The 72,089-nt window shown below is 33.1% G+C and overlaps 4 protein-coding genes across 4 annotated transcripts; 2 read left to right on the forward strand and 2 right to left on the reverse strand.

Moving 5' to 3' along the window:
- Positions 1-26,598: 26,598 nt before the first annotated feature.
- On the forward strand, positions 26,599-27,934 carry LOC148196627 (uncharacterized). Its single transcript, XM_088092647.1, has 5 exons — positions 26,599-26,655; positions 26,740-26,865; positions 26,948-27,600; positions 27,674-27,755; positions 27,830-27,934. Exons 1-5 carry the CDS (start codon positions 26,599-26,601, stop codon positions 27,932-27,934), a joined length of 1,023 nt encoding a protein of 340 aa, XP_087948773.1.
- A 4,755-nt stretch (positions 27,935-32,689) lies between these two features.
- LOC148196628 (lanC-like protein GCR2) lies at positions 32,690-36,012 on the forward strand. The gene is made up of 6 exons (XM_088092603.1): positions 32,690-32,956; positions 33,093-33,271; positions 33,960-34,071; positions 34,174-34,290; positions 34,381-34,695; positions 35,488-36,012. Exons 1-6 carry the CDS (start codon positions 32,801-32,803, stop codon positions 35,824-35,826), a joined length of 1,218 nt encoding a protein of 405 aa, XP_087948729.1. The 5' UTR covers positions 32,690-32,800; the 3' UTR covers positions 35,827-36,012.
- A 361-nt stretch (positions 36,013-36,373) lies between these two features.
- LOC124820536 (protochlorophyllide reductase, chloroplastic) lies at positions 36,374-39,002 on the reverse strand. The gene is made up of 5 exons (XM_047292250.2): positions 38,843-39,002; positions 38,642-38,740; positions 37,338-37,869; positions 36,891-37,249; positions 36,374-36,800 (listed from the first exon to the last, which is right to left on the reverse strand). Exons 1-5 carry the CDS (start codon positions 38,894-38,896, stop codon positions 36,645-36,647), a joined length of 1,200 nt encoding a protein of 399 aa, XP_047148206.1. The 5' UTR covers positions 38,897-39,002; the 3' UTR covers positions 36,374-36,644.
- A 1,556-nt stretch (positions 39,003-40,558) lies between these two features.
- On the reverse strand, positions 40,559-46,593 carry LOC124820535 (uncharacterized). Its single transcript, XM_047292249.2, has 7 exons — positions 44,770-46,593; positions 42,983-43,073; positions 42,413-42,570; positions 42,281-42,332; positions 42,106-42,188; positions 41,838-41,931; positions 40,559-41,522 (listed from the first exon to the last, which is right to left on the reverse strand). The coding sequence occupies exons 1-7, from the start codon at positions 46,072-46,074 to the stop codon at positions 40,924-40,926; spliced, it is 2,382 nt and encodes a 793-aa protein (XP_047148205.1). The 5' UTR covers positions 46,075-46,593; the 3' UTR covers positions 40,559-40,923.
- Positions 46,594-72,089: the final 25,496 nt, after the last annotated feature.

Consider the following 72,089-nt stretch of genomic DNA (forward strand, 5'->3'; position numbering starts at 1 on the left):
AAGTTTTTAATATTAATAATTTTTGTATCACTTCTTCATCTATAATATTAAAGTCTTGAATAAATAAATCTATAATATTTTTCTCTCTTGAAACCCGACTTAACCCCGGGGGTTGGCTTGGCTCGTGGGTTACAACCCATTATAGAGCACTAATTTCAATATAGTAAGACTATTAAACGTGTTTAAATTTACGTTTCAGTATAATAAGAATAAAAAATGTGTTTGAATCTATGTTTCAATGTAATAAGAATATAAAATATGTTTGCATTTGTGTTTCAATGAGATAAGAATATATATATTTCAGCACTCTTCTTTATATGTATTTTTAGAAGAATTATTTTATAAACTAATAAAAATAGAAAAGTTGGAAAGATTTAAAAAAAAAATAATTTCCATATAAACTAATTTTAATTTAATAGAAAACAGAGAAACGTGCTTAAAGACATGACAAACATTTATTGATTTCATTTAATTAAGGGAGTAATTTTTTTCTCTTGAGATATAATGAAATGTATACGAACTAGTCAGTGTCCCGCGCCATATTTTAAAAAAAATTATAATATATTTATTATATTAATTTCAATTTTAAAAAATATAATTATAATTTAATATTTATAAGATTAAATAATAATATTTTGATTATTTTTATAGTAAGAATGTATTTAAGTTATTTATATATTTTTTTAATAAAATAATTTAAATATAATTGTTTTAAACAAAATAAAGAATCAAATTAAATGTTAAATAGAATTGTTACTTGTTTAAGTACAATTATCTATTTATCTTGGTGTATTCATCATTGACACTTTAAGTCCATTTATGTATTTATGAATGTATTGCTAAATCAATGTGTTTGAATAATAATGTTCGTTGCCATAAAAAACTCTAATTTTTTATTGAGATGATGTTGTATCATTATATTATGAATTGATCTATTCACTGACTAATTTTCCTGAACCTCATACATATCATTATATAACAATATGTTCTACTTACTCTTACATTCACAATTTATAAATTGATCTATTTACTGACTAATTTTCCTGAACCTCATACATATCATTACATAACAATATGTTCTACTTACTCTTACATTCACAATTCATGGAAGATTCAACAACAATACACATACGAACACACCATAATTACATTAATAATAATAAAAAAAACAATGTTATTAACATGACCCAATTTTTCGAAACTTTGAGTGTTTTTATCTAGATTTGTATTATTCTTCCTTTGTCTCATAATTCTAACATCTTCAAAGCACCTTTCTAAGTAATTACAACCTATCTCCATTTAGATTCTCACTTTGTTCTTGAACAAAATCATAACACAATATTTATTATTACTAAATAATTACAAAAACAAAATATAACAAAAACAAAATTTCATAAATTTAAGCCTATTGTTAGGATAACTCCAAAATCATTTCCTAGCATTATTGAAAGTACTAGCTATTGTCAAAATTGTTACATATCCACAATTTCAAATGAGAGTTATATCACAAGCCCTATTACTACCACCATGTGAAGAATTATTCTGGTCTTACATCCCCTAACCATAACTACATGATGAAGACGATTACAATAAAGACATGCAATGTACAAATAGATTGATGGATGACAAAGAAGAAGAAGATGAACAACATAAGGTTAAAAAAAACCATGAACAACAAGAACATGTGTACCTAATCAATTTCAAACCCTTTTTATACATTGTGTCACCTTGTCGCAACTGGAATCGCGACGAGATGACAAACAAAAAGGGATCTAGTTTTAAAAGAAGTTTTGGAGTTGTCACCATATTTTATTATGAAAAAACTATGAAAAAAAATAAAATAAGACATGGTTTACAAAAATCGAATTTTGAGTCTAGGAGTCGGTTACGAGTATAGGATGTATTAGCATCCTATTACGCTTGTCTGTAGACAATACATCTAATTAAATGTACAAAGTTGATATGGTTTTAAAAGTTAACATTCTAAAGAAATAGTCATACGAACTTCAACAACCACTTGGACTTGAAAATCATGATTTTATTAAGGAATGCATACAGTTGAATCGAGAAATAAATGGTTACATTAGTTCAAAGAAGTGGCTAAAAGGTTAAATGGTCATATGAACTTTAAGAACTAGACTTCAAAATCAATGTTTATTAAGCTTTATATTCAATTTTTTGTTTTGAAATAATTTTGAGTGATTCATAATTTAGGGAATAAGGCTTTATTTAGAACTAAAGATATCCTTATGCTTAACTTAAAACATGTTACATGCAAAATGAACTGCTCTACTCAGTTGTTGAGTAAATTCGCAAAAGACAATTAAAGAGAAATTAACATATATGAAGAGTAATACTCAATTTATGTAAGGGAGAGCTTTGAGAAAGGAGAATTTGTCAAAGCAAGGAGGACTTTGTTTTGAAAGTTATACTTGTGTGATGAAGAAAGTTGATTCAAAGTTTAGAATCTTCATTGAAATTAAAAGCAAGAGTGGGACATCACAAAAAAAGAGGAAATTGTTGACAAGGGAAAGACTCCAACATTGCAAAATGGTGTTTAGATGATGCTGATAAAGTCAAGGGGTTAAACTCAGGATGGTACTAGAGTTCATGGCAACATTGTAAATCAACTTCTTACTAAAGTCAATAAAAGTTTTGAATGTTTTTATTGCTTATTGGAATAACTAACAAAAAGGACAAACTTTTTGAAGCTCTCTTAATATCATTACATCTCACACCATTTATGTCATCTAATAAGTAAAACAAAGTGGTTAAAAATAAAGAAAATGGCTCAACATTTTATAAATGCTAAGCCCTTAAGTTATAGAATCAAACTTGTTCTTCAAGTAAAATTCAAATCATATGCTACTAATAAGAACTAAAGTTATAACTTTTACAAGTTTAACAACAAAGATAAAAAAAATGTGATATCAAAATAGTACCTAAAAGTGTAAAATAATGAAACAATATTTTGAGCCTTCCACATTAGCAGATTCTTTACATATAGGATGACTCAGCCTTTTGATAATGGTTGAGCACTTTGACCACAAAATCAACCTTGTTCACTAATTAAAATTCATATCCTAGTCTCTATCATTATTAGCTACTAGTGAGAACTAAATATAACACTATGCTTAAGAAGTTACTTGCAAAAGGACCTCTTCACTCAACTGTTAAGTAATTTCGAAAAAAATAGTTGAGCGAAAAGTACCATATGAAGAGTAATATTCAGATGTGTTCCCTCCCTTGGTATAACATTAAAGCTGGTGGAATGTTAAAGCTTCATAGAGCTTGTGTAAAAGGAAAAATAATACACAAAAAGATAACTTGTTCTTTTGGCCGTTTTGTAAGGAATATTATTAAAGGGCTGAGCATTTCCCTCTTGGCACTAAAATAAGAAACTTTAAATAGTAGTTGTGTAAATTACAAAGTTGTATCATTATAGTTGCATAAATAACAGAGTTATAACACATTTCTTTTGTCCATTACTCTCATTTTTGTAATTGTTGTCCCATCATAAACTAAGTATTACTCTTCATATGATATTTTTCACTCAGTTGTTTTTTTGCCAAGTTACTTAACGATAAAGTAAAGAATTAGATCCTTTTGCATGTAACTTATTTTAAGTTAAGTATAACGCTATCTTTAGTTCTCATTAATAGGTAATAATGACAGAGACTAAGATTTGAATTTCAATTGGAGAACAAGATTGATTATGTGGTCAAAATGCCTAATCATTATCAAAATCAAAAGGTTAAACATTTTATATATGTATAACATCTACTAAAGGGGAATGTTCAATTTTTTTTCATTATTTTACACTTTTAGATACTATTTTGTATCACATTTTGTATTTTTTACGGTTAAATTCTTATAAGTTCTATCTTTCATTTTCATTAATAACTTAAGATTTAAATTCCACCTCAAGAACAAGATTATTATATAATTAATAGACTCAACTATTACAAACAGGTGAACCCTTTGGTTACAAAATCAATATTCAAATCAATATTTATATAAACTAATTATATATATATATTTATTGGGATGTTCATACATATCAAATTTCTTTCAATTACATCAATTTTTATCCAAATAATAAAATTTCTAAAATCTCAATATTCAATAAAATTCACTTAATTTGTAATTCTCAATTCTTATATATTAAAAATAGTAATCATATAGAACCAATTACAACATTTATATCTAGATTAATTTTATTAAGTTGGTTCTTATTTGAAAACTACAATTATCTACCTCTTTTATTTTCATAATTCTTTTAATTTGGTTAAAAAATTATATTTAAATGACATTGGAAATGAGTGAAATGTGCTACAACTTGCCTTCCATCTCTCTGTGTGAGATTAAGTATATCCTTGGGCTTATAATACCTTGACATGCTGACGTGGAGGTTACATTCATTTGACATGCTCCACGTCATTGTTTTGCAAAACAATTGCAGATTGGTGAGGGTAAAATGGGAAAAAGCAAATTTTTGATAACCTTTCTTTCGGACCTCATTGTTCTCCATTGTTCGAACACCCCAATTAGGTTTTTTCTCTCTCCCATTGTTCTCCATTGTTCTTTGACGTTCATTGTTTCCCTTCATTCCCATTTTTGTTGTTGAGTTGGTTCAATCGGTGATTGTGGAGGTTTTTCGGTGGTTGTGAAGTTTAGGGGTTTTGCATCATTGGGCCGCCTGTGAAGTTTAGGGGTTTTGCATCATCCGTGGGCGTTTCGATTCTTTTCACGTCTCTCGTAAGTGACTTTGAGGTAGGGGAGCTAATCCTTGTCTTAACCGTATGATGCCTTGAAATATTGGTCATTTGGTTTTTGTGTGAGAATGTCACTGCGTAGCTTATGTTTCTGCCTTGCACCATGAGTTTGTTGAGATGCATACCATATTTTGTAAGAGTTAAACTAATTTTATTTCATTTCACCCATGCTATTTTCTTTATGTTCGAGAAAAAGTTCTTTTTTATATTGCAACTTTGTAGTTGGGCTTAATATTCCTTTTCCTAGATGTGGCAGAATGATTGTCAGAACCTTACTATGTAAACATAGATATCCATCTTAATTAGTAGGCAGCCCGGTTGCCTATAAAAAATCTTTATAGTGCCTAAAAATGATTGAAACATTTGGTTTGATTTGTGAAGCATATAGGCCTTATTTGTCCACTACCCCGTGCTACTTTCTCTATCTTTTTGGGTGTTAAAATACTAATCCCCTATGAAAACGTGCTTAAGTATGTAATGTCCCATTAAAATATTGGTTATTATGTCTAACTTTGGCTGGTTGAACCGAACTGCATGATGCGAGATTCAGTTTTGGCAAGATGTATTGTTCATAAAACATTTTTTGTAGGATAGGCATACTTATTTATAAGTCATGCCTTCTCATCCCTTTAGACAAGTGGTGTTGTGTCATAATGTTTCTCCATTAATTCATCATATTGGTCTTGGTTAACTTTCCTTGTAATTAGTGCTTTTAAGATAACATTGAAGTATGGTGGTGACACCAAATACAGTTATGAAAAAGGCAAGAGTTTGCTGGAAAATCTTATCTCTCTGGACCTTGTAATCCTTTTGGAAAAATATCATTTCTCGTTTCCTTTTTCCACTTTCAACGACCAGAATCTTAAGTAGTGACAACCTCAAACTAAATTTATCAATTTTTGTTGGACTATTTAGCTATTCATGATAGAAAATAAGGTTTACCTAACATTCCTAATTACGTACCAATATATTAATCTAAACATCTGACTCTCATATTATACAATGATTTTGTTTGTGTTTTGAAAAATGTGCAGGATATACTGAAATGGAAAAAGAACTTAGTGAAATGGTAAGTATGGTATAAGTGTTTAAATTTAATATTGAATAGGTAGATTGTTGTATTCAATTTACAAACATATGCTTTGATTTATACTTGCAAGGTACACTTAGAGTTAGGCATTGATTCCAAACCCAACATATACTTGAATTGAATGATTGCCTATCATCCTTTCAAAAGGAGCGATTAAAGTCGACACTTTCAAATGGTTAGTCGATATGGTTGAGCATATGGTTATTTCTAGCCTCATTCTTGTAGAGTTAATTAGTAGGTAGGATGTGGTTCATAAGGCTTTTAGGATTAGAGAGAATTTAGTCCCTTTTAGAGTTGAGGATGTTTGTTTTTTTTTAGGTTTACCCAATGTTGGTCAAAGTATTAATTTGGAAAATGATGTTGGTGGGATTGTCAATAGCGAGGCACCAGTTACGCGCCCTTAATGTTCATCATTTCCTCGTGTTTTCTCTCCACGGACTACGTTTTTCAGGTTCGTTTTCCCACTTTTTCACCATTTAAAATTAGTTTTACTCCGATTACATTACTCTTTGATGAATTATCTTTCATTTGAACCGATTAAAATGCGTTTTCGTTGGGTTTTGGTGCAGTTTTGTTCGTGTCCTTGGACGGCGATTTCTTGCGTTTTGCAATCCTCCAATTCCCTCCACTACATTTTTAAAGTCATCCAATACAAAAAAAAGTACAATCCATTCTCTTCAACTAAAATATAAAGTTGTAAACTCGAATCACCATGAGCCAGGAGCAACCCGAGAGGCCTCAAGCGGAGAAAGATCCAATAAAAAACGTCTATATAGACGTCTGATCTGTAGTGTCAAACGTCTATATAGACGTCTGATCTGTAGTGTTAGACTTCTATATAGACGTCTGATGTGTAGTGTCAGAAGTCTATATAGTCGTCTGACAGTGCCAACCGACGTCCCATCAACGTCACCCGTAAAGACGTTAGGTCGGGATCAGACGTAAAAAGCCCAAAACAACAAACGTCTAAAGCCTTTTCTGCACCAGTGAATGTCTTATATTTTTAAGAATATGTTGTACTGTTGAATGTTTATGAATCTTATGATTCAATACAAAATTTGGATATCAACCATATAATAGTCCCTAAAGTTGTAGGAGAAGGTGATGTTTCATCGTGACGAACTTCATTTTGGTCATATTGGAAAGATTTCATGAAATAAGGAGGGTGGGACAATGTTTGCACCAACATGAAAATTTGTAGAAGATGGCTTATTCTACTATGCATTTAGTGAATGAAAATGTTTAAATGAGCAATGTGTATTTTGTTTTACACATATGTAGTAGGTCATTATTCCTTATTGTTCTAGCTAGGTTTTTTAACACATTCTTATTTTGGGTATGGTGAACAACTTCAATCAATAAACTTGCTATAGTTGTAAGCATACAAAACCACATATCTTTCAATGGATAATCAATTATTGCACTAAGTATTATGGACCTTTATATTTAACTTAAATATTTTTTTTAGTTGAACATAACAAGGTTAATAAATAACCACATAAAACTTACTATATAACCACTTACTACATTTTTAATGAAGTTAACCATTTTTATTGTTGTACAAAACCCCTTTCAGAAATAACCACATAGAATTGAGTACATAACCAGTTATTGCACCAATAAATGTGATGAAATGTATCCTCAAGAACCACGAGATTTGTTTTACATGACGAGTTTCATCCAGTTCACAAACTCTTGATTGGATAACCACTTACTGAACTAAGTAATATGATCATTGATATTGAACTTAAGCATTGTTGAAGTTGTGCATAACTAGCTTCAGAAATCACCACATAAGAATGAGTACATAACCAGTTACTGCACCAATAAATGTGATGAAATATATCCTCAACAAGCACTACATTTGTTGTACATAACGAGTTTCATACCAAACCATAAACCCTTGGTTAGATAACCACTTATTGGACTAACTAATATGATCCTTGATATTGAACTTAAAGCATTTGTTGTAGATGTACATAACCCACTTAAGAAATAACCACATAGGACTGAGTAGATAACCAGTTATTGCACCAATAAATGTGATGAAATTTATCCTTAAGAACCACTACATTGTTGTATATAACGAATTTCATACCACACCATGTACCCTTGATTGTATAATCACTTACTGCACCAAAGTAATATAATCCTTAATATTGAACTGAAACATTTTTTTACTTGTAGATAACTACCTTAACAAATAACAACATAAGACTTAAGACATAACCAGTTACTAGACCAATACTTGTGAAATTAGGTTTTGATTCACACTTGTGTAATATGTGTTTGATTTTTGCAAGGTGATCATAATTAATTTCTTTAATCATTTGTACTTGGTTGTGATATGGTTTAAGACTTATTCAAGTGCAAGATTGGATGACCCATTATTTTGTTATTAATGATTTTGTTAATTGTACATAACGACTTTAATACATAACCACATAATTTGAAAGTATAACCAGTTACTGCACCATATTGTCAATTTTTTTATATGAAAACAACATGATATAAAACTTAGAACATAACATACATAACATTACCACTTAATGCATCAACAGATTCATGAAGCTGACTTTAGTACTTAACAAAATTTACTACAAAACACATCCATGTAAAGACGCACAATATTCCACACTGACAATAATGATAATTCTGAAATACAAATCAACAAATTATGAAAGTCCTCAATTTTTTCCAAAATTAATGTTCTTGTTTGATCCACTACCTTTAGGTTTATCGTTGTTGTCATCGTGGAATCAATTTGCTAAGGATGTCATGAACGAAACGTGTTGGAGGCTTGTTGGTAACAACCGGTAGTGATACACATCCTAGCTCATTAGTTGGGCAGCCAATATCAGTTGCAAACACTACACATACCGAGACTATCAGTGAAAGTGCTCAAAACAAGTTCAGTAAATAAAAAACAGAACATACAAAACAAATGTAAATTAACTCACATACCGAGAGCATGAATGCATTCTTTGATGGATATATTAACTCACAAACTACTCTTCAAGAATTTGTTAAAAAATATGACAATGTACTACAACACAAGAAAAAAAAAGAGACCCAAGTTGACTTCACATCATTAAACACAACTCTTGCATTTGGGTCACAATTACTCATAGAGCGACAATTTCAAAATCATTACACACATGCCTAGTGTGCAGAAATATAGTCAGAATTTAGAGGTAAAATTAATTGTTTCGTTGATGGTGTTGTAGGAGAAAATTCTTCATTGTACAAGGTCATGAATGACTCAATTCATAATGAAATAAGGCAAGAAAGGGTATTCATGGTTACATTTAAGCGAAACACAAGGAATGTTAGTTGCAGTTGTTTGCCTTTTGAGTTTAAGGGCATTAAATGTAGACATTGTGTGTGTGTCCTGGCACAAGAGCGAGTAACAAAGCTTTCTGTTAAGTACATACTCACAAGATGGTTTAAAAATGTTCGCAGAAAGCACACGTATATTAGAGCAACATACAACAACAAAGAGAAGGATCCACATATTGAACGCTATGATAACTTATGCAAAACTTTTGGACATATTGTTGAGATTTCCTGTGAGTCAATACACATGACACAATTATTGGTTGACAACCTTAGATTATTTGTGAACAAGCATGACCTACAAGTTTCATCTTCCCCATACGTCAACAACAATACCCACATAGTACAAGAACACCTGCATCATAGTGACATAGGCCATGATGTAGACACAACTACACAAAATGTTGAAATTGAAAGCCCTAAATCTAAGAAGTTAAAGGGTTGATGTAGGACAAAAAGGTTGAAATCCACATTTGAGAGACTAACAAGGAAGAAACCATCAACGAAAGGCAGTAGTCGAACATCTATTGATATTTTTGTAAGTTATTATTTTATTATTTCTTAGTGTTATCAGTTGTAATAAACATTTGGTGGTGTTAAAATTTGTAAACTAATGCAATTTAAACTAACTTCATACCAACTACTCATAAAGGAAACTATGATGGACGTACCGAATACAACATTCAACAATAACATTGATGTCAGATTAAACATATAATACACAACAACCAACTCAATTGGACCAGTAAGATTCAATTGCAATTTCATAGTTTATTGATTTCACATTTACTATGTCGAACATATATTTAAGTGTCATGCATTGGATGTTGTGTCATGTAGGTATCAACTGTGTCATTCCTTGGGTTCATGTCACTGTTGACATCATTACACAATGACATGCATAACACTCAATCGTCGAAACCTAACATCGACGATGTTTTTGGATAACATATTTTACACTAACGTTTAAATTCCTCACATGCATGTAATGACAATTTTGGTCATGTGATTTGAAAGATATGGTGACTTCAGTGAAAATGAATGTCATATTTACCCATACACAAATGTTATATTTATGTCATTGTATAAAACAGTTTTTATGCTCTGCCAGTTATATCCATTTTAGCTATCTTGTTTTTGTACAAAATGACTGTCACAACCAACCACAAAATATGAATTAAATAACCACTTACTGTATGAAGGCGTTGTTACATTGGATTGACTTTCTTAACAAAAACAAATTCATAAACAATGTATTCCCAAATCAAATTGATTGAAATTAAATAACCAAAATTAATGAAAACTTCATCATGGCAATTGTGGGACAAAAGTCACAGTGCATCAAAAGGAACCTGAAAAATTAATAACTCACTAACAATTACAAATGGATCATAGAGTCAACCTTTATTCATCAAATAATTGAACAATTAAGGTTATTCAAAATTACAAATGTGTTTCGTAATAGTGCATATCAATTAAAACATATATTCCAAGACAAAGAAGTTCATAAACTATTCAATGGGCCTACGATTTTTCCTATCTAATCTTCTCTAAAGGGTTCTCAAAGAAACATTTTTCAAATGCTTCCTAGGTTGAGCTTTTAAATGCGTGTAGAAGTCAAAATTTTGAATATCCATGTCTTCATGAACTAAAATGTCACCAGCTTTTTCATTGTAACTTTTACCAACAACATCACGTACTATGTCATAATTTTTCTCTGAATTTGACTTCCCAACATCATCACTTACTATGTCATAATCTTTCTCTGAATTTGACTTCTCAACACCACAACGTACTATTTCATAATCTTTCTCTGAATTTGACTTCCCAAAATCATCACCTACTATGTCACAATCTTTCTTTGAATTTGACTTCCCAACATCATCACCTACTATGTCAAATCTTTCTCTGAATTTGACTTCTGAAATGGAGTAAACATATCATAAACCTTCTGTTGCCTCTTCTATGCAAGAATCATTTATAGCTTCTCTACCACTTTCTCAAGCTTGGCAATGGAATTCTCTTGGTCAACAATGATACCAACAAAAGCTTTATTTTTTGCAACAATATCAGTCAAACATTGCCTTTGGAAGTTGTCCTTCACTCTATCATTCTAATGACCATCAAATGCTTCTTTAACAATGTTAGTATACATCTCTTCATTTGATACAAATACCTCAGTAATGACCTATACAAAACAAAATAAGCACACATATCATATTCAAATAAATATAACAGTTGAAAAACTGTTATTTTCATGCTTAAAATTGATACTAAAAGCAACCTTTATACTTAGAAACTAGCTTGAAATCATGCTTTTCTTCATATTTTCATAAATAAGAGAGCTGGACAGGTTTATGCTTGATTTCAGTGTTTTTGTGCAGGTTTTAAGGTGAATTTAGTGAAAGAAGTGAAGAAGGAGAGAGATGGAATCAGAAAAGACATCAAAAAGTGCAAAAGGAGAAGCCGCAACTGCCGCTCAGCAGCAGTTTACCGCTGAGCGGCACTCAGGAGTTCACGGGAGGACCGCTGAGGGGCAAAATGGCCGCTGAGGAGAAGAAACGACTCACGCACTTACCGCTGAGCGGTAGTTTACCGCTGAGCGGCACTATTTTTGGGCTTGGGCCTAATTTTCTGTAATTTTAGAATAGTATATAAGCTTTAGGACGTCCTAGGGTTTGTATCTTTGGTAGAAACGAAGCAAACACTCTCTCTTCCACCCCTTTGAAGGAGGATCTTGGATGCTCAGGCTACCTCTTCACCTTTCTAGGGTTTTATCTTTCATTCTTTCATTATTGTTCATCTAGGTTCACCATGAATATGGTGAACTAAACCTTGTATGTTTGTTGGGGAATCAATGTAATCTTTTGAAGCTCTCATATATGGAATTTGTGCTTGCATCTTAATCTAAGACTTATGCTTTCTTTCATCATTAGTTAGGGTTTTTCCTCTTTGCTCAAGGCTTGCTTTGTTTAACTCATTCAATGCATGATTATTGATTTTGTCGATACGGGAACGTACGGGGAAGTCTAGATCCGGGGAATTTCTCCCAATAGTATATTGGTTGCCTTAAGCTCCTGCGCTAAATAAACTAATTATTAGGAATGCTAGGAATCGTATGAACTCGTAGTTAGGGAGAAGCCTTCTTGAAAGGTAATTTAGAGAGTGGCATTAACAATGATGACTTGAATGTTGAATTCCTAAAATATATGAGAGTGGATAAGATGAAATTGACCCCCAACAACATATTCATCAATATAATTCATTGAAAGTGCTTGTCTTTTGTTTTAGCCATTGATCAACCTCATGCATACATGTTTATTTTCGTCTTTTGCATAATAAAATCCAATTATTTCGTTCTTAAGTCTTAGCTAATCAACAAATCACATAACTAAACTAGGTCGTGAGTCCTTTGGGAGAACGATACTTGGTCTTACCGAGTTTATTACTTGAAACGATTCGGTCATACTTGCCGATTGTTAAACAATTTTGTGACATCATATTTTGGTGATCATAAATTTGTGCATCAACCAACAAAAGCTTTATTTTTTGCAACAATATCAGTCAAACATTGCCTTTGGAAGTTGTCCTTCACTCTATCATTCTAATGACCATCAAATGCTTCTTTAACAATGTTAGTAGACATCTCTTCATTTGATACAAATACCTCAGTAATGACCTATACAAAACAAAATAAGCACACATATCATATTCAAATAAATATAAATTCCATAGCAATCCATTACTAGAAGCAATTGTAATCTCACTTCATTAGCGACAAAGGCTTTTTGAACTTCTGCTTCACCAACTTTAACATGTATCTAATGAAGAATTCTAGGAAAACAACTTTTTCTTTTAGGCAACTTCTTCTGACCAAATAAGACATGTTCCATTGCCCAAATCTGTTACATACAAAATTCAATTTCAAATAACTAACACTAATAAATTATAATACAATAACTTTTGTAACTAACATCAAAATATACATGTAATGCGAAATCACAACCAACAACATGAAAATGTGATCTTTTTTGTTTCTTCCTTACACACAATGCAACATCACCCCCGGTTATACTTTCCAATACATGATAAATCATCTAATAATTCAAATAAACCAACATGAACTTTTCCACCTCTATTTGGAAAGAAAAACTCACTCAACCCTAACGGTATGTATAATCTGCAAACATCAACCACTTTGTCCCCTTTTATACGCTTTTGAAGTTCTTCATAAACATTGTGTACACTTACATCAATTGTATGAAACAATCTCCTAGTATGATAATCAATTTCTTCTTTAAACAACTTAAACATCTCTCTGTGAACCCTAAGTAAACGTCTAACTTTGTAAATAGAATAAACACAGAACTAACTTCAAATATGCCCCTCCTTAGTAACCATCTACTACACAATTCTAAAAGTAGTGTCCTACTCATTTTCACATCCACAACAATGGACAATACCATGCAAAAGGAGTTCTCTGTACGCATGACTTTTGCACATCCGTTAATAATGTGTTCACATGTGCCAAGTAATTTATCCTGCATGAGTGTCATGCACAAACCTATATATTAGAGTAAATAATTCAACAAGTCAAACACACCACTTTAGGAAATCAATTTTAAACAAATAATACATCATCATGTGCATTCAAACCTTTTTTTTCCATAATGACTGTTCGAAGTATCTCTATGCTTTGCTTGCATGTCCATAAAATAAAATAGTTAGAGTGTCACCAAAGTGCAATATATATTACTACAACATCATAGAGGTTTTCATTCAATCTTCCTTTGGTTCAATCCTATTATGTTATGATAATGCAAGACTGTTAACTTTTTGGCAAGTATACCAAATCGTTACAAGTAATACAGTGAATAAGTAAAAGAGTATCGTTCTCCCAAGGGAATTTGAGTTACGTTAATCAATTATAATTGTTTATCAAGGTCAATTACTGATGAAAATATTTATGATTTTGGACTTAAACATGAAATTAATCAAGTAGATGAAAATTAAGATTGAACAATACGACAAACGATCACTGGAATTGGTCTTTGACTAATATTAGAGTAAAATCCTGGACAACATATATTCTTTGTTCAAGCATTCACATGAAAGTATCTTGGTTTAATTCCTTAAAACAAGTTCTAAAATTATCTGTTGAATTATTAATTCCTTAATTAACTCATCAAATAACTTTGCATTAAGTTCAGATGTTGAGAATGACCAAAAGCACATAAACCATTCCTAGCGTAGTTACTTTTAGTTTCTTTTCTTACGTTTCTGATTCTAAAAATACTTCCCAGTACAAAAGAACCTTTAAGAAGATTAATACTTCCGTATAATCAAGAGTAAGTCAAGAAAAGAACAAGAACAGAAACATATATTGCACAGGAAATTTACATTAATAATTCGTCATACAACCAATTCCAATGAACAGAAAATTTAGCCTATCCTAGACATCTCAAACGTACTCTTTACAGCAATTCCTTGCAGAAAGTGAAGTCTTGATGTCTTGACAGGTCTCCTGATCGTCTTCTGAATTCTCCAGTATTTTTCTGGCTATGTTCGTGTGTCAGAAGATGGTTTTTGCCTTTCTGTCACGTCTTTTAAAACCAAAAACTTCCTTAATTCGCACAGCGCACATGTGTGTGTGCTATGCGAATTTCATGTAACTGCTGCCTCTCAACTGATGTTATTCGCACAACGCACAAGTAATGGTGCGCTATGCGAATTTATGTTTCCTGGCAATGCGAGTTTTGGCTTGCGCTATGCGAGAATTGGCTGACAGACTCCCAACTATACATCCTTTCCTGTACAATAATTTATAAAAACATTCTACTACCTATTACAACATTTCACTGAGTAATAACATGAATAATTAGAAGATTGAGATCATTTATAAGTGTAAAAACAACTCTTTTTTCACACTTATCAACTCCCCCAAACTTGAACTATTTCATGCCCTCAGGAAATCACAGAAAGAACTGAACAACACAACAGACATTTGACACTTTGATAAAATGACTTGGCACATCAGAAAAATCACATGTATTCCCAAAGATTTCAACAAGTATGACATGGTACATCACTCACAAAATCATCTGTGCATAGAATATGAACAACCAGATCAGCATTTCATTACTCACACTCAAGTGTTTGTCCTCCTGACAATAGAATTGACATAGAACTTCATCAGCTTTTGCATTTGATTTGATTCACACACTTCACACACTATTGGTTAAGTCCAAAGGTCTTTTTAGGATAAGGCTTGGCTTGGCTAGAAAAAGAATCATGGTTTTTCTTGGATTCAAAGACACCTATTAAGAAGAGAACAACTTCAATTCCCAATCCAGTACTCAAATCCCAAAATATATCATTCATCACATACCATTTTCTTTCACAGCTCAACCTTCTTTTTTCATTTTGAGCTTTTTTTTTTTTTTTTTTATCATTTTTTTTATTGATCTTTTCTTCCCACAAACTTGAATTCAACCTTAACCTCTTTTAAAGCATAATACATGTTCTCTTCTAAGGTGTAAGGTAGGATATCATCTAATAGGCTCAAGGTGGAAGGAACAAAATTTTTTTAAGGCTCAAAAGGTTTCACAAATGTATCACAGTGTCTAAAGGTAGGCTATCTGGCCAAGTAGCTATATAATCAATAATAAACATGGCCTTTTTCATCCTTAACCAAAAAGTGTGTGTATATACGTAGAATCAAAATCATGCAAAAGCCAATTCCATATCTAGACAACTCAATATCTCTCAATCAATATATATGCTCTCAACACTCACAGATCTGGTCATATTCATACACACAATAAAAATTTGTAAGCACAGTAACCACAAACATACATGTCATCATCCTCAAGAATCACATAACTTAATCAGACAATGCCAAATCATTAAATCAAACACAATCGTCTTTACAACCACAAACATAAATCAACTAAACAAAGTTCACATACGAACAACTGAAAACATGACACTAAACAAAAACAAAGAAAACAACATGAGTATGTGTCCATCTGCTCTACCAAGACCCATCTGTCCTGGATCTCCACTGGCTCTCCTGCGAATGATAACTCTGTTGTACCCATCTGGGATCTGGCTCCTCTTCCTCCTCGTCACCATCACCTGCCATCATGTCCTCCTGCTCATCTAACTCTGGCTCTGGTGCTCCTGGAAAGGCACTCCCCCACCTGGACTCAGGCCTGCCCTCAGGCCATAAAAGGAGTGCTGCAAACTCAAAAGAGAAGTCATCTGCATAATATTGGCTAAGCGCACCGGATCTGTGCGCTAAGCGAATAAACCAGTTTTTTTTTTTTTTTTTTTTTTTTTTTTTTTTGCACAAAATTCGCTCAGCGCACCACATACTGTGCGCTATGCGAATTAGCATTTAATTTTTTTTTTTTTTTTAAAAATTTTTTTTTTTAACAAAATTCGCTCAGCGCACCAGATCTGTGTGCTGTGCGAATAATTTTACTTTTAATGCACAAGACAATTCGCATAGCGCACTTCAGCTGTGCGCTGTGCGAATTAAAATAAACAAGCACTTTAGAATTAATTCGCTTTGCACAAAATTTCGCCTTGCGAATATTTTGACAGAGAACTCCCTCAAACTTTGAATAGCAGAGCGGAAAATTTGCGCTATGCGAATTAATTGCTCAATTTCTCCCAATTTGCTCCAGTGATTTTTATTCGCCTTGCTTATCCAATGCGCTATTCGAATTCTTTTAAAGAGAGAAAATTACTTTTTAAGTCGCAAAGCGCATGTGATGCGCTGTGCGAACCACAATCTCTGAACAATTTCTTTGTCTCTCTCGCCTAGCGCATGCAATTCGCTGTGCGAATAAATCACTGCTTCATAAAATCATCTAGTCGCATAGCGCACCTCAGCTGTGCGCTGTGCGACTAAAACGTCAGAAATCAATCCTCACGCTTTATTAACACTTCCTCTCCACCATCAATCTCAACAATTTACTGAAACATAATCAACAAACACATATATACAAACATGTGCTAGGGTGCCTCCTAGCAAGCGCTTCTTTAACGTCACTAGCTTGACCCAGAATCTCATGGTTAATTTGGATTGTTGATGTTGGTGTGCTTCTTCCTCTCATGACACCAACATTTTCTGAGTAACTTTCTTGTCACCAACTTAATTCTTCTTGAATATGGAGCCTCAATTTCGAGTACTCCATTTTCCTTTATGTCCTTGATGACCCATAACCTGTTCTTAAGAGTCACAGGTTTTCCAGGTTTGAGTTCATCACTTTTCACTTCAATTTGTTGGTGAACTCTTTGCTTCTCCTTATCCTCATCTCTTTCCTTCACTTTTGGATTGAAACAAGTAAAATTCTGCTTGGCCAACTTGACAACTTGCCTTGGAAGACTAGTAATTGCTAAAACTTCATCTTTTACTTTGGAACTAGTCTTTTCCTCTTGATTTTGCTTCACACCTTCAAAGACATTCAATATCACCTCTTCATCTTGGTCTTTTAATTTCACAGTTCCATCATCAACATGAATGACAACCTTAGCTGTCTTCATGAAAGGTCTTCCAAGAATGAGAGGTATATCTACACCTTCCTCCATTTCCATTACTACAAAATCAACAGGGAATTTTAATTTATCAACTTTAATCACCACATCTTCCACTACACCGTAAGGATGCTTAATGGACCTATCTGCCATTTGCAAGATCATTCTGGTTGACTTGACTTCAAGGTCACCAATCTTTTTGAGCATAGATAGGGGCATCAAATTGATGCTAGCCCCTAAGTCAACAAGAGCCTTCCCTATATCATGATTTCCAATGGTGCAGGGGATAGTGAAACTCCCTGGATCTTTGACTTTTGGAGGTAGAGATTTCTGCATTATTGCACTGCAATTTCCATGCACTTCAATTGTTTCCTCATTTAAATACTTCTTCTTTTTACTGAGGAATTGTTTCACATATTTCGCATAAGCAGGAATTTGTTGCAGTGCTTCAGTCAAGGGCAAAGTAATCTCAAGTTGATTAAATATCTTCTTGAACCGATCCATTTGTCTTTCCTTATCCTTCTGTGAAGTATTTTTAGGATAAGGAAGTTGCTTCACCAACTCTTTCTCTTTTTGTTTTCCATCTTCATTCATGTTTCTACTTTCTTCTTCTTCAATCACCTCCATTTGATCATCCTCTACGTGTGCTTCAACCTCTTTATTTGTCGGCTTCTCCTTGGAATCAAACCCCACTTCTTTTCCACTTCTGGTTATTATGACATTACATTCCTCCCTGGAGTGAACTTCATTCTTAGCCATAAATTTCTTTTCCGATGTCTCCAAGTTTCTAATAGAAGCTTCAGTGCTTTTATGGTTGGAGATGGATACTTGCATAAATTGTTGCAAAGTTTCTTCAAGCTTGAATGTCCTATCAGAAAGAGTAGGTTGTTGTTGAAACTGTTGTTGTGGTGGTCTACTAGAACTAGCCTGACCCATGCTAGGATGAGGTCTCCATCCTTGATTATAATTTCCATAATTACCAGAACGGCCTTGATTTCCCATGTAATTGACCTCTTCCTTTGCATTAGACTGAATAACACACTGTCCATTTTGGTGCTCTCCACCACACAGTTCACATCCTTGCACAGTATGTTGTGCCTGTGATACATTTTGAATCTGTAATTGTGATACCTTTTTCATCAGAGACTCAAGCTGTTGAGTCATAATTTTATTTTGGGCTAATAAGGCATCTTGGGATTGCAACTCAAACATTCCCTTCTTTTGATTTTGTCCTCTCTCACCCTGAACATCATTGTCGCTTGATGCCATATTTTCAATAATTTCATGAGCTTCATCAGGTGTCTTCCACCTAATGTTACCTCCTGCTGAGGCATCTAGCATCAATTTTGTGTGAGATTTTAACCCTCCTAAGAACAGGTTCAATTGAGTGGGGACATCAAATCCATGTATGGGAGTCTTTCTTAACAATCCCTTAAACCTATCCCATGTCTGACTCAAAGTCTCTTCAGGTTCCTGTTGAAAAGAGAATATCTCTTGCTTGCCTTTGTTTATTTTTGATTGAGGGAAATACTTATGCAAAAACTTTGACACAACGTCATCCCAACCTGTCAGACTTCTCTCAGGAAAAGAATTTAACCATTTCTTGGCATTGCCTGCCAAAGAAAATGGAAAAAGACTAAGTCTGATTGCATCCTCTGACACATTCAACATTTTCACAGTATTGCAATATTCATTAAAAGTTGCCAGATGATCACAGGGATTTTCGTGTGACAATCCTGAAAACTGATTACTTTGAACAAGATGTATCAATGCTGGCTTCATTTCCATGTTAGCCGCAATGATCACAGGTTTGGCTATACTGTTGAAAGATGTAGGTACAGTCACTGAAGCATAATCTTCCAACGTACGCCTTCTTTGTTCATTATCCTCGTTTTCCTCCATCTTTTTACCCTCTTTGTCAGATGAAGAACAAGCGTTTGAAGATAAGCTGGATTCTCTAGCTTCTTTTTTTCTATTTTCTTTTCTACGCCTACTATTATTTCTACGGGCTGTCCTTTCAATCTCAGAATCAAACAATAAATCCTCAGATTTTGTTCTGCGTGGCATGCAGAACAAAAATCTCCAATGACCAACCCAAGAAATAACAACAGGAACAAAACACAATATATACAGATACACAGAAAACTAAAACAATGAATTTACAGAGATAGGAACAAAATTGAAATTGATAAACAACTAATTGAAATAACAAAACAATCAAATTCCCCGGCAGCGGCGCCAAAAACTTGTTAACTTTTTGGCAAGTATACCAAATCGTTACAAGTAATACAGTGAATAAGTAAAAGAGTATCGTTCTCCCAAGGGAATTTGAGTTACGTTAATCAATTATAATTGTTTATCAAGGTCAATTACTGATGAAAATATTTATGATTTTGGACTTAAACATGAAATTAATCAAGTAGATGAAAATTAAGATTGAACAATACGACAAACGATCACTGGAATTGGTCTTTGACTAATATTAGAGTAAAATCCTGGACAACATATATTCTTTGTTCAAGCATTCACATGAAAGTATCTTGGTTTAATTCCTTAAAACAAGTTCTAAAATTATCTGTTGAATTATTAATTCCTTAATTAACTCATCAAATAACTTTGCATTAAGTTCAGATGTTGAGAATGACCAAAAGCACATAAACCATTCCTAGCGTAGTTACTTTTAGTTTCTTTTCTTACGTTTCTGATTCTAAAAATACTTCCCAGTACAAAAGAACCTTTAAGAAGATTAATACTTCCGTATAATCAAGAGTAAGTCAAGAAAAGAACAAGAACAGAAACATATATTGCACAGGAAATTTACATTAATAATTCGTCATACAACCAATTCCAATGAACAGAAAATTTAGCCTATCCTAGACATCTCAAACGTACTCTTTACAGTAATTCCTTGCAGAAAGTGAAGTCTTGATGTCTTGACAGGTCTCCTGATCGTCTTCTGAATTCTCCAGTATTTTTCTGGCTATGTTCGTGTGTCAGAAGATGGTTTTTGCCTTTCTGTCACGTCTTTTAAAACCAAAAACTTCCTTAATTCGCACAGCGCACATGTGTGTGTGCTATGCGAATTTCATGTAACTGCTGCCTCTCAACTGATGTTATTCGCACAGCGCACAAGTAATGGTGCGCTATGCGAATTTATGTTTCCTGGCAATGCGAGTTTTGGCTTGCGCTATGCGAGAATTGGCTGACAGACTCCCAACTATACATCCTTTCCTGTACAATAATTTATAAAAACATTCTACTACCTATTACAACATTTCACTGAGTAATAACATGAATAATTAGAAGATTGAGATCATTTATAAGTGTAAAAACAACTCTTTTTTCACACTTATCAAAGACCTGATTTATCCTTCACAATATAAGGATGAAGGACTATGATTGTCTACATTAACATACTAGAAAATGCATATACCATTTTCTATATAACAAAATACAGCAAAGTCACGTATAACAAACAACACAATCTCATCATTCATTTACAAACTTACACGTCTAAAGTACTAACACTCATAATAATATTCTTTCATTTAACAATGTTTCTGAAACCAACAATTTCTGCAACATGTTTATTTAAGGTCCAGACACATATGAAACATTATATGATTAAAACCCTTACTTTATCTTTACTGCTCATTATAGATTAGAGGTTTGTAAGGAAATAAGTTTTGTCTTTTAACCAAAACTAAGTAAAACCTTACACACCTTCAACGAGTCTTCATTCCCAATATATACATGATTCACACTACCTACAAACACAAACATATACCATCCCGATCATTAACAAAGTACCTATCCACTCAATCACATAAAATTGTCATAACTAGATTCCCCACATACACACAATCTAGATTACCATCCTGATCCATATTATACAAAATTCCCTTAAGTTCAATTAACTTTGGTTCATTAAAAAATTAAGAAACAAAGTAAGACCTTTACCCCTATCCAGAACCATTTCAATCAAGCAAATTACTCATATAATGAACCTTAAACCAACGCAATCTACTAGATGACATTTCGTCAGTTTATTCCCAAACACTGAGATTAACAACCAGTTGGCAGAATCATTAACTTCCAACAAAGCAATCCATATCATCAAGCATGATGGAAAATTAGTACACTTAGAGCAATCAATAATTTCTAAAACTTATTTTAGTTGTTCTTACTTTATGAAAGTAGAGTAAATCTAGCATGGCAATATTATTATAGATAGCCATACAAGATATCAACAGGAATCAAAACACATGAAACTAGAATCAATTGAAACAAAACAACATATGCACTTCCTCTTTGCAAAACTTAAAAGCATCAAACATAAATTTAAGCAGCCCATCCTCTATTACGCTACTTTAGACTTTAGACAAAGCACTACCTTGCTTCCTTTCACTCATTTACACACATCATAACTCAAAACACCTAGTAGTTATACAATGCCTATTAGTTGATTCTTACCACATCTACAAGTCTAATAAAAGTTACACTTAACCATGTTTTAAATTTTCTAATTAGTCAATTACAAAGAAGTATCAACTTACACTAAGACTAAGAAAGGGAAGTGAAATAAAGACTTTCAACAAAAGTACTTTCCTTATCTAAGTCTTAGATAGATATACTTTGCTAAATAACATTTGTATTGTTTTGTAGGTCACCAATAAAGGTGGGAACCCATGCATATACATCTTAAAAGGTTTGCCAAGCAAAGGAGAGAAAAGGAAGCAAGTAGGAGTGCATGTTTCAGCCAAGCCGTGCATCTTCTTGTCTTTGAAGCACATTTTACATATGTATCACGTGAAACACAAGCCAACCGTGTAGCTTCTTTTGTTTCAGCACGTTTTCAATAAGTTGCACATGGAACACACGGCCTAGAAGCATTTCCTGCACACATCCAGTAGCTTCATGCACATTTCAGCTTGATAGCCATGCTTCTCTTACTCTATAAAAGAGAGCTCCTTATTCTTGTAAAAATAAATTGAATTGATATAGTGTTATGCTGTTGAATTACATTCAACCACTACTTCTTCGAGTTCAAAACTTAGAGCTACTTTAGCTTGTTCTTCCTCTAGCTCCCTTCCCCGCTGGAAGGCTATCTGAGTTAGAAATTCCACTTGCACACTTCCAAACACCGAAACACATTTTCACAAACACCTTGCATGCACTAGATCAACCATCAACTTCTCTCATTTCCCTGCCACTTTCTGGTTCGAGGAGCTGCTCAGTCTTGAAGATTGGAGCTGCTTCTATCACACATCATAACTCAAAACACCTAGTAGTTATATAGTGCCTATTAGTTGATTCTTACCACATCTACAAGTCTAATAAAAGTTACACTTAACCATGTTTTAACTTTTCAAATTAGTCAATTACAAGAAAAACACGAGAGTCTTTTAACATAACAATTTAAAAGTTGGATATAGGAATAGGTTATAAAAATATCACCAGTCTTAGTCTGTTTTGTACACCTTGTTAAATCGTTATCCATCTCAATTATTAAAAGAACTAATGGAGATACTACACATGTTATTAATATATAACCATATCATGTATATATGATCCAAATCTTCCGAGCTAATTTTTTTGTACATAAATAAATGATTAAATTAAAGAATATCTTTATGTTTGAAAATTTGGACACTCTGAACATGGGTTTTGAACACAGCTGGAACACACAAGGAAGTGATGTGACTTACAAATTGGATTCCAGTGTCATTGAGAATTCCAATTTCAGCATAAGTAAAGTTGGCACTGACAACCAATCTTTCCCTGTTGAGCTCGGATCTAAATATGGCAATGTGGATTCGCTCGCTTCGATAGCTTGACCTCCACAAGAGAACAATAACCAATACATTATATTATATACATTCAGATACACATGACGGAACCAAGCATGCATACACAGATTCATAATACAGTTTTTTTTATGATAGCCTCATCAGTTCTGTGGTCTCAACACTTGTACAACTTTTCACTTGTACAACTTTTACCTTCTTCTAGGCCATAAACACCTAAACTAAAACATAATTGAATTTAAGCAACTAATCTAAGAGTATCATCTATCAAATCAAATAAGGCAACAAAACAGTCAAAGACTTCTTGTAAGATTCAGCCCACTTTGGGGTTTTTTAGTTCTTCTTTCAGAACTTAAGTTGGTAACTCTAACTCAATTCTTCAGATCCATGTTTGTTCAAGTCAGAAATATATTATTAACCCTACCAATCATTAGAACAAAAACAAAACAACTACCTATGGTATTCTGAAAATGTACATTTAGATTTAACAAGGACCAAACCAGAAGCTAAACTACTACACATTATACAATTTATAAAAACAACTAAACTGAAAAAAAATTCAGAACCTACCATCTACAATTTACACCAAAGCGAAAGTATCATATACCTAGACTAATTTCACCAAATTGAACAAGCAAAGATTAAAGGTGCAAACCAAAATAAAAGGAAAACGAATCAGAAAACTAATTGTACACTATGTAAAATGAATCAAACTGGGCCAAATCAGAAAACTAATTCTACACTATGTAAAGATTCATTCCAACTTCAAAATGAATTTACAATTATACCAGAATTCACCAACAACTCTTACGGCCTGATGTTATAGTTTACGGCGTATTGATCAATGTTTCTCTGACCTTGGAAGGGTTAAAGAAGCCATAAGTTATGTTGATGAAATGAACAAAGCAAACTTGCTAGGGAATCCAGTTATATATAATTATTTGATCAAATTGTATGCAAAAGTTAACAACCTGGAAAAGGCAGAAGAAGCATACAACTTGCTTCAATTATCACAAGAAGCTCCTACTTTATAATCTTCAAATAGTATGATTGCTCTTTATGTTATGCGATCAATGGTTGACCAAGCAAAAGAGACATATGAGACATTAAAATAAACTGTCTTATTACATTGCAAGAGAACCCCTTTTTATAGGGGTCGAAAATGGGAAAGGAGAAAAAATAGAAAGGGGAGAAACATTTGATGCTTCGCACTTCTGATAGAAAGGTCAACCTTCTTTTCTCGCGCTCCATACCGATCACGTTCTTTGACTTCGCCGGTTCGAAGTCTTCCGATCACGTTATAGGGTTTGAAAAAAGGAAAGAAAAAAAAAGAAATGGGAGAAACCTCTAATGCTTCGCACTTCTGATAGAAAGGTGAGCCTTCTTTTCTCGCGCTTCACACCGATCATCTACTTTGACTTTGCTGGTTCGAACTCTTCCGATCACGTGTAGCCTTCGGTTAAGTGGCAGCCATGGAGTTCTCCCTCTTTTCTTCTTCTCGTGTTCTCTCTCAACCCTAACCCTAACACGAAGAGTTGCTCTTCCAAAATGAAATGGTTGAGCCTTTGCAAAAACTGAAATGAGAGAGAGGGACCCTAAGGCAGTAACTGCCTTTGCTTCACTGAAATGCATTATTTCATTTATTCAGCTCTCAAACCAGCACAACAACAACCTACCACATAAAATGACAAAATTACCCTTGATGACATTTACACAAATTGGGGTCATCGTGTGTTAAATGAGTGTCAATCACTTTAACCGTGTGAAAGTATTGTTTTCCATATCCTTGTAGGCAAAATTCTAAGGAAAATGTTATGTTGACAACCAATCTTTGCCAACAATTTGACAACGCCAGGTGGCGTGATTGCATTGGCCAAAATAAAATAAAAGAAAATGGGGAGAAGTTATCAGGCCGAGGGTAAAATTGGAAGAAAAGTTTAAAACTTTACGAAATTGGTTTCGCGGTTTCCGTTTTCTTATTTTCGCTGTAACCTCTGGAGTTCTTTCATCCCTTCCATCTTCTCTCTCGTTCTATCCTGTATGTTCTCTTTCAAAAGCTAGTTGCGTTTTCGCGTGTTGTGGGATTTGGTTTTTCACTTCTTTCATGTGGTAGTTGTTGTTCTCTTCTATCTTTTCTGTGGTTGGAAGGCCGGTGCCGTTTTCGGTGTGGTCACATTGTTGTGGACTTTCGTCTCTTCGACGAGGCTGTGGAGCATTGTTTTCTTTCGTTGTTGGTGTGGTGGTGTTTTTGTTGTAAGTCATAATGGTCGAACCCTAACTCTATCTTTTACATTGTCTTTTTGGTGTTTCAGTAACCGTAATTATTTAACGAGTGTGGATTGTTATTTTGTTAGTACAGGTGCAATGGAAGGGCAAAAACGAAGTGTAAGATAAATTATAATTTTCTTTTTATAGATAATTTACTATTGTAAAAATTGTAGTTGTTAATAAAGTTATCATCATTTTTGTGTAGTGGCGGCTTCTTATCTCGATGGACTCATCGATCATTATTGAAATGAATCGTTTACTAGGAAAGTGTCATGTGGAGCGCATTACGATGACTCCATTTATGTGGTGTTTGAATATTCATAGCCCTATGGAGGTGAATTTGAAATTATTGAAGGTTATGGTTTGCAGGTGGGCCGGGCATGATAATAGTTTTAGAGTAAGTCAACAGTTGGTGCACTTTTCAGTTATTGATGTGTTCATGAGCATAGGTTTAGAAATAGGTGGTTTAGAGATTTCGTTTGATGAAGTAGTTGTTGGATTGGTTGGTGAAATGTTCAAATAAAAAACTATCACTTTGAAGGAGGTTACAGACATGTTTAATGTCATTGTGCATGATAATAACATTGATGTTGATGTAGTATGTAGGTTATATATATTAGTTTGTTTGGTTGTTTTTTATTTTCCTAGGAAATCAAGGCATGTTTGTAACATGCCTTTTGCAGTGATAGATGACTTAGACAGTTTGTGTCTATACGATTGGTGCACTGGTGTACATAAACATATTGTACAGAATTTAAATAAATGTAAGAAGAAAATTATGAAAGGAGGTATCGCGCAGTCACTCACTCTTAGTGGCAATGTGACAGTGTTGCAGGTAACATGATTTATAGTTTATTATTTTGATCTACTGCAGAACATTGTCAATTAGGTTTGATGAAATAATATTATGATATTGTAGGCTTGGGCGGTTAAAAGACTTTCTTTGCATGGTCATGCTTCACACAGGTTTTTCCCATGCATAATGCGATGGTTCCCGTATAAATCAAGGACCGAAAAAATTGAACATATATTTAAGACCGGAGATGTAAGTGTTTTGATATTCATTATTTTTTATGTAAAAATTGATTGTCTTATTTGTCAAAATTTGTTGTGTGATAATGGTGCAGTTAAATCTTGAGTGGTATGTAAGAAAGGAAGATCATCATCGCCCGGAAATCCGTGCAGCTTTCCACATGGATGACGGAGGGATGAGTGAAGGATCCTTGGCTGAAGGATCCAAGGTTGAGAAAGATCATGACAAAAGCTCTGATGACGGCACATGGGAAGTAGGTGCCGAGGAGAGATTGAGGAAAAACAATGAAGATCTCATAGCATTGAATGCGAAGATTGGAGTTCTTACTAGGGAGTTATTTGAAATTTGTCAAACTCCAATCTTTACTGAAGAAGATGCATGTGGTACTGATGAAGAAGTTGCTGGTGGAGTTGATGAAGCACCTGAAGTTGGAGGTGACAAAGAGCCTGAAGTTGGTCGTGATTGTGGATTTGAACAACAAGGTGATGGTAATGTAGTTGATGACCCCCTAGGTGCATATACGGAAGTAAGAGGGGAGGATAAAACCACATATGAAGATGAGATAGTTTCAAGAAGTCATGATAACATTGTTTGTATTGAAATCCATGATGATGGTAATGAAGAAGAACGGGAGGCCGTACCATTGGCTATCCCCCCATTGCGCAGTTTTGTTGGGGATCCAAGCACCACTGTTGATGTAGACCAATTGTACAGAGCAGTCAGCGTCAGAGAGATCACTGTATACAGGTATTTGCTTTGAATTGTAGTTGTGGTTGGCGAATCTCTATTGTTTGTGATGGAGTAATATTTATATGTTTAGGGTTGTATGCGAGATAATTGGGCAAACCATGACCACGACTTCATTTTACACTTTGGCCCCGATAAAATACGTTGATAACATGGTTAGTATTGTGACATTTCTTTGTGTTTCATGTTGTAGTTTATGTTAGTAATGTGAAAATTTTTGATTGTGTAGGTGGTGTTATTTGCTTGTACGATGTTTATGTACTATGAGAAAAGGTTGTGCGGTGTTGTTAAGAGGATTCATTTTAGTCCATTATACTTGGTAAATAAAATTTGATATTGTATCATATATTTCATTGAAGAAATGATTTTTTATTGATGATTTTGAAATTGTCCACAGCACCATATTCTTACAGATTATAGGAAACGTCCACAAAATCGTCATGTTTGGACGCTTCATAACTATAACAGTTATCTGCGTTGCGATTAGTTTAGACTTGGAGACATTGCCACAGCTGACTTTGTGAGTAACCTTTAAGGTGCAATATTTGTCAGGTTTTGGTCGGAAATGTGTTATTGATATTGTTTTTATTGTTTGTATTTGTTTATGCCATTTGTCCACGATGATCATTGGTGGTGTTATTCAGTGAAATTGAGTTCATTAGAGATATTTGTGATTGACTCATTGGGTAAGGGGATCAGAGACCGGAAAAGGATAGACACAGCTGTTGTAAGATTCCACATATTTCATTATTGATGACCCTGTGATTGTTAGATAACCCTGTATTGTTTAACATTTTTTTGTATTTGTTAACTGGTAGGCTGAAAATATGGCACGATTTTTTTGCCTCTTGATGAATAGACCAGAAGGTAGTATTGGTCCTTTGACTGTTAAACAAGCAAATATCCCATCCCAACCAAACTTGTAAGTTTTTTGAATTGTACTGTTGTATTATATTGTGTTGTGATGAATATATGGTGAAAAGTAATTTTATGTGGTGGGTATATTATTTGAGACATGATTGTGGAGTCATAATGTTGAAAGAAATGGAAATTTGGGATGGAGACGACAAATACAACGGAAAAAGCATGCCTCAATATACAACTGTAAGTAGCAATTGTGTGTTTGTTAAAATTATTTTATGTGTTGGTTTCTAATGGGGAAAATGTTGGTTTCAGGAGGAGCTGCTTGGGATTAGAAAGAAATATGTATGTGAATGGATCCTGGACAACGAGTACATAAGACGAATGGAAGCCCTAGAGCTATATGGCATTCTTTAGGATTGCTTACACATGAACAAATTTGTCTTGTAACACAACATGTTTATATATGTACATAATGTTAGTTGACAATGTAAACATTGTTTTTGAAATAAGATTATTGGTTAGATTTTCAATTTAATTGTTTTGACGTTGTGTTTGTTATAATGAATAAATCTTTTATTGAAAAAATATCGCACCATTATAATAAGTATTTGAAAAGTAAGGGAGGGTTTCATAAGTGAAATTAAGGGTCATTACTGCGAGGGAGTTGAACAAGTTTTAAGTTGGGCTGGTGAAAAAACTAAATGGTAATCGTTTACAGTGGGTTAATAAACGATTACGCGACAATAATGTGTGTTTTGTACAGAAATTTGAATTGAAATAGTGAACCAGGGTGACTTTGGTGACCATTGGCAAAAATTGTTAGTTTGACTCAGAGTTGCACTTGTGTTTGGAAGATGTTGGTGTTTTAGTGGTCTTAGAGGGTAGTAGGTGATGTGAGGTGACCCCAAGTAGTGAGGAAGAACCCATTTTCAGTGGGGGAAACAACTTGGGCAAGGCTTGAGCTAGTCTGCTGAAAAACACACATTCGTAATCATTTACACAGTCCTGGTAAACGATTACGCGAGAATATTCCAGGTATTGTACAGAAACTTCAACTGCAGTAGTCAGTCAGGGTAACATGGGTGACCATTGTCAAAAACAGTTTGTTGGAGTCACATGTGGACTTGTATTTGGAAGATGTTAGTCATTGACTGTTGGTAGATGGTGCTTCGTGATGTGATGTGACCCCAAGGACTGGGGAATGAGGCAATGTGAGTGGGGGGACCAAGTTGTGGAAGGGCTGAGTGAATTTGCTCAAAACACCCTGCTCAAAACGATTACAGCAGGGTTTTTGGACCACTCTGATTCAGCCCTTACACAACTTGGTCCCCCCACTCAAAATGGGTCACTCCCCAGTCCTTGGGGTCACATCACATCACCAAGCACAAGCTACCAACAGTCAAACACCAACATCTTCCAAAGACAAGTGCAAATGTGAGTCAAACATACTGGTTTTGACAATGGTCACCCGTGTTACCCTGACTGACTACTTCAGTTGAAGTTTCTGTACAAAATCTAGATTTCTCTAGCGTAATCGTTTACCAGAACTGTGTAAACGATTACAACAGGGTTTTTGGAGCAGTCTTATTGAGCCCTTCCACAACTTGGTCCCCTCACTCAAAATGGGTTCTTCCCCACTGCTTGGGGTGACATCACATCACCTACTACCCTGTAAGACCACTCAAACAACAACATCTTACAAACACAGCTACAACATATCGAACACAAAACTTCAGCAGATACTCAAATGCACAAACCCACAAATCATAATAACAATGCTATTGAAAAAATAAAATATGTGACCAAACCAAAAACTCAAATTTTATATTATTCAACTAAATCCGATACATTACACTTTGTTTTCTTAATCTATTTATAATGATCATTTATTTTCCATTAATCAACTCAATACACATATCACTAATTTTTTATTCTAAGCACTACGGTTCCGGTGTATGGAGTCCTAAGTGCTCTTCCCTTGTAACGCCTTCGTGATCCAACCCTAACATACGTCTTCAAAGGTTGTTGATTTGTGTCAATGTCAGTAGGGGATACAAAACCAGTGTTCATGGATGGTTCTGTACGAGGCACACTTTCTCCATTGTGATCTTTATTTTGTCGTCTTGCCTTCTCTTCAGCCAATTGTGCCTCCAAACCTGCAACCCTCCTTTTAAGTTCTTCAATTAGAAATTCTTGGTCCTCTAAGGCATGCATAAAAGTTTCTCTTCGATTTCTTTTTTGTATCTTATTTGGTCTTGGTTGGGCATCCTTTCTTGTTGGTGTTGGTCTGTATTCCTTCTTATCCTTGGTTGAAGCACCAACATAAACATCATCAACAACCTGATATTTAACCACATATTTCAGACTACACAAGTTTTGTCAATATATCAAAACATAACAAAACTTCGGATAACAAACCACATACCAAACCTGTCTCCATACACCGTTTTACGAACTTGTCTCCAACACTTCTATTCATCCATTGCAATATTCGTGAAAATTTATCAATTGGACCTTCGGGTGGAACAAAAAGCTCAAAAAACCATACCTAAGAAAAATAAATCATCTTAACTTCTAGTAAAAAACTAAAATCACATAACAATAAACAAACAATTTACATTTTACATCAACAAGTAATAATTACTTGCAGCATGTAAACACAACCATCCACGTAAACGTTTGTTGTACCTTTGCCTTTCTTCAAGCCTTCTGAAGCTTTGCGCAAACTACGTAACAAAAAACGATAAACTAGACTACCCCAACAATAACTACCAAACCACTTAAGTTGTCAACAATATTAAACATTACGGGAAACACTTTTCCGCTACGTTTTGGAAATAAAATCTCACATATCCCTACCAATAGGTAAAGGCTACAAAAATGAGAACAAGGGATCTTTTTCTTGTGTTTTCGCATTAGAATTTTGTATATCGAATTCAAATAATCCTTTGTTCCTTTACCTATGTATTTCACACATTGAATATTTCTCATTTCCTCCTTTAAGTTAATATTTTCACCATCTGTACTCAATCCCAATGCTAAATAAAAATCATTTTCATTTATATTCAAAACTTTATTTCCAACTAAAAAACCACTACTCGAGTCGTCCCACTTACCCAATAACTCACTCAATATATTTCTACCTAGTTTAACATTTACATTCACATCTAAAAACCACGCAAATGGAGTCTTCGCAATCAATGACCGATGCTCGTCTGTCAAGCGTTCATTCAAAGTACATATATACTTTGTCGAAAAAGAGTGACGAACGGTTAACTGCAACAACCAAAATAAAATAAGCAAAACTACTAAACCCAATAACCAAAACAAAACGATATGAACCCCAAACCTAAACCCAAACCAAAAAACCATGGAACGAAATGGAACGACAAACCACTTACCTTCGTCGTCGGACAATGCTCACCGGACCTTGCCATTACGCACGATAACATCTATGAAAAACACCACCTTTACGAAAATGGAGGGAGACAACACGACGTACAGAGAAAGCAAAATGAAGAGGCAGGAAAACGAGACCTTCATTTCCAATGAAACAAATATGGGTATTTTGGGATTCTCACTTAAAACAAAACTTACGTACTTCCATTTCCACGGTTTTTAAAACAAATTAATTTTAAATTAAACTAATAAACATGCTACACGTGGCGTTGTAAAAAAAGTGTTAAAAATTCGTTATTAGAATATCGCTGTACAAATTCTAATACCATAGCATTTCACAAATCTATGAAATCAACCACACATCTTGTGAAGAAAATCTTGTTATAAATATTAGCACTAACAAACCTTCAGTCACATCCTCTGGATAATCTTTTTACTGTATAGAAAGAAATATTTTTTAATAATTTTTTTAAAATGCTTTTGTTTTTATCTATTTTTGACTTAATTTAATTCGGTGTTAATATAGTTTAAAAGAAGATTACATAATCATATTTTTTTACATGTTTATTATTTAATTCCAGAAATAAAATGCGAAAAATAACATTAACACTAATATAAGGATTTACATTAAATCTTTTTTAAAATATACACCACCATATATAATAATAAAAAATACTATCAAACCTTTTAAAAACAGGTAAAACTCAAACTTAAGGAATAAGTATAAAAACATAACCAATTTTATTACTTTTACTAGAACTGCTTTTACTTTATTTAGCAAGTATACTCCAAAATATTCCCCTCTTTTATTTCTATTTTGTTAACATTATCTTTTACTCATTTTTTAATGTAAATCACTTTTGTTTAACACGAAATATTTAATTGAAAAGACAGTTTTATACCGTTTACCGGCGAATTCTACCGCCGTTAGCCGGAGATGGCCGATCGGTTCTTTCCAAACGAGATGCCTCCCTTTGTGGCAGAGACAGCAGACCAAATTCCATTGACGGACTCCCTCACTGCTCTTCTCTCGCTCCCTTACCAAACCCTATCTGCAAAGTTCCAAGAGTCTGCATTTCACTTGAAACAATCGGTACTCAAAAACTTAATTTTGAATTTGTGGGTTTCTTTCGATTAGCTTTCTTTGATTTTGGGTAGGGTCAAGTTAGCAGCTTTAGTGATGTTCCTTTGTTGGGTCGGTCTGTAAGTGTTTTGTACTTGTTGTTCAGGTGTTGAGGGAGACATGGGGATCACGTGGGAAGCGTGTGAAGGACTATACCCTTTACACGGGGGCTCTTGGAACAGCATACCTGCTTTTCAAGGCCTACCAAGTAACCAAGGATGGGAATGATCTTAACTTGTGCTCTGAGATTGTTGAGGCTTGTTATTCTGCTTCAGCAGATTCTGGGTATTCTCTCTTTCGTGCGTCTAAGGATATTATTAGTTATGGCTTAGCCACTATAAAGGGTTGGTTTAAACTTTAACATGTTTAAATATAGTGTTTCTGTTTTAGGTTTTAAGGATTGCTTGCTTTTGATGGTTAGACTAGAGCACAATAGCGTTGTTTGAAGCACATTATACTGTTGTCTGTCTTGCTCTGTACTCGGGAGATTTCCACTTGTGTTTATCCCTCGGTTTACTTGAATCAGTATAGTAAATTAGTGTTTGGAAAAGCCTGAAACTAAACAGTTATAGTTTAATGTGGAATACCTTTTGATAAAATTTTATGCTTCTTGTTTATTGCTGGAAAAAATAGTCTCCTCACTTACAGTGTAAAGGAGTTTTTATGCTATTATGTATTAATAAACTGTTATATGTGGTGAGTTTGTTGGCTTTTACAGTACATGCTATGATTTTTTTCTGGTTGACACCGAAAAATTCTCTTAGAGTTCATAGAAATGAATTGTGTATTTCAGTGTACATTATAACTACCATGTTTCTAACATAATCCACAATATCATCTGCCATATGTTTATGTTGGATGTTTGGTTTTTGTTATATGCTTCCATGTGCTGTTAATTATGCTGGCTTCAATCCAATGTGGGAAATGAGATTATCGTGGTTTGACTTTCTAAATTCTAGTGTATGAGTTGCAGCCGTGTGACATTTCTTTGTGGGCGTGCTGGTGTTTGTGCTCTTGGTGCTGTTGTAGCTAAGCATACTGGTGATGAAAGGCTACTTGACTATTACCTGAGACAATTCAAAGAGGTAATTTGTTGTCTTTATTTCTGATCCGTGTGATAATTCCTATTTATACATGGAATCAAGTTGTTTAACTCCTTTTCATATATGTGCCTTTGCTTAGAACAGATTGTAATACCTCGTGATTCGCCATATGAGCTATTGTATGGCAGAACAGGTTACCTATGGGCTTGTTCATTCTTGAACAAGCATATTGGTAACAACACAATACCTACTACCCACATGGTAATAAGGCGTATCTGCTTCATGATGAGTCTCATGGGATTTTTTTACTCTGCAATTTATTTTGATAAGATGGCTTTTTAACTTCAATAGAGATCAGTAGTGGATGAGGTTATCTCGGCTGGCAGACAATTAGGACACAAGGGAAGATGTCCTCTGATGTATGAATGGCATGGAAAGAAATACTGGGGTGCTGCACATGGACTTGCAGGAATTATGAATGTTTTGATGGACATGGAACTCAAGCCAGATGAGGTGGAAGAAATCAAGGGTACCCTACGTTACATGATTAACAATCGTTTCCCTAGTGGCAATTATCCCTCCAGCGAAGGAAGTGAAAATGACCGTCTTGTGCATTGGTGTCATGGTGCTCCTGGAGTCACTCTTACCCTTGTAAAGGCAGCTGAGGTAATATTTTCCTTAGTTGCGAAATTCAAATGCGTACTGACTGCAGAGTAGTATCGGATGTAGTGTGTTCATTCATGTGACATGATTTTTCATCTCTGAAAGGAAACTACTGGTTATAAATTTTGCATCATTTTAGAGTGTTCATTCATGTGAGATATGATTTGTCACCTCTGAAAGGAAGATACTGGTTGTATGTTTTGCATCATTTAAGCATATGACGTGATTTGTTCCCTTGAGAAAGTGTTTCCACACAGGCATGAAGGGAACTCATGAATTATATATACTTCGCATGAATCTGGTTACAATGGGCTAGTACTTTACCGTTTCCTTTGAAAAGAATGACTAATACTAATAATACTAGTGAACATGGTGGCACTGAAGCTGAAAATGGTATATGCATCTCAGTTGGTATTTAAAGTAAGAGAAATGTTAGGAACGTATTCTTTAACAAACTCTACCATTGTTTGAAATTTGTTGGAAATCTTAAAATTGTGGGTCTTACGTTTTATTTAATGAATCTATTTAATAATTTTGTAGATTTCAACAAGTTTTAACAAATGCAAAAAACTGTGTTAAGAAGAATGTGTTCCAAGTACTCTTAAGGGTAATTCAGTTTTGAGTTCAGCAGAAATCATTTTCCTTTCACTTGTCAAACTCCTGTACAAACAAGAAATTAAGTTTCACTTCTTGTTTTCTTATATTTTAAATTGCCGAAGTTATGCAATAATTGTTGAGCCTAGCTGCTAGATACATGTTCACATCTCATGCTATAATCTTTGCCATAAAAATTAGGTTTTTGGGGACAAGGAATTTTTGCAAGCAGCTGTAGATTCAGGGGAAGTAGTATGGAAGAGGGGTCTGCTTAAGCGAGTTGGGATGTGTCATGGCATCAGTGGGAACACCTATGTCTTCCTTTCTCTTTACAGATTGACAGGAAATGAGAAGTATTTGTACAGGGCCAAAGCATTTGCTTGTTTCCTACTTGATAGGGCACATAAACTGATCTCAGAAGGAAAGATGCATGGAGGAGATCGCCCCCATTCCTTATTTGAAGGTCTTGGAGGAATGGCATATACTTTTCTAGATATGGTTGATCCACTAATGGCCAAGTTCCCAGGCTATGAACTTTGAGTCACTGTCATGATGTATATTAAAATTACACATATCTATCCTGAAGAACTTTGGAAGTATGAGAAGAAACTGCAACTTTGTAGTTTTGGCTTTGTTATGTTATATGATATGTATGGGATAATAGGAGAGTAAGCTGTTATGCATCATGCATGGTTCCTACTTTCAAAGAAATGTTTGTTTAGGATATATCTTGGTTAATGATTTTTCTTTTAATAATTCTTGGGAGAATTTAACAAATAATTATCTTTTTACAGAAATTGTGCCTAATGAGCATGAAGTGAAGATAAAAATAAACAAACCAAGAATGGCTTTTTATATAACTACACATGAAGAAACATCTTGTTAATTTTTTTTTTTCATTCATAATTTTATTAATATTTCTATTCAACTAGTTAACTTGCTTGCTACTTCAGATGAAGAAGCTCTAAGGATAGCCTCTCTTGGTTCTCCTTGCATGTTGCATGCGCAGGTGCTCTTTATATGGATCAAGATCTTAATTATGCCATATTTTCTGCAGCTCACTTATAAATGACAATTAACGAAAGACTTGAAAGATAACACCCGATACTATAATTTTTAGTTACTATGCACAGTTATTTCAGAGGTTTTGAGCAAGATGGTCACACCCTCTTGGATGAATGATTTTATTGAGTCTTGATTCACAATCAACACCCTACATCAAAGCAAAGAAGTGCCTAGCTAACACAACAACATTAAGGCATTCGAAATGGTAGGATATATCTATCCACTCTTTTGAGACGTCATTTTCCTCCATAGAAGTGCAAGGTCTATAGAAAATGGATTTTGGAAGCTCCCACTTAGGCCAAACCAACGAGCTTCTCACTAATATCCCACACCCTACGAGCCTTCTCAGCATCACTGGCCTCCTGTGACAACTGGTTCTCAAATGAAGCAGATGTTTTATTCCAGCTCCAGTAAACACCAGATTTTGTAAGACTTGGATCACTCACAACCTGTGTAAAAGATAACAACAACAAATGAGATATAAAGACACTTGAAAACTTCATGCTCTTGTTATCATTATGACCAAACTTCATTGCTACCTGAGCAAGTCTCTTTCCTGCTTCATCTTCTGAGACAAAGCCTTTGGTTATGTACTTCTGGAATGGAGGGAATAGAGTTCTGAACAAGGGAATGTGCTCTCTGAACAAACCGGTTGTGGCAATGCAACCAGGGTAGAGCGATGAGAAAGTGATTCCAGTTTCCTCGTGGTATCGTCTGTGGAATTCCTGCATTGTGAGCATATTACAGACTTTGCTGTCCTTGTATGCCTTGGCACCATCAAAGTCTCCACCATCAATCATGGCTGAACTGTTCAGCCCACTCAAACCACCCTGAAGTCCCCTCAAGTCACCAAGGTTTGCCTTGGGAGGTACATTACCAGCCAATGTGTTGGTGTTCCCTGTTGAATCAACCCAATCAGGACAAAAATGCAACCAAATAAAGTGTGATAAGAACTAGAATTCCCAATAAACATCTAACAAACTGACCAGTGATTGAACCAACAATGATCAAGCGCTTTGAAGGGTAATCAGACTTTTGCAAGTCCTCAAGCAACAGGCGTGCAAGGAGGAAATGTCCTAGATGGTTTGTTCCAACACTAAGTTCAAAGCCTTCAGCAGTGTATGTAGGTTCCTTAGCAGTTGGCAAGTAAACTGCAGCATTGCAAACCAACACATCTAGTGGCATTTCTGATCTTTTGAAGTTATCAACAAATTGTCGGACACTGTCAAGAGAGGCAAGGTCCAAGTGCATGATGGTGTAATTTTCCTTAGCCATGCCAGCAGATTTTGCAGCTCTTGCAGCTTTGAGGTAATCCCTGCAGGCCATTATTACATGCCATTTTCCTGTCTCAGCCAAAGCCTTGGCAGTGGCCAGGCCTAATCCAGAGGAAGCCCCAGTTATCACAACACTACCTTTCCTCAATGTTTTCTTGCCTTCTGGTGCAGATTTGGTGACTGCTGGAGAGGCTGTAGCCACTGTCTCCGCCCTCACAGCACCAATTTTTCGCTGGGATTCCCTCTGATAGAAAGAGGGGTGAAACAGAAAAAATTAGACAAATGGCCACAACTTTTTTTCTTTAGGAAGGTGGGTGGATTTAGTATTTTGTTTGTAAGCAAAATCTCTTATAGTATACAGATAAAAACCCATTTCAAACAAGTATAATGACATAATCAGAGGCTAAAGCATTCTAATTCATGTGTTCCAAAAAGTATTCAGTTTCTAAGTGGAATATACTATCCCTCTGTCCAATAGCAAGTGTCGTTATAATCTTTTTACACAAACCAATAAAAGCTAATAAATAGATAAAAAGGTGTAACAATTGTATAACATTAACTTTATCATCCTTGTTTATTTAAACAATAGTATAAAAGAATGTAACACATATCATATGTGACGGAGATAAAGATATTGTTTTGGTCATTTCACATGAGAAACCTTAAAACATGGATTTCCAAAAGAAAAAAAAAAACATAAACTAAAAGAGCAAATTATACTGTCATGCTCTGAGATTTTCTTAAATTTCTCTCCCATATCTCATTTTTTATCCGTAGACTAACTCTTACATTCTTCAAAATAAATTTCATTGACATTGACACTCAATTACCCACATAAAACATGTACTCCCACAAACAAGGAATTAGTAAGATTTCATTGGGTGTGGCGAGCAACCCAAATGATAGTATAATATGCTCAAAATAAAATCATTCTTAAAATACCACTACTGAGAGATTAGGAAGAAGCAAGTTAATGGAGAATTGAGAAGAAGATGGCAAAGCATTAACTGAACTACCTTGCACCTCAATGCAGAGGAGCTGAAGTCAGCCTTGATAGGTTCTGACAATGAAAGACCGAACAGTGTGGAGTCCTTGAGAGAGACACCAATCTTTCCCTGCAAACACAAATGACATGATCCAATTATCTGTAAGGAAAAAGCACCAAACACAATGAATAAGAAGAACCGACAGCATCCTGGTGAGAAATTAAAGCAAACCTCTTTAGGGACAGAGAAAGAAGCAGGAACAAGAGAAGCAGCTTGGAGAGCCATTGCAAGAAAAAGAAAAGGATTAGAAACTGGATTTTGGGTTTTACAACGTAGTGAAGTAAGTAGAAGTGGTGTTACCACTGGGGTAATGGAATGTGTGGTTCGTGTTTGAGCTCAAAATGAATATATATATATATATATATATATGAAATGATGTTTGTGAAATTGTGAAGATATGAGTGGATAAGATAATTTGCAGCATGTGCATGTGCCACGTCATTTCGAAGCAACCAATGGAGTGTGGAGTTTTGGATTTCTTAAGAAGGGATATTTTGATCCGTTGGAAATAGGAGCCACTGGTAGTTATGGCCTATGGAGTGTAAATATCAGTGCTGAAAGTGACCGAAAGAGTGGTGGTAGGTCATTGAAGATAGAATCTGACTGAATTGAGTACTTTTTTTGGTAGCTTTCTCGATGGGGTATGTGTGTTGGTAATTTTTTTCTGTGACAAATGAAGAAACTAGAAGGTTTGAAGAAACTCCATGGTCCAAATATGTGTCTTTGCAAATGTTAATGTTGTAGCTTAGGGAATGGATCGTTGCGTTGTGTTATCCTAACTCAATCACTGTTTTTTGGTTCATAACCCAATTGGCACAATCAACTATTGAGCCTACCAAATTATCTTACATGATAGCATACCAAATTAAAAGATATGTTTCATGTTTATACAGCGGAAATTCTTTCCATTGTATATTTCCATTTGATAATTTATAAAGTAGAAACGTGGTTCCACTCTATATGAATCTCAACATAATAAAAAAAACAAGTGTCTATTACACATTCATTAATATATTTATATTTAGGATGATATTTATTTTTTGAATTATATATTCTAAAATAGAAAAGTTTAAAGTTTCAAAAATTATGCAATGGGAGAACTCTGATACAATCCGGAACTTAAACACAAAGGAGAAACTCATCAAATGCAATACATAAACATATCAGGAACCATGAACCACCACCGCAACAATTTCAAACATTCATTGTCTAAATTTGTTTCCAGAAGGGTAATATGGGTATTTTGAAAAGTATGGGGGTGCAGGTAGAAAACATGGATGCAAGAAGAATTTGCCTCCCAGGACTTCCTGTCGAATTTCTTGTTGCACCCTATCAAAAGTTTGCAGAAAATTATTTTCATAATAGAAGTGGGCTGATTGTATACCCCCAAATTTTTTTCCAAATTTGAGTGTGTTCGGGAATATGGTGCAGAAAGTAATAGCATGTAAGAAAGCAAGAATTGATGATGACTCTTGCCTACAATGCAGAGTTTTAATTGATTAATTTGTATATTCAAAATAACTATATTTATAAATTTACATGTTCTTTCTATAGTTAAATTTCAATTAAGAAAGTTATTAAAATATGACAAAAGTTAAGCATATTAATATAACTGGCCTGAAATATATTTGTTGCTATTGCTTATTAGAGCTGTAGATTAATATTGCACCTCATGGAACCAAAATATAAAGCACATTAGCAAGTGTGGGACATTTCACTTGGGAAAAAAAAAATCTTATTATGAAACTTTTGTCAAGGTTATCTTGTGTAAATAAATTTCTGGAATGAAGAATGCCACATGACACTAAATTGCAGCCATGCTGCTTTATTGAATTGATTTGCTTTGGACAAAATATAAATTCCATAACAATGCTCAAGACAAATAAATGTGTAAAAGAATCATCATTTCTAATTTCAATAAGCTTTTCCCGTGCTTGCGTTACTCTACAATTGCCGATTACATCCATCGGTTTCTAAATTTCCTGCTGTAACTTTTTTTTTGTTTTTTTTGTTTGACAATGTTTCCCCTTTATCCCCCTCAGTGCCTGAATGGAATGACAACCTATCTTTCATTCAACGCACAAGAACAAGAAAAGAAAATAAATGAACCCCGCTAATATTACAAATCTCACCCACTTTTTCTGTACAGGTTTTTCACCAACAAATTGAGAAGGTGAACTCAACTGCCTTCAGAGCAGATATCATCAACTCATTCTCTGTCATGTTCATAAACATCTTCGTTCTTTCACCTCTTATATCCGAAGTGGCAATCCAAAATTTTGGAAAGTTCTGATTTCCCCTCGAAGGCCGGCAGTTACAATCACCATACCCCAGGCTGACATTTTTTGACTTGCCCCATTAGAGAAATCCATACTCACACGAGGGCTTTGGTTTCTTGCAGCCAGAAGAAGTTTTTCCTCTGGCCATGTTGCAGAAATTCTATCAAAAAAGTAACTATTTGTGGCACTTGCAATGGTTGCATGGCGTGGACTGTTGTGGTAACCAGATGCAGATCTTGAACCCTCGGTGACAAAGTTTTCCTCTACAGGGGTAGGAGGATGATTGGCTGATGCGACATCATCAGCATTGTTATCAAGCTCGGGTTGCTCTCCAGAAAATGTATCATGCATGTCCCATGCATCACCCATACCAGGCCAGGGAATGGCCACTGACACATCTTTACAGTGAAAATGTTCATATGATCGTGTGACAGTGACACCTTTGCTTCTGTTCGGCCTGCAATCAGCCTCATTTTTCCAGATGTATACATGAGAGTCCTCACTTGCTGCGACAACATATTTACCATTTGCTGTGAGGGATGCTGAAATTGGGCTAGTTGCATTCCGAAAGCCTGCACAAAACTTGCATCAGTTTGATCAGCAGCAAGGAAATAAGAATACTGAAGACTTGTTGCCATTTTAGACTAAGTTGATAAGCTAGTAAGACCGCAACCTTTTCATCTGTCCAAATAAATATAATCATATACGTCTGATAAGAAAGAGACAAATATCCTCCCACTCCAGACAAAACATGAAAAATAATCAAGTTTTTCTTTGACATTGAATTAATAAAACAAATTTTGATGCAGATAAAAGCAGTGTACCAAATGGTTTTTTCACATGTTACACTATCTTTGAATAAATTTTCACTTTATATAACTACATACCTTTAAACTTATGGACCAGATCTACACCATCAACGACCCGTATTCTTGAGTCAGCAGATGTGATAAGTACTTCTGATGAACTTCCAGGGGCAAACTGTTCAAAAATTCAGATAGGAAGACAAGTACAAAGTCAAAGCAAATCCACTAAATTTGTACGCCCTCCTATTTCATTTTACTTTACTTTTTCCCCGTTCAATGTTTTGGGTAGATACAAAAAAGTAGCTTATCTCATAAAAGCACAGCAGTAAATCATTATTCATTACATTACCTGGAAACCAGTAATTTTCTTATGATGTGATTTCTTTTTCTTGTTTTGCAGATTGATCTGACTCTTCTGTTGCAACTTATTTTCTGAACGAAAAAACAAAACGATAATCAGTGGCCCCACTCTCACCAAAATATAAATAAATAGACACAGTTAAAAAAAAAGTATCTGACAGTACCAGATGTATTATATAAGTGGCAGCTACCCTTGTATGAACCAACCAGTGCACCCTGCACCAGAAAATTTAACTGAGTTGAACATAAAATTGTACTTGAGTGTTCAAAAAGATTCGTATTAACCTTAGACCAACCTGGCCATCAGGTGTATAACAAGCAGCAGTGACCATCTCATGTAGATCTGTCCAATCAACAACTTGTCGATCAGGAATGCTCCATATGCGAACCTTAGCATCCAAAGATCCACTAATGAAGTATCTATCATCAACAGGATTAAACTGGATGCAAGTTACTGTGGCAGAGAGAAAGAAAGATCGAAGCAAAAGTCTTAATTAGCAAAGAACGAAAAAGGAGGCAGTAGGGAGGTAAGGGGATTCATTGTAAAATCTAATCCACCCTAATGGACAGCAAAGAGCTCTTGTACAATTAGTTTCTATTTACAGTAGAGACGACATTTTAATAAAACTGCCTCTATGCCACATGTGATTATCCAATCCTCAAAGAAGGGGGATGTCTTGAAGAATATTGGATGGGGATAGGATGAACTTAGAATCGGATACAGTTGTTAGTTGGGAACAGGCAGAATAAACAATCATAAAAAGTAAAAAATATACGAGTGATCAGTCATTGATCTTAATTAATCCATATGATTTCCACTCAGATTAAGGCAGAGTTGGCAATATGTAATAACTGCATTTACTCACCATAGTCACTGTGTGAAAATATTTTCAAACAAGAGTTGCTAGACAGATGCCACAGCCGCACAGTTTTGTCCATTGAAGATGAGAGCAAGTGCTGAGAAAAATTGGGGGGGAAATATATTAAAAGGATGATCTAAATTTACATGCATTTTTTAACTCATTTGTAGAATATACTGCACTGGTTTTTCCCAAATATTGAAATTATAAGGATTTCTCAACTGACATTAATAACAAAGATCTATAAATAAATAAAAGAAATCTCCAATGGATGTTTTTCAAAGACAACATTTTGGCCTGCAATAAATATCAAACATTACAATTCATCCATAGAATTTCAATCACTCCAAAAGGTGCTCACCCAAGTCCCACAACATTGTGACTCCAAATTTGGTACATGTAGGCAAGTCATTCATAAATTCTAAACAAAATATAAGGAAAGGGGGAGATAAATACAGATTTCTTATAAGGGAAAATGAGACAGGATTACAGCAACTTAGTTTAGAAATGCTTTTGTGCAGTTTTTGAGTTTGACTTAGAAACAGGTCCAATGGAAGCTGACTTTTAAATTTGACTGTCTACTAATAACAATTTCAATTAGGACCTCCGTACCTAGTTAGTCAATATCTTTCTTTTTTCCTTTTTTTTCTTTCTAAGTTTACCAAACACTACCTTAAACTTACATAGGAAACAATGAAAAATGACTTCTAGATAAGATTAAAACAAAAGACAAATCTCAACAATTTATCACAAGGGCATTAATAAACCATCTGAAAAGCAATCCCATGTTATAAACGGGATCCTAAGCACGTCACTGACTGGCAGATATTCTGTCTCTTGAGCACTCTTGAGCAGTAAGTTTTAGCTCTCGTTTGCAGAATTCATCTTAAAACAAATTGACATTAAGTGAAAGGAAATATATAAGCCACATCCTAAGAATTGAGGCAAGCTATATAGGACTTCCCAACACTCGTTTCTTTATATTCAATCTAAATTATCTCCCTATCTATTGTTCACTATAGTGATTGCTGGAAAAATTGGATATTCTCAGAGGATTATACTGTCAAAGTAACCATTAATTATATTAATTACATTAAACAAAATGCCATCCCGTAGTTTATAAGTTACCTCCCTAAATTAACCATTTTTAAACTCCTTTCTAAAAAATGCCAAGAATAGAAATGTAATTCTATAGGAAAAATAGACCGATTTATACCCATGAAAATAAAAAATTTATAAACCAAAACATCAACCTACAGGGTGTAGGAAAAAAAAAAGAAGGATCCAGAAACCTTCTCAATGGGCCAGAACTTCATCCACTTGATCCAACAATACATATTACAACGACTCAACTCAAACTAAAAATAGCCTAGGAGCTCATCAATTGAACATAAACACCTTAAAATGTAATAATCAGAAAACACTAAACAAAATAATGGTAGACCCTCACTCAAAAAGATAATCATAGTTGCCTAAACTGTATATAAAACATAACAGATAACACAATTTGAAATCCATATTTACTATCCCTTGATGCCTTTTCAACCACTTAAAAACTGTCCCACTCCCATCAATTATCTAAGAATGTCAAACCTTTCTGATATACAGATTCAGAGCAGAAAACTCACTCCAACAGTTCAGTAAATGCGAATTGTTCAGCTAACAGAAAAATTAATAATGTACAAAAGTATATCTAACGCAAGAGTGCAAAATACTCTTTACAGTTATACTGACACATTGAAATTGAACACTTTTCTAGAACATCAAGACCCATATGAAAATTGGAAGCTAACCTGAGACTTAGACCATGAGAGGTCAAGAACATCATGCAGATGTCCCTGAAAGGAGCAAACTGGTTTGTCAGTGAGTGCAAACACGGTCTGCGGCACGACAAACTGGTCGAGGCTCAAGGATTTCCTACTCACGCTGGACCTCCCCTTCCTCTTCCTCTCCACATCCCTGAGCGGAGACAGCATTGCCGCAGCCGTCGGCTCCGGCGACCCATTCACCACCAAAAACATATTCACACTCCCCCCATCTTCCCCCTTCTCCCTATCGAGCAGCAGCAGCTCCCCCTTCCTCTCCCCCTCCACCACCTGCCACACATGAATCACGCAATCCTCACCAGCACTTGCTAAATACTTCCCATCCAAACTAAACTTAATGCTCCAAATAGACCCACTATGCGCCTGAATCTCCTGGCTCTTGTAAAGCGCCGTCACCTCCTTGCAACTCTTCCCATACTGCTTCACTCTCACCCTCTCCGGACCATGAAACGCCGCGTCCTGGCTGTCGTCGGTGGCGGAGCTGGACCGCCGGCCGCCCTTCTCCGACGAGGTGTCCCTCTCATCGCTGCTCCGTCGATCCCTGTACCCGGCGACGGAGCTCGCGACACTCTTGATACTCTTCAACCACCCCCCTCCTTTCTTCTTCACCTTGGAGCCACTCGCATTGGAATCGACGCTAGCCTCTTCAACATTCTGCCTCCGCATTAACTCCTGAACGATGGGAGAGTGCCCCACCGTCATCTCGAACTCCTCCATCGTCAAGTGCCTCCCCGTGGCAACCTCCCGCAGATTCTCCCAATCGTTCACCACGAACTCCTTCCCGTTGTCGAGATCGCGTATCGTGCAGAGCTCCTCGGAAGGAGGTTTGGGGTTCGGGGGCCTAGGATTGGCGGCGCCGGCGGAGGATGATGTGGCGGCGCCGGCGGAAGTCGTGTTGGTGGTCGTGGCGTCGGATTTGGATCGGATTGGGGAAACGCGATCGCGTGGGGGAGGGTGAGGGTTTTGGCGCGTGAGGGAGGAGAGGCCGAGTGATAGTAGGAGGCGCGTGCGGCGCTCGGAGACAGAGGTGGGTTGGGAGATCCATATGTCGTAGTTGTTGGTTAGGGGGAAATTGGGGAGTGTGTCGTTTCGATGGGGTTGGGTTTCGTTCTCGGTTTCGTCGTTGTCGGAGTTGGAATTGGAGCATGAGCAGGAGGAGGAGAGAGAGAGTAAACGGTCGTTTGAGTCGTAGAAACAGTCTTGGTCTTGGTCTTGGTCTCTGTCGCGTTCTTGTTCTTCTTCGTCTTCTTCTTCTCCCAAGGCTTTGCTCATGGTTTGTGGTAACGATGAGGGTTCAGAAGATTCGGATTGGGCATTCCCATTGGCAATGAAAATGCCCAATCGATCCGATCACTGCCACCGATTAGATCCGACCCGAATGAGATGCAATACACCAGAAGCACATAATAATAATAATAAGAATAATAATGCTAAGAGAGAGAGCAGAAAGCAGAAAGCAGAAATTAGTTTTCGGGGTTCTACAGAGCCTACGCTATATTGCTGTTCCTACTGCTATCGCTATGCTATGGTGTGGTAGCACACAACGCAGGCACCATCAATTTTCTTTTTCCTTTTTTTTTTCTTTTTTCAGCGTTTCACCATATAATCAATGCATCTACCTCTCTCTCTCTCTCTCTCCCTCGCCGTTTTCTTTTGGTTTCCTCTGTCTCTGTTTTGTGCGCCCTTTTCTCCCTTTGGACTTCCAACTACTAACAAATAACAATTTCCATTCGGTGAGGGACTCCTCACTGGCTAACGCTGTTTCCTCTTTCTTCACTAACTTCTTTCAACAAATAACAAAATACTCTTTTCTCTAACTTATTATATTTAGTTTCACCAATTATTTTTCATTTTAACTTCTAACCCTACATTAATCTATCATGCCCGTTACGTCATTCTCATATTCCGTTCACCAATTCAAAACCACCTTCAAATATTTCTACACTGGTTCAAATAAATTATGACGTCATAATAATAATATATTCTTTTCACATGCATTATCTAAAATTATACATTAAAATCTAACGAGACGTGCAAGATCAGTATTAATCTTTCAATAATCAGAACCCAGACCACGTCTTCTCCTTGCTCGGTGTTATGACTTTTTTGTCAAAAATAAAGGGTGCTTTTGACTTTAAATTTTGCTACTAGTTTTTTTTTTTTTAAATTGATGTCATGAATAAGTCGACTGAGCTCATTTTTATATTTTAATTTAAAGAAAATAACTATATAAAGATATCAGGTATGTTTTAGCCATATGTCTATCACATTTTAATAATAGAATAGATCATGATACCATTGCAATTTGTCAGCACTTTTATATTAAAATAAACAAATTGTTTTCCTTTTTAAAAAGAGAAATCATATTTTATTTTCTTAAACGATTCATCATTAAGGAAGGAAAAAAAAAATCAATATTTAACTTTTAATATATGTTACGAAGGCAAAGACAAAAAAGCCCTCTATATTTTTGTCACGAACATGTTCCATGCCGGGAGCTGATTCCCACCAACAATCCCATTTGCATCGTTGTTAGCTAAATATTAATTCCAATGTCAGATTTTCTTTCTCATCTATAAACCCAATAATTTCGAAAAAAAAAATATTTTTTTTTCTCATTTAAGAAAAATATTAATGTGGCGTGAATATTATATTAGTATATAATTAAGCACGTAAGCATGATTTATGGACGATTAAGTTGAAAGTAAGAAGGGTGTGGATGGTAGATGTCGACCAACAAAAGTTTTTGTGTTCCTGAAATTGTCTCTGGAACAGTTTATGTTCCTCAAAGCGTGTTGCATTTTAGTGAGGCATTATAATTGTGTCTTGGATTAGCACTCAACAACACATTTGTTTTATTTTTGACATTTCAAAGCTACCATGACAACAAAGACATTCACGAGAGGAATCTTAGGAACATTTGATTACACTAACTGGGGACAAATTGAAAAGGTAAAGCTGTGTCATTATGTAATAAACACTGTAACTTTGAAAAGTGATGACTTATAAGGCTCACCTGAATCATGCATAGGTAGGGTTCACTAAACCTCTTTTCTATGACTAACTATATTATATTCTTTGTTTTAATCAATTAATCTTCTTCTTATCTTTTACTCTTCTTTTTTTTTTTAACTATTGTTATTCTAATGTTCAACATGATTATATCTCAAACTTATCTTTTTTTTTCAGCAACAACCCAAATTATAATAGTTGATTGGTGATCACTTATGATTACCCAAACTTAATTACATTGACTGATCTAACTTAAGCTAGGGATATCCATTTAAAGACCTCCTAAATGTATATATATTTTCTCTGATTCACATGATTTTATTAGGGTTCCATCAAGGGGATAAAGCCATCCCAAATTCCTTTTCTTGGTCAAAATAAATGCTACCTAATCTTTCAATTATTGTACCCAAAAATGAATAAATGGGTATGCTAATTATAATTAGTTTCAAACTTATGTTAATTAGTTTCCCCGCATAGAGTTTTATTTTTTAAATGATGACAGCTGCATAGAACATTGAGAATTATTGGAACCATTGTGTATAATTTTAAGATAGTTTTATTCAATGACTGGAAAGATTACAGATGAGGAATTTTAAAGAAATTAAACCTTGTATGTGTAAGCTATATTAACTTATTGAAAATATTGTAGTTTTCTGTAATTTCATTAAGAAAAACTTAGACTCTTCTTGCACTAACATCAAAATAAAATAGACTTTAGACTCTAGAGATTAATTGAGGATTCCTAAATCTAAACTTTAGTAATATGCGGGAATTATGGTAAACCAATATTGTTAACAACAAATATGTGAAAACAATATTTGATGGGACTGAATAAATTCCATTGATAAGGACACATTCTATAAAGGAAGAATATTATTCCAATTTTTTATGTAATAATAATTTACATTTATTGGTTAATTACTTAGAGAACATTTAAAATATTGTTTTTAAGTTATGCATTATAAAGATTAATAATTTCCAATTATGCATTAGTTTATGGTAAATAAAGATGTAAAAAGATGAATAATTTCTTGGTATTTATATTGAGCTTATAAATATAAAATTTATGCACTCATCATTAGCATACCATTAATTACCTGGTATTCTCTGTCTGATTTATAACATTGTCTCAACAAACTTTTCTCTTGTTTCTTTCAGATTTTGGTACACAATGATTGTAACTTTAATTTCAATTTATAATAATAATAATAATAATAATAATATTAATCATTAATTATTCCATTTCAAAAGAAGTTAATAAACTTAAACTATAAATTGTATATAACAAGTTTTCAAGAACTAAATATATATAAAAAACATATATAGGTTGTGACATTTAAACTCAAAATTATATGTTTAAGATAAAAATGTTAACTGTTCATTCTACATTAAAACCTTTTTTGAACCTTCAAAATGACCTCTTATTAATTAACCCATTATTGGTACACAAGAAAGCACATAATAAAGTTGATTTTTTTAATATTTAGTAAGTACAACAGTATTTACTCTAACATGATTAACAAATAAACTCTTTCTCTATATAGTAATTAAGAGTATCTGAATCTAGACATATTCCATAGGGTACAAAATTATAGCAAGCACACTTTTAATTATGATACTTAAATGTTAACCTCAATCTATTATTATAGTTGTTGCTTTTATAGCCAATTAATAAAGTGACGCGTTTCATAGAAACTTATAATTCTGTGATATTAAAGGTCAATTATATCGCTTACAAGTTAATTTGTCTGTAAGTGAAGACTTTGGGGTAGTACAAAAATTGAAAATAATATTAATTAATTAATTAAATACTTTACAGATCATCGTAACATGGAAACATATAATGAGCAATCAAGGCGTAACAAGTGCAAAATACTTGTACACATGCCAAATATTCTTAGGGTCGGAACTCACTTCACATTTATTCTCTTCTTCCTTTTTCTTTTCTGTTTCCTCCTTTTTTTCATCTCACAGGAATGGTTCTTTTGTTTCTTCTAAGTTTGCAATTTAATCATGAAAAAGAATCTTCCTTTGTTCAAAACACTGAAAAAACAACATAATTCAATACCAAAGGATATTGTTGATCATGTATAAAAAAATGCATGATATGATATATATGTTATTTCAAATTAAATATAAGATTAAATAATTCATTGTTTAAATTATATGTATAGAGAGAGAGATGGAAATGTAGAAGAGTTGATTATTATCACGTAAGCCTTAAATTCAACGTAATAACAGTAAATTACAACTCAAAAACAGATGGAAGCATGTTGAAGAGAGAGAAAAGCATGTCTTGTTTTTTATTTGTTTCCTGAATGCATATGAAAGTGTTGTCCGAAAAGCACTTTGTCCTATGGTAAATGGTTTGAAGGGAAAAAGAAAGGTATATATAGAATATTATTATCCTATGAGAGATTATAAGTCTAGTGCATTTTCTTTTTCTCAATCAAGAGAGAGACATAAGGAGATATAGAATGAAAAATGCTCGAATATATATGTAATGAAATTTTTAGAAAATATTTTAAAAAATAGAATTAAGAGAAATAATATAAAAATGTAAAACTACGTGCAACATTCCTTGCATGTGTGACGCAATGATTGAGTTCACCTTGTAAAGCTCATATATGTATGTTTTTTTAGCAGGCGCAAGGAGAAGATAGTTTCCTTTTTTAACTAAAGTAAAAGACTAAGTGGAACTTTAGTGAAATGGAGAGATTATTAGCTAGCAGGAAATAAGGCTTTAAGGCTTCAAAATCACGCTTTACATTTTGTGTTTGGTGTGGGAAACCATAGCTTTTACCTCTTTTTCATCTTCTTCTTTTGCTTTTTTACCCCTGTAATTTTTTGTTTCCTTAATTTTATCAGCACCTTTACTTATGATAATGGAAAAAACAATGGCCTTTGAACATACATCATAATCCTCAAATACATATTATATTTCTTGTGATGTAGAATTGTCGGTTGCTGTTTTTTTTCTTCCATAAATTACTATCAGTTTTGCATAATGCATCGTTATGTTGTTTATTTTAAGTGGAACTAACTAATTGTTGGGTTTTTAGAAAACTCTAGTTAGATGACCTTAAAATAATAATTAATATTAAAAATATTTTTGTAATAAGACAACCTTAAGAAGAATAAAAGCACAAATATATATTGATTGAAATATGACTTGAATTAATGTAGAAAATGACTTATAATATCAATTAAAGTAAGAAATATATGTCACTCCTTTCATATTTGGTTCATGACAACTCATGTAGAAAAATCTTTATGTTGTTGATATTAAAGATTTAAACAAGTTTGTTAGAACTTATTTGATGCTTCCATCTATATGAATTTGGTGATGGATGTGTGTTGTGGTTGATCTTGTAGTGATTCATGTACCGCATTGTAATTTTTTTTTTTAGATTATGTTTGGATAAGTACGTGGTGTATAATATCTCATTTTAATAGTATAAACTACTAAAATAAAACGTTACAAGGATGATAACTTATAATAAAATTTGGGACTTTTAGAAAAGTAGATTCTACACCTGAAGGATAAAACTTCTTCCTTAACATCACGTTGAACAACTTGAAGAACGTCTCCCTAAACTCACACCATTAAGGTTATCATTGAAAAGGAGAAAAAACACACAAACAAATAGAAACAAAAGCAAGGGAAAGCTAGAGTATAAATGAAAAATATATCATAATTTAGATTGATAGTTATTAACATTCAATAACAAATAAACCATACAACTAAAAGATCAATCGATATACTCAAGTATCCACATACTATGCTTGTACATACCATGTCAAAGGCCTTGAATAGTCATCAGAACATGTACACCATAACAATTTCACACAAAAACATTCATCAAAAATCACATTTAAAAACAAAGAAAGTATTTACTATCGCCACCGCTCGACGCTAGAAAACTATCACTCAACGCTAGAGCCACTGGAATATGGTGCTCAACGCCATGAAACTACCTCTCAACACCATATCAGTTGACAACACACTGCGTTTATGGACTTTGATGCACCTAAGATTTATCCAATTGATCAAAAGGGTTTCTTACACACCAGAATTTATATGAAAACACATTTATAACTAAAACAAGGTACCTCTTTGATCATTAGACCCAAACTAGGTGCATTAAACCCATATGACAACTCCAAAAGTACCGAAACTCAAATCTACACTTTCTAACTCAAAACTATGCAAACTAAAGGTATGAACAAGTCTTAAATGACTCAATAACAAACCCCAAAACATTCTTTCTAACACAGACCTTCTAATTTAGAATCTCACTAGTTAAAACCCCTAAAACTAGAGAACCCTACTCTGCTCCCTCAGCTATCCAATAAACCAAACAACATCTATAGACAATGAAAACTTGATCAGGGGATGTCATTAGAATCACTAATCAGTAGAGAACCTAAGAGAAAGCTCAGACCATACATGCGACCGAGAAAAACACCACATGCATTGAAAAACAAGAAACTAGGAAAAAGAGTAGAAAACTAACTTACTCATTTTGAGAAACTAATCGGGTAGATTTGAAGATCTCGCCGCGAGGATCACACAGGTGGTCTCCGATCTTCAAACAAGCGAACAAGGTGTGAGAACCCTTAGAGAGAAGACAGAAGATTCTAGAAAAGTAGTTTCTAGAGAGATAGTGTGTTTAAAAATAATGAAACTCGTTTATAACAACTCCTTTTATACTAAAATCTTTTAATATTAAAATAATAGAGTCTCATTATTTTTAACTCACTACCACTTCTAAAATACTATTTTCTATGTCTTCACATTTAATATTGATATTTCATATACTAAAATTATTTTCAAAAGATTTTAATTGAATGAAATGAATTTTAACTTGTTGAAATGTTCATACCTTATTGGAAACACAAGTTTAAAAATTTAAATTGAATAAAATTGTTTTAATTGTTTAAAATCATGGAGATTTTATTCATAATCTAATTTGATTTGTTTCAATAATTGCGAATAAATTTAATAAAACAATTAACAAAGTCATTTTAAGTTAATTCAATCAAGTGAATTACTAATTGACTGAAATTATTTCACCAACTCATTTTACTGTTTTAGTCTATTAATACAAATTTCTACCTCTTGATTTTATCAGTTTAATAAAATTGGTTTCTATTTTTTGAGATTTATAAGAAAACTCAAAATAGCTTTTCTAGATGTATTTTTATGCATTTGAAACTCTTCTTTGAAAAGCAAAATATATTTCTTGGAACTTTCTTTCAAATAAGATGAAGATTCTTGCATCTTACTCTTGTTGAAAATCACCTAGCAATGCTTTTAGAAGGGGATAATTTTTGTTCCAATTTTGTTTCTTCAATTTTATAATTGGTTTCTTGATTAGGATTATCAAGATGGTTTTCTTGTGATAGGATTTCACAAGGTTGTAAGACATCTTGTACAATTCAAGATCTTGTGTTGTGTTGTATTTCTTATTTTTTTCTTACATGATTTTTGTAAAGACTTCAAATTAGTAGATTTTCTTAATTAAGGCAATTCAATTTACCTCTTTTACGAGGAAAAACCAATAAAGTTATTGGTGTTTGTCTTTTTGTTCTCCCTTACAACTTATATTTAAACTAGATTCATATTGTGTGGTTATAGTATGTTATAGTATGTTAAAGAAAATATGAGTTTTTTATATACAAGTGTGATATTATATGAGAGCTAGAGTTTTTGGAGCTCAATTGAGTAAAGATAATCCAATGTTAGAAGTGAAATAGTCATACATTGTTGGATTTTATGTAGGTCTTATGTTTTTTATTTAATGAAATTTGTTTTAACTTGTGATAATGTTGAATATTTTCGATAGTCTAATTTATAGTCAATTGGGTGAAATTACTTCAGTTTGATGTTATTTGGACTAAATATATCTATTTTGGTACAAGAAATAAAGAGAAATTTTAATATAAGCCAATTTAAGCAATTTCACGTTGTTGCTTGTTGTTTGAACCTTTTATATAAGACTCTCACTATTTTTGTTTACTAAGCGAGCCAATATCTTGTTGGAAAAAATTAATTTTGTGAACAACCCGAGAAGTCATGGAGGATTAGTTGTTAGGCAAGTAAGGTATCATCGGGTGAGCCTCTTCTAGTGGTTGGATTGTTAAGCAAACCAATTTCTTCATTGGGCAAGTTGTTTTGGTGTAAGAACTTTCAATGGTTGCTCGCTAAGAGAGAGGTCATCTTGTTGGGTGAGTATGTGAGTTTGATGGGGGAGAAAGACCATTGGTTAAGCTAGACAGTGGTTCTAAGACTTTTGGAAAAATGTTCTAAATGATTCCAAATGTTAAAAATTGTTGGTTTTTCATGATATTATTTGTTTTAGATAAATGATTGGGATTAAATGCTTTTGTATGTTATGAATTATGGTATTTAAAAAAATAAAGATAAAATGTATGTATGAATGAATGAGTTGTTAAGATGTGATTTTTGGCATGTGAACATGGTTACTATGTTGAGAGGATGCAAGTTGTGTATTGAATGGAGATTTGAAGAGAGATTATCTTGACTCTAATGATATCATATTCATATAGAAGAAGATATTAGGTGGTGAGAGTTGATGATGTTCCAATGACCTAACTTGTAGTATGAAAAAAGAACCATGTCTAATAGGTTACAAGGAATATACCTTGTCCTATGAGAAGGACTTAGTTCCTAGCATGTAGTTTTATGTGAGTGAATGTATTGTGATAGAAACAAAATCTTTGGATCTAATTCAATGCATGAGTTTTTTAAAAGTAGAGTCAAGTGTTTGTGACAATATGATGTCAATAGTTGATGACATGAGAGGTAGCTAGTTGGATTGAGAAATATATTAGACACTTGATTATGTTGTATGATATTAGTAAGCGAGTGATTGAATTTTTGAATTATATCCATGATATGATGGATAAGATGTGAAAGTGTGTTATTTTATGAATTTTTGATTTTTTGAAGTATACTATAATTTTTATATAATAATAACTTATTTATGTGTTTTGTGGCATAGTTTTAAAATTGTAATGATTGTATGTTATACGAAAATAAATTGTGTTTCAATTGAAAAGCCTTTGTAGAGATAGGATTACACACACAAATGAATCAATATCTAATTTTATAAGCTAAACTGAAATTAAAATAATCAACACTAAACTAACAATAATTACTAATAAAAAAATAAAAAACAAATATAATTCTAACCAAATCAAGAAAACTACTAATTTATAATACATAAAAAAAAATTCAATTTATGATAAATTTGTTCAATCACTTTTACGTCTAATGTTTCAGTGTTAACAATTTCAACATACATAATAAATATTACTTTTCTTTAATAATAGTATATTTCAAATCACAATGTGTAATTTATAAAAAACATTGAAATATTCTATGTATCACTTGCCTCTAAATCTTGAATACATGCATAGTTAAGGTAGTTAAGGTATGTAACAAATGCTTAATACAGTGACCACATTCAAAGTTTTATTATAACTTATTACATTAATATATCAAATTTAAATAAGTTAATTCATTCAAAGGTAATAAGAATGATTGGAATAGTTTAAAAAAAAAACTAATTTATCTTAAGATAAATATATGTGATGATGAAGATAGGAATGATGAATGAGATGAGTATGTGTTGGTTTGATTATTATACACATCTTTAAAGTAAAGATTCATACTCATCTCTCACCTTCAATACTCAACAAATGAAATTTATGTCTTACTCCCACTCTCATCAAGTAATAAGTATTCTAATATCTATGTTTGAAGCTGCCCAAATATTTATTAAATAATGTTTTTACGAAAAATAAAAATAAAAAAGTAAAAGTAAACATATTATTGAAAATTCAACAACAAAATAGTATGGCTTTTTCTTTCTCTTTAAAGTTAAATAGCTACGAAAATAATTATAGTTGCACAAATTTTAAATGTAAAAAAAACTAATAATTTCTTAGCAATTTAAAATGTGGACATGTATGAGTGTTAAGACAAAGATCGTCTAGAAAGACAAGATCGTTCAGTAACTCTTGTTTTGAAGTTTAACAAACGAACTTTAATGAAATAGTGTTTATATCTTAAACCGTCTAAACGATATGCTTGATAAAAACATTGTTGAATAATGTGAGCAAATCGTCTATGTTGAGCATGAATAATATTTTATACAACTCATAAACAGTGTCTGACGAAAATGTGTTTAACATTTTAAATTGTTTAAGACAAAGATTTTATTAAACATTGTATCTTGTAAACGCTTTGTTACTCAAAAGAACATACTTTTGTGCTAAATGCTTAGTACACTAAATATGCCTAGACGCTCTACAACGTTTATAACATTAAATGCATGTACGATTTGTACTTCTTGTTTATGGTGTTTTGCTTCTCTTTATCTGTGCAGATCATGACAATACTAAGTTTTATTCAAAAGTCTATACAAGATTAGAAGGACGTTAAGAGATAAAAAGACATTCTTAGAATATTTCCTTAAAGTTTCCTTCTTTGAGGAAGTCGTACCCGCCACCTCCATGAAAAGCACTATTTCTTTGATGCTACCATGCACCTGATTTCATATTTGAAGGCTACCTGCTTTTCTCAAAGTCAATTATTTTTAAGTAACGGATATTTTTTGAATAAGGCTATATAAAGAGGACTGGATGAATAGAAGAATACAAGAATTTATCTTTGACTCTTACACTATTATTCTATCTTTGAGCTTCCATCATCTAACACTTTCTTTATTTAAGAAAAAAGTTTTACAAGCCTTCAAATTTCATTTTATTGAAAACATACTCTCTTTGAGAGCTTTGATTTGTACTTGTTTTTCTAAACCACTTTCATTGTTTGTAAATTCTGAAGAGAATCAAAACACTTGGTTGTTTAGTTCAGTTGAGCTAAACGGTCTAGTTAGGAAGACTAATGTTGAACCAAGAGTGGGTACATTTGTATATTCAGATTGGATAGTTATAAACTAGGAGTTGTGAAACTTGTTGTAATCTTTTAAAAGATTAGTGAAACCTCTTAAGAGTACTTAAGGGAAAATTGGATGTAGCTTAGTTTGAGTGAACCAGTATAAAAATAAGTTTTCCTTATTTGTTTTCCCTTATATATGTTTTCTTAAACGTTGTTCAAAAACATAAAGTGTTTAATACGTATTTTCAAAAAGTTTTTGAAAACTCTATTCAACCTCCTTTCTAGAGTTTTTTCTATGTTTCAGTTGGTATCAGAGCTAACCTTAGGGGTTAGTTCTTGATAGGACTTAAGGAAAGATCCAATGAAAAATGAAGGATATGATATAAATCGTCTTCCTCTATTGAAAGGGGAAAAGTTTGACTATTAGAAATAAAGAATAATAACATTCTTTGAATCTTTCCACATCGACATGTGGGATGTGGTTGCGAATGATAACTATATACCCCTTGATGAAGAGGGGGAGTCATTGGCTAGGAGCATATTTTCCGAGGTACATTTCACACTACCACCACTACTTTTTCCTTAGGAATTTCTTTTGAGTGCTAAACCTTTATTCTTAAACATTGATTTGCTTGCTTGTCTCCTTGTTAATCTTGTTTTTGTCACCTAAAAATTCCATTTGAGATAGCCTTGTTCATTTTGAACTTTTCTTGTTTTTCTCCTTGGTTCTTTTTTCTTTTTTGGTGGTGTTGATTTCTTTTGGTGTATGTTTTTCATCCTAGAGGTGATCCAACATCTTGGAGGTAGTATTTTTAGGTGAAGAAGGCCTTGTGGAGAGCTTGAAGTCTTGGTTGAAAATAAGAAGACAAAATAGTATACACTTGGTAAGGAAGAGAGATTTCATTGTATTTTCTTTGCATTGTAAAATTATATTTGCTTTCTCTTTGGTTTGTAATATTTGGTTTGTTAGGGGATTGTCCTAACAAGAATATTGAAAACTTATTATTTAACCGTTATTTGTAGTTGGTGGGTAAAAGGGAACTAAAGTTCCTTCTAATTCATTATGAGGCTGCATAATGTAGATTTAATTGTTTTCTTTAATTGTAATAGTCTAGTGTGCGTTAACTTGTATTTATGGTTTAAATCCCTTTCAGATGTTTAGTACAAGAGAACTTGAGGTAAGCTTTGGCTCGGAAAAACTTGGTTTCTAAGCAATCTATAGTGATTCACCTCTCTTTTTTGGAAGTGAACTTAATGTTTTCTTGTCTCCTTAAGTCTCTTAAGGAATTTTATTTGAAATACTAAGTTTGTTTTGCATAAATCAATTTCAAAATTCTTAAAAAGGTCTAGGATTATTTGTCAAAATCATTTTTCAAAATTCTTTTGAAACAAATGAGTTTTTACAGTAGTTTGCATTTAAGTCATGGTGAGGATGAACTACATTATAAAGTTAAGAGTGACCTTTCATTCTTTGGTGAGAATACTAGTGCATTATCATACCTAGCATGGGAGAAAAGAATAAAAGAGCTTCATCCATTCCAAGTTAAGCATGGTAATACTATCATATACTTAGTTTATGCATCTCTAGGCTTGTAGGACATGCAAATGTGGAATCAAAGACAATCTAAGGTTGAAAAAGGTAGAAAATCTCCAATTAAAGATTGGTGTGACTTGAGAGCATGCATGAGAAGAAAATTTATTCCTTTTTCCTTTGTCATAAACCAAGAGCAAATATGCGAGATGACATAACTCATTAAAAAAGGAAAAAATTTTCTAAAAAGTGTATATGAGTTCTTTGAAAGAGAAGATGAGTATGAAGAAAAAGTGAAAAAGCTCTTGAGTGAAAATAGAAAACGAGAAATTAAAAGAAGGAGGGATGAACAATTAAGAGAGTTAGAAAAGAAAGAAAAAGAGGAATTTAAGATGTCTAAAGCTCCTTCTTATGAAATTAGGAGTGACTCTAGTGAGGCCCAACCATCTTTGAAAACCTTGGCCAAAGAACTAAAGTCACTTCAAATTTGGCAACAACAAAAAGAAAAAAGAAAGAGTGAAAAGGAAACAATATCTAGCCACTTTGGAGAAAGAGAGTCATCCATAAATATGGTATCAAGTCTACCTTGTGGGCTACCTTTGGAGCCACCTTTGGAAGACACTCTGAGATTCCATTGTACTTACATAAGCAAGATGTTGAGGAGCTTGCGTAAGGGAAAGAAGAGTTTAATATTACCCTTGTTCAGTTTGAATGATCTAAGTCTATGAGAACTTATTTATATATAATTAATTTATCAAGTTACTTATATCAAACCATTTCTTGATTTTAGGTATATGTTTGGTGTAACTAGCAAGATGGGGTTCAATGAAGTATATGGGTTCATTGATCCTCAAATGACTTACAAAGGAAATAAATTTGCTGACATCCAAACATATGTCACTAGTTGTTTTGCAATGGGGAAGGAGCTATATTTTGTCCCTTATATAAATGGGTAAATGAAGTTTGTTAACTTTAAATTTTCATTTGTGATTTTAATATATAACACTTAAGTTATAATGATAGCTCCCGCGTATCATATTACATATTTCAAACACAATTGGCAGCTACTTGTGGTTTCCATACCGGAGAACATTGTTGTGTGGTTTTTCTCATTGCACAATTCTCCTCCCAAACATCTCACACAAGTAGTAGATTGGTAAGAACATCAATGTTTGGACTTTCTTTGTTATATAATTGTATGCTAAAGCCATTTTTTTATTAGTTCCCTTGTAGCATATATGATGTTGTCTAGGAGATCAACTGCTAAGACTAAAAAGCTTGCATGGTTAGCCCTTAAGGTTTGGTGTTTTAGTCCAATACTTTCTTATAATAGTTTTATTCCAATGATGTTTCCTTAACATTTTATAATTATGATGATATATTATAGTGTAATAGACAAAACGGGTCATATGAGTGTAGTTACTACATAATGTATTGGATGATGACCACTATACGTGCCCATATTACAAGTGGATGCGAAACGGTAATATTTGGTTTTATTGAATTTTTTTCTCTATAGTTTAGAATTCATATATAGTAATTGAAATCATTGTGTCTTGTATAGTGATTCAATTCTATTATTTCAATTCCCAAGAAATTCTTTAAATACAAAGCACTTGCAAAATATGTAATTCAACTCTATAATAGTATGTAGATATTAGGATATAGTAAGTTGTACATTAGCATATTTATGATTAGGTTAACTATGTGTACATTGATTTATGATTGTAATTTGATTTATGGTTAGAATTATATGTACATTAAATTGATTTATGATTTATTATAATTTGCATTGAAAATAAGCTTCTGGATTGTATTTGGACAATTTTTGTGTATGCAAGTGTGTTTCTGCATAAGGGTTGTTACAGAAACAGACTTGCCTTTCAAAAAAAAATTTTGTAGAATAAGCATCGATTGTGACCATAACGAGGCAGTACGTCCTTTATGGAACTGGTTCTGGCCACAACCGCGACAAAAAGTCTAACGAAAAAAAAAATAAAAAAATAACCTTTACTGCCTTAGTTCAACCCCCAACCAAGGCAAAAGACCCCTTCATACTCCTTCAATTGCAGTAAAAAATTAAATGAAATACACCCTACCACCTCAGTTGCATTTGAATCGAGGCAAAACCCTACCCTTTTATGCCTCGATTCAGAACCGAGGCAAAAAACCTACCACTTTTTGCCATGCCTAATATATACCTCGGTTGCTGAACCAGTGCGTATAGGCAAAAATAACCACTATCGTTTTCTTTTACTGCACTAGTGTATATTTAGGACATCTATGTTCCCTCTTCTCAACTTCCCATAATCATTAAAGGCACTTCAAATAAAGATGAAGTTGTGAAGAAACCACAATAGCCCCTTCCCAACCTTCATTAACCACACCCTCTCCAACTCTTCGATCTCCAAGCCCAAATATCCAAGACTATATTCCCCAACCCTTAGCCACAATCACACCCCCAACCATCCCTGAATTGCTTTCTGACCCCCATTTGCAAGCCCTTCACACCCACGTTCATCACTTAATTGCTTACAATAATATGCGACAAAAAACCTACCCCGTTTTTGCCTTGCTTGTATATACCTCGGTTGTAGAACCAGTTGGTATAGACGAAAATAACCGCTATCGTTTTCCTTTACTGCACTAGTGTCTTATTTAGGACATATGTGTTCCCTCTTCTCAACTTCCCATAATCATTAAAGACACTTCAAATGAAGATGAAGTTGTGAAGAAACCATAATAGCCCCTTCCCAACCTCCATTAACCACACCCTCTCCAACTCTTCGTCTCTAAGCCCAAATATCCAAGACTATATTCTCTAACCCTTAGCCATAATCACACCCCCAACCATCCTTAAATTGCTTTTTGACCCCCATTTCCAAGCCCTTTACACCCACGTTCATCACTTAATTGTTGAGAACAATATGCGACAAGAAGCTCACATTGTCGCCATGTTCCAAGCAAATAAGGAGGAACAACAGGTCAATTTCTAGACCCTGCTCAACACCCTAAAGAATGTCAAAACCTAAACCTGACCAACCACCACCACCACCACCTTATGTTGGGCCATGATGTTGATTTTTTCCCTTTTTGGTGTTTGCCAAATAATAGGGAGAAAAATAAAGCTAAAAAGTCTTTTGAACATTACATTCAGGGGGAGTCCACCCATTTATTCATATGATTTCATAATTCTAATGCATAGTTGATAAATAAATTCCATTACTTACTCTAATTTCTTTTGGCTTTGATACTTATTTATTAATCACTCTGATATTATTTATTTCTGATTGATTATTCTCTTATGCATTGCATAAATGGCTATGACTTATAGAAGTAATATATCATTCATAACATATTTCTTTACTCTGATATTATGAATCGTTTTAAGTATTGTTCTCTAATATTTTGTTGCTCTAATTGTTTCTAAAATCACTATGATCTATAATTTACTCTGATAACATCTAATATTCTTAAACACTTTGATCAAATTTGTTTAAATGATAAATGCTCTAAATCACATCGTTTAAACATCTAAATGATATGCTTATAAATGCTCTTATCTATACTATTTATTCTTTTCATATCTTCCTTTCAAATATATTTCATTTAGCATGAGTATTTGTTAAACATAAAAAAAGGAAGATTGTTAAGACAAAGATCTTCTAGAGAGACAAGATCGTCTAACAACTCTTGTTTTGAAGTTTAACGAAATGAACTTTAACGAAATAACGTTTATGGCTTAAATTGTCTAAAGGATATACTTGATAAAAATAATGTTGAATAATGTGAGCAAATCGTCTATATTGAGTCTGAATAATATTTTATACAACTTACAAACAATGTCTGACGAAAATGTGTTTAACATTTTAAACTATTTAAGATAAAGCTTTTATTAAACGTTGAACGCTTTGTTACTTAAAAGAATAGACTTGTGCACTAAACACTTATTACACTAAACATGCCTAAAAGCTTTACAACGTTTATAACATTAAAAGCATATATGATTTGTCTTCTTGTCTTTGGTGCTTTGCTTTTCTTTATCTATGTAGATCATGGGAATACCAAGCTTTATTCTAAAGTTTGTACAATATCAGAAGGACGTTAAGAGATAGGAAGACATTATTAGAATGTTTCCTTAAAGCTTTTTTCTCTAAGGAAGTCGTACACACCACCTCCGTGAAAAGCATTATTACTCTAACGCTACCTAGCACCTAACTTCGAACCTAAAGATTACATGCTTTTCTCGAAGTCAATTCTCTTTAAGTAACATATCTTTCTCGAGGAAAGCTATATAAAGAGGATTGGATGAAAAGAAGAATACAGGAATTTATCTTTCACTATTGTGTAATTATTCTCTCTAAGCTTCCTTCATCTAATGTTTTCTTTGTTTAAGAAAAAGTTGTACAAGTCTTCATATTTCATTGTACATATTCGCTTTAAGAGTGTTGATTTGTACATATTCATATAATCCTGAACTAACATATATTCATCTTTTCTCTAGAAAGATCACATACTTTGTATATAAAATTTCTCAAAACCAACCGAATAAAAGGGAAAAAAAATTTACTTTAAAACAAATCTTAATCATACAAATTTGATATTCTCCACAAGGTTTTCTAAGATGGTTTTGATCTATATAAACATATTCTTAAAAAATCTATAAAGAATAAAAAAAGAAAAGAAAAAATATTTTATCATTTATTTTATCATTTAAATAATTAAGTTTTTATTTTATAAATTTATATTTAAAAATGAAATAATCCTACTTTATCTTAATTTTATTACTTTTGCTTTTAAATAATTACCTGCATTACACGTCATTATCATGAATGATTAAGGCAATTTGTTTTGCTTTATCATTTTTCACTATCTTTAAAATATTATTCATAAGAATGATATCGTAAATATGTTTGTTTGGTATTTAATAATAAACAAGTATTTCTTTTAATTTTAAAATTGTAAAAAAAAAAGGTAGTGGAGATATATAAAATATATGTAACATCCCAATCAAATAGAATTACTACTATAAATGAACTATTACATAGTTAGTATTATAGAATAGTTAACAACCGAGAATATAAAGTTCTATTACAGTCATTTAAACAAAATTATAAATCAAACTCCATATACATGTTACTAAGCTCAAAACTATTGGTTCTCTAAAACAATCAAAGGAAAAGATAACTACTACAAATATAAATACAAAAATTACTCTGCATCTGGGCCATCTCCACCTAGAGCTCCACGGTCACATCATTACCCTCTGCTCACACCCACCAGATGATCATCGCCAAAAAAATCAACACATAAAACAACCAACCAAGAAACACACACAAGAAGGGTAAGCTAATGATAAAATAATTCAACATGGTATAATAAAATTGCATCATATATCACATTTCATATGGAGTAAAACAACTACCCTAATTATACTATAGACCTAGACTTGGCCATCTGGATATAGTATAAATGTCGAGCCATGGCGGGTTCTGCACTTGTGTGGTGAAACAACTGACCCACCCAAAGCTATCACACAAGATTAGTCCGTTAATATGCTCTTTGCCAAATGAAGAAAGGCCACTAGACTAGAACATCTTATTACTCTCACAACATGACTCATCTCTCTCTATCTGAGCATGGATGATCATTAGAGTGTCAAGATAACCCCTATATCAAAGCTTCTTACATTTATACCAACAACACTTGTTACAAACACTAAGAATTCTCCTTAGAACTCTCAGAACCTCAAATCCATACCATCATGTATTCCCAACAATTTTACTGAGTATCAAGTAAATCATCACACCATATATAAATCCAATCAAAGACGATAAATAGAAAGCAAGACAACCTAACAAACTCAACTCACTCGCCCAGCAAACACATCCCACTTGCCCAACGAGAGCCTAAACAGGGAGCTCCTCCAACCCAACTAGGGAGCTCGCCTAGCCCTTAAACACCACTGCCAAGAACTCCAAAAACACGCCCAATGAGCAATCTACACTCGCTTAGTGAGAGCCAAAATAGCAAGTTCTATAGAACTCTCATATACTTGCCTAGTGAACCCCTTTTGCTCGCCTAGCCACTCTGCATAATTTGTAGCACTTAAACTACATAATTTGCTCATTTAAACCTCCAATGACTTATCCTAAATGCTTTTACTAACTTCTAACACTCCTAAATTGAATTCTAAACTATAATTGACCTAACCAAAAGTATATAAACCAATCTAAACTCATTTTGAATTGTTTTACCACAATATTCTAACCTAAAACAACTAAAACCTCACTTTATGGACTCCAATTCAATTTTACAAGTTTTAGATCATAACCAAACCACTTAAGGGTCTGAACAAGTCACAAATGCCTCAAAGAGAGACCCCAAACACTCAAACCTACATGTAACCTACCAGATCAAAATCCCACTCTTCAAAACCCCTAAATCAAGCCTAAAAACCTTTCTAAACCATCCTCTTGACTCATTCTCACTTCTATCTCAGATTTTTATCAACTCAAGCTATCAAGTTCTAATTGACCCTAACAAATGTCCCACATTGTTGTTTATCCCTTTAGATCCTTACTTCTAAAAATCACCTATCAAAACCTTACTTTTTAGACCAAACTAGTTCATGTCTCAGCCCATAACATTTCTTTTCAACATATAACCAATTCATCACTAATAATTTCACAACAACAACAACATTCAAGTTAAATATTACATATAATTAGAATTATTCAACCAAATTTAGTTAATCAAACACATTTAATACTAACATACTCATTTCAAGCATACAATTCCACATACATTCAACTCACATACTAATAACTATAATTTCATACTTTATAACTCAAAATAAAATAAAACACTAGTTTCCCTTACCTTAAAGAGAACCACCACAACTCTACACATCTCACCAACCTTACTTATAGCTCAAGGAATCTTAGAAACGTCTACATAACACAAATTTGTGATCAAAGAGAGTCCTTAGAACATCTGATCAACAAGGAAATAAGAAAGAGAGGTAGATAACATATGCGAGAAAGGATTGTTACGCATAATCTCAAAATAAGAGTAAAGAAAAAAAGAGTCAAAATTTACTTACTCTACATTAAAAATTTATCGATAGAGAATGGAGATTATACTGATATAATCTCCTAGGTGTTTCTTGATCGACAAACAGATGATCGAGAAGTCAGAAATCTTAAAAAAAGGGAAAGAGAACTCAAAGGAAGAATTTTAGAGAGTTGATTAGTATTTTAGATAATGAGATAAGTTTAAAATTTTTATTAATATTATTGAATTATTTTAATTTTAAAATATTTAGTCTTATTATTTTAAAACGCTTGTGAACTCTAATACTTAAGTTCTTACATTATCCACATATTTTTCGTAGAATAAAAATAGTTAAAACGTGAATAATCAAATTCATGGAAATAAAAATAAGGGAGTTTTGTTTTTTGTGAGGTTTATTTGTAGTTTGAAAGAGAAAGAACAATGTACTAGTGAGTGAGAAGAAATGTAGTATTATGTAATGTGCAAGAGATCTTATCGTATTAAATAAGGGGGGAAATTTTGAGAGAAAAAAAATATGATTTTTAATTTTATCTTCACGCTATGCCAAGGTAAGGTTACCCATCAATTTGGATGATGTTGCATTTATTAGGGTTTTTATACATATAATTACAGTGGACTCAATCTAATCAAATAAAAGCTATTCAATTTATTAAAATGAAAACTGACAAAAAAAACTTATTCAAATAAAACAAAAATAACTCATCAACTCAGAAATAAAAAATAAAAAATCCAATAAAACCAACATTTTAAATCAAACAAGAGCCTGTGCAGATTATAAAACAAATTAATTACCTAAAAGTACTTGCGACCAGAACAAATTTAGTCAAACGTAATTAAAGTGATAATCAAATTGAACCCATCTAAACTACACGAAATTAAAGCAAACAAACGCAACAAACCTTGCATTAATAAACTAAATCAAGCCAAACCAACATAAAGCATAAGTATGCTTTTAACAAATAAATTCTTTAATAATTAAACTTTTGAGCTAAATATAATTTTAGTTCTTAAACTTTAATATAAAATTAAAATTTATTACTCTCAAAATTTAATATAATTTAGTTTCTAAATTCTATAATTAAATTAATATAATTTTTTAAATTTAATTATATTAAAATTTTGTTGATATGTTAAACGATATTTTAAGATATCATTTAAGTTATTTACCTAATTTAATATATTATAACTTAAAATATCATGTAAAAGATTTAACATTATTAAATTAAAACAAAATCGAATTTTGTTCTTCCGTCTAAATTTCGAAATGGAAACCATATTTATTCCTTACATTTTTGTCAAACAACTTGGTAGAGTACAGAGTAATAAAAAGTGAAGAAAATTAAAAAAAATAAAATTTGTTATTAGAAAATAGATTTTAGTATAGAGTCATGTAAGGAAAAAAATGTAGACGGAAGAGATGGACCCACATATATTCTTTCCTGAATCTGTCCTATCTGTAAATAAATTGTCGGTATCCGGAACGACATTTAACTTACTTTTTCTTTTTGAAAAATTGTGTTGTTTTATTTTTTTCCAACTATTGTTTTGGTTTAACACCTCTGTTACTTTGAGACTTCTTTCAATAACTTTCTTCATAAAGTACTGCTAATATTAATTTATCTCTGTGTCTTCATTTATAAACATAATTATATTCCTTTCTTAAATATTTTATTTTCATTTTTCTTCCGTTGAAAAAGATTATACAATTCTTTTTTTTTATTAGTAAAAATTGAACAAATGTGAGAGATATTCAAACACAAGTGTTTTTATTTTTAAAATTTAACTTTTTGTAGTTTTAATTTAAAAAAAAAACAGTGTCTATGTATAAACAGATTTCACGTAAAGATGGCCCGAATAAATACTTTAAAAAATTCAAAAAAAAAAAAACAAAATGGTTGATGATAAAAATGTTGAATCAAACTAAATTACTATACAATAGTTTCTAATTCTTAATAATATAAAAGACCAAAAATGCATTAAAAGAAATCTTTTTAACTAACAAAAATATTTCAAATATACAAACCAAATTTAAATTTGAACATGAATGTTCGTTCCTACACAAACACCACTCACCCTTTTATTTCATAACAATAGCATAGGTAGGACACGACACATTCAACATTAAATATTTATCACCAAGTAAAAGAAAATTGTTTAAGATTACAATATAAGACTTATTTGCGAGTCTATTATTTTTTTCATAAGTTATTTATTTTTTAATTTTTAATCAATATAAGACTAAAATTGATACTTGATTTAGAAATAAAAGTAAGAAAATATTAAGGAGAAATAGGTTGAAAATGTAGGTTGTTATGAGGAAGAAAGTGAATAGGGTTATGGAAGGAATGAGAGTAAGTAGTTAAATGAGAATGTGATTAGGGCATGTGAGTGGCAGCTATTGTCAAAGGTGTAGATAAACGATCATCACCATTGATGCATTTTTCTACCTTCTTTAAAGCTTCCATGTGCATTGTACTATTTCTCCCATTAAATTCAAAACATAATAACAGAACAAACACACAGACACCAACTTAAATGCATGCCTCCCCTTTCACTTTTTTTTATAATTAACAATATCCTTTAGAAATCAACTTACTAACAAAAACAAAGGTCAACTTGTTTTATAGGAAAATTCAATTAATATATAATTATATTGCGATTCCAATATGATTGAATAATATTGCTAACATTATTCATCATCCGAAATATTATTTGTTTTAGAGTTTTATCCATTATTGTTTTAACTATAAAAGAGATGTAATAGTAAATAAAAACAAATGTATTTAAACTATGTTTCACCTCAACTTAAATTATATGGAACTTGAATATGGTAAAAATAAATTAAGGTCAAAATTTGGTACAAAATCAAGGTCAAAATCATAGTTTTTAATAAAGGTCAAAATCAAGGTCGATTTGGTACAATTGATTGTGTACCTTTCTATTCAAATCTTAAAAATTCAATTACTCATAAATTATCTACAACTTTGTAATTTTTGAAATGCATCTGGTTGATGTATGGATTACATGTGTATCTTCATATTTAGATCTAAAGTTCGTATCTTGAATGCGATATATATTTTCAGATGTATTTTGTAGTTGTAATTTGAATATTTTAAAATAGTTGAAATAAGAGTTGAGTTGATCATTTTAGGATGTAGATTCGGTTTATTCGAACTGATCTAAAAATTTCTTTGTACATTTTTTTTATCTGTTTTTTAATATTAAATATATTATGTATCTTTGATTTAACAAAAATCATTTCTCTTAAATCTATTTCCCTAAAAAAGAGTTTTTTTTTATACTTCATTATGTATTCTCTATCAACTTTTCACTCAAGTGATGGAGTTTTATGGATTTGGCATCACTTTGTTCCATTGTCTTTTAAATCAGTATTGTTTAAGAGAAATAAGCTTTGCTTTAATTTAGACATCACCTACAAAAATAATTGAAATTATCGGCGGATTTTTATCGACGAAAATAAATTGATAAATTTGAATTATCTACAGAATTTATTGACAAAATTTTACATTTTAAATTATCGACGAATTTTTTCATTGATAATACATACTGGATTTATCGGCAGATTTTTTCTTCGATAAATCAGTCAATATACCTATTTCATTTACCGATAGATTTTTTCTTCAGTAAATTTGTTGGTAAAAAGAGCGGCAAATTTCCTGTCTAACCTTTTTCTCTCACTACGAACCACACATTATTATTTTTTTTCTACCTCTCTCTCTTTCATTCCAGACTCTTCTTTCTTCACCTTTCCTAACTTCAAATCTTACTTCTCTATTAAAGTTTCTTGTCTTCTCCATTTCTCACATATTCAAATCTCATCTTCTTCATTTGGCGCGCCTCCATCTTTACTGAGTCATGCCACCGCCACCACCTCCGTTGAGTCATTCCACCGTCGTCGTCTCTATTGAGCCACACTATTGTTGTTTCATTATTGAGCCACGCCGCCGTCGTCGACTCTGTTGAGTCATGTCGCCGCCGGCTTCTCCTTTTTTCGCTCCATCTTCTTCTTTCACTACCGTTGTGCCACACATACTAGATTTACCGACGGATTTTTTCTTCGGTAAATCAATCAATAATACCTATTTCATTTACCGACAGATTTTTCTTTCGATAAATATGTTGGTAAAAAGAGCGGCAAATTTCTTGTCCAACCTTTCTCCGTCACTACGAACCACACATTATTAATTTTTTTCTACCTCTCTCTCTTTCATTCCAGACTCTTCTTTCTTCACCTTCCCCAACTTCAAATCTTACTTCTCCATCAAAGTTTCTTGTCTTCTCGATTTCTCACATCTTCAAATCCCATCTTCTTCATTTGACACACCTCCATCTTTGTTGAGCCATGTCGCCGCCACCACCTCTGTTGAGCTATTCTGTCGTCGTCGTCGTCTTTGTTGAGTCATGTCGCCGCTGGCTTCTCCTGTTTTCGCTCCATCTACTTCTTCCACTATCGTTGTGCCACACACCTTCACCACCGTGCATCATCATTGGACCGTGCATCCAAACCCCACTTCTTGTTTCCTCTCTTATTTTTTGTGTTTATGGTTAAGTAATATGCTAAGTTGGCTTTCTACAAAATTGTATGAAATTTTTGTAATGGTAATGGTAATTAGGTTATAAAATTATGCAGGTTGTAAAACAAAACAAAGTGAGATAGTGAATAAAAGAGGGATGATAAATTTTTGTGCAGGTTATAAAATTGTTAGAATTTGTATGACAGTTGGTTGTAATGTCTTTATGTTTCTGGACAGGAAAAAATGGAGGAAAGAAGAAGAGGAGAGGAAGATGATGAACCTGATCGCAGTATTTACCAACGGATTTACTAACAGACTTTTCCTTCGATAATTACCGACAAATTTATCGACGAACTTTTCCTTCGATAATTACCGACGGAATAAAAAAGTCATTGATAAAATTTACTGACGACACTTTTACCGACGAATGTTTGGTCGTCGATAATTCATCGATAATTTTCATTTATCAGCAGATTTTACACATTATTGATGGATTTTGGTCGTCGATAATATGAATTTTTATTGTAGTCCAAATGCTAATTATATAGGATTGTCCTACTGATTAAAATATTCAGAATTAAGTATTAGTATAATTAAATTTAGGGTTAAATATATTTTTGGTTTCTTAATTTTCAGTGAAAATTATAATTAGTCCTTTTTCAAAATTTTGATCCCATTTAATTCCTTAACTTTATAAATGGGTGGATTTAATTTTTTTAACCAAATTTTGTTAAGTTTATTTAACGTTTCAAAAGCATTTCGTGATAGCATTTTAATTGAGAAACACATTTGAAACCTTAAATAAATTTAATAAAATTTGGTTAAAATAACTAAATTTAAGTTGTTCTAAAGATGACGAATTAGATTGGTCCAAAGTTTCAAAGATGGACTAATTCCAATTTTCACTGAAAGTTAAGAAACCAAAAACATATTTAACCCGTAGGTTTATAAGTATATTATAAGTATATAATATGTATTTGTGGTCTTCATGAAAATCATAATTTTAAAACTTTCATATATATATATATATATATATATATATATATATATAATTTCATAAATCATGTTGATCTATCTAATACAAAATGTATATATCTAAGTTACAATTACTCACTATTCAACTAAGCAATCTCACAGTTTCTCATCTTTCTCCATTGCACTATCATTTGTTCACGTATAATATATGATCATCGTAGAAAGGATAAAACCACCATAACACAAACGCAAGGGTAAGCTAGTGAAATTTTAATAAGTTATATGCTCATACACATACCAATATAGAAATTTAAAATATTCATAATCATATCATGCAATAACAATTCATATTACATTCTATACATAATTTTTTGGAATGACATGTATTAAGTTGAATGCTCATGAAGTCGTGCACCTATCATGTAACCTTGAAAAACATTGTAAAAACTAGTCATGATTATGCTTGGTCTAAACATGAAATAATTAGCTCACTATAGCCTAATGAGAAATATGCTCTCCTACACCAAATCCTATTATAGGAACCTCTTTCAACTCTCACCACCTAAACTTCATTCTCCATTAGTCCAAGTTTAATAGAGTTAGGATGACTTCATTTTCTAGACTCCTACTCAATCTCTTCCCTAACACTAGATAATGTGACAATTCTCTTTAGAATTAACCATATCCATACAATAAACTGAAGTGTCCAATCACAATCTTCTTATAACCAAGAAGTCATCACCTTCACCACTTTAATCTCATTCATACCACAAATTCAGATCACATGTTGACAATAAAAAAATAAAACAATTAACCCAATAGTCATATGGTACAAAAATCTAATCTTTATGTAACATAACAATCATAATCACCACACAATCATAATCCTTCCATCTGTTCACTATATTTCAACATTTAAAATCATATTTCATCCAATCAAGATCATAATCACCAATAAACTTTTCATTTCCAATAATGCCTTTTTTTATCCAAGCATCACAAATTCAGTTAGCAAGTTCGCTCTTTGCTTAGTAAGTTACCCCTAAAGGCATAATTGCTTAGCGAGAAGGTGGCTCGCTCGTCATCTCAGGCCCTTGGACTAAAATAATAAAAAATCGCATAGCAAAACTAGGCTCGCTCAACAACCAAACACCTCATATCTTTCTGCCATTTTCTAAAATGTTTTATGCTCAATGAACACTGCTCACCCAATGACTCAAGCCTTAAG

The sequence above is a fragment of the Vigna umbellata genome, chromosome 6, assembly GCF_029865625.1.
Source record: "Vigna umbellata cultivar VRB3 chromosome 6, Vumbellata_1.0, whole genome shotgun sequence".
In the NCBI taxonomy this organism is placed as follows: Eukaryota; Viridiplantae; Streptophyta; class Magnoliopsida; order Fabales; family Fabaceae; genus Vigna; species Vigna umbellata.

Excerpts from the sequence above, each read along its gene's own strand:
- LOC148196627 (XM_088092647.1), top strand. The coding sequence starts at position 26,599 with ATGAAAGGAGGTATCGCGCAGTCACTCACTCTTAGTGGCAATGTGACA. Across the intron at positions 26,866-26,947 it reads ATATATTTAAGACCGGAGAT|TTAAATCTTGAGTGGTATGT; the intron begins GTAAGTGTTTTG and ends ATAATGGTGCAG. Across the intron at positions 27,601-27,673 it reads AGAGAGATCACTGTATACAG|GGTTGTATGCGAGATAATTG; the intron begins GTATTTGCTTTG and ends TTATATGTTTAG.
- LOC148196628 (XM_088092603.1), top strand. The coding sequence starts at position 32,801 with ATGGCCGATCGGTTCTTTCCAAACGAGATGCCTCCCTTTGTGGCAGAG. Across the intron at positions 33,272-33,959 it reads TCTGCTTCAGCAGATTCTGG|CCGTGTGACATTTCTTTGTG; the intron begins GTATTCTCTCTT and ends TATGAGTTGCAG. Across the intron at positions 34,291-34,380 it reads CAATACCTACTACCCACATG|AGATCAGTAGTGGATGAGGT; the intron begins GTAATAAGGCGT and ends TAACTTCAATAG.
- LOC124820536 (XM_047292250.2), bottom strand. The coding sequence starts at position 38,896 with ATGGCTCTCCAAGCTGCTTCTCTTGTTCCTGCTTCTTTCTCTGTCCCT. Across the intron at positions 37,870-38,641 it reads CCTCTGCATTGAGGTGCAAG|AGGGAATCCCAGCGAAAAAT; the intron begins GTAGTTCAGTTA and ends TCTTTCTATCAG. Across the intron at positions 36,801-36,890 it reads CAGGAAAGAGACTTGCTCAG|GTTGTGAGTGATCCAAGTCT; the intron begins GTAGCAATGAAG and ends TCTTTTACACAG.
- LOC124820535 (XM_047292249.2), bottom strand. The coding sequence starts at position 46,074 with ATGAGCAAAGCCTTGGGAGAAGAAGAAGACGAAGAAGAACAAGAACGC. Across the intron at positions 43,074-44,769 it reads TCTCATGGTCTAAGTCTCAG|CACTTGCTCTCATCTTCAAT; the intron begins GTTAGCTTCCAA and ends AATTTTTCTCAG. Across the intron at positions 42,333-42,412 it reads GTTATACACCTGATGGCCAG|GGTGCACTGGTTGGTTCATA; the intron begins GTTGGTCTAAGG and ends TTTCTGGTGCAG.